The sequence below is a fragment of the Adiantum capillus-veneris genome, chromosome 8 (genome assembly GCF_014529385.1).
Source record: "Adiantum capillus-veneris isolate H3 chromosome 8, ASM1452938v2, whole genome shotgun sequence".
NCBI lineage: Eukaryota > Viridiplantae > Streptophyta > Polypodiopsida > Polypodiales > Pteridaceae > Adiantum > Adiantum capillus-veneris.
Genome location: NC_140938.1, coordinates 86574702 through 86646790, shown reverse-complemented (window position 1 = coordinate 86646790; position 72089 = coordinate 86574702). Strand labels below are relative to the sequence as shown.

General features: G+C 41.3%; 1 protein-coding gene and 1 pseudogene across 1 annotated transcript; both read right to left on the bottom strand.

Moving 5' to 3' along the window:
- Positions 1-2616: 2616 nt before the first annotated feature.
- Positions 2617-3907, bottom strand: LOC147452494 (uncharacterized). The gene is made up of 2 exons (XM_086519264.1): positions 3148-3907; positions 2617-3102 (listed from the first exon to the last, which is right to left on the bottom strand). Exons 1-2 carry the CDS (start codon positions 3367-3369, stop codon positions 2617-2619), a joined length of 708 nt encoding a protein of 235 aa, XP_086375390.1. The 5' UTR covers positions 3370-3907.
- A 34672-nt stretch (positions 3908-38579) lies between these two features.
- LOC147452493 (uncharacterized) lies at positions 38580-66027 on the bottom strand (annotated as a pseudogene).
- Between the last annotated feature and the right edge of the window lie 6062 nt (positions 66028-72089).

Sequence of the window (72089 nt, the reverse complement as noted above, 5' to 3'; positions counted from 1 at the left end):
TAGAATGCGAAGGTGTAACGACAATGGCGATCCTAGACAGCAGAGCGGGAGTTGCCATAGCCACCAAGGAAGTGTGGAAGAAGTGGGGAAAACCTGCACTAAGGGCGACAAGGATGAAGCTGCAACTTGCAGATGGATACGTAGAAAGGCCCTTAGGACTTCTAGAAAAAGTGGTAGTTTCGTCGTGCGGGATCCAATACGAGCATACTTTTGCAATTGTGGATTTCGGCAAGAAAAATAATTACGACATCATTCTAGGACGACCCTTCATGAGGCAATTGAAGATAGTCCAGGATTGGGGTTATAATTATCTTTACTTGCACCACATGGAGACGACCACTAGAATTAACTTGAAAGACCACAGCTATAGAGACGTAACGAGAACGCCGGTGGAGGATTTTGATTCGGCTACCGTAGCAGGATCGGAAATTCCCGCCTAGCTAGGACAACCAAAGGAGTTGTGGATGTGTGGAGCTTCGCAATGCGGAATCCTAAAACGAGAGGAATGTATCTTGGAGAGGGCTATCGAAGATAAAGATTATATCCCAGACCCTTTCCCAGAAGCTGCATTGGAACCTCTAGAATGGGAGCACATTTTAGCCACTTTGGATGTGTGTGCCATCGAGGCCAAGCCAACGACAAAAAATTTTGATGAGAAAGGCTTCGATTTGGTACCATACTATATGGTAAATGCGGTATTGAATTCTGAGGAAACCACTCCGAAAATCGGCCTGGAAGGCAACACAAACGAGAACGAGGGAGAGAAGGAGGTAGAGGAAGAATTCTATGACTCCTTAGAGCACCTAGACCCAAAAGAAGAGGCAGACGACGAGTGCTCAGAAGGCCCTAGTGATGAAGAAGAAACGGTAGCGGATGTCAGGTTTTACGACTTTCCAAATCAAAAACCTCGATGCCAACGTCACTATAAAAGGACTCATGAATATGCTTTATCTAATCTACACCATAGTCGAGGACGACTATGATTTCAAGAGAGAGGTAATGTCATAATAATCAATATCTAGTTCTCCTAAATGATTTTCTCATGTTAAACTGATCATTTAATATGGGAAAGTATCAAGGGAGAAAAAGCTAGAATATTGGTTAAGCTGGCAGACCGGCCACAGTAGGGATCCAAAGGAGGGAAAATAGGGATCCAAAGGGGGGGGGGGCATCTGCAAAAGAGCCATGTGAAACAATGAGCTAAAAAGACCCTAAGGTTAAGCCCATTAAGACTTCCAAAATGCTAAGGTTCCAAAATTCAAAGGTTGTGTCCAAAGGTCAAACCTAGGGGAATTGGATGCTTTGTGTGTGTACAAAAAAGTCTTTTGCAATCCCTACTTAGGAGGGGGCGATCCTTTCTTGTAGGGGATGAGAGAGAAAGCCACACACACACACACACAAGATCTCTTTACACAAAGGGAATGAGAGACACATGTCAGCTCCCTAGGCCAGATGCCCACAAGGTGTACCCAATTCCTATTGGATGGCCTTGGAGGTGGACCAATGAGAATTAGGCTAGAGTAAATCTAGTTTAATTAATTTAAAAACACTTAATAAAAGAACCAATGAGAATTAATCCCTCTAGAAGACTATTGGACAGTCTCCCAAGGGGTCCAATGAGCATTCAGGAGCCCAATGGCTTGCCTGATTCCTATTGGCCAGGAGGCAAAGGGGTCCAATGAGAGTTTAGTTGAATTATTAAATTACCTAAATCTCTCACAAAAGGGGAAAGGGGGACACATGTCAGAAGGCTATCACTTATGCTGCTTAATAGTCATTGGCTAGCTCTAGGGAGGTCCAATGGGAGGACAGCAAGAGCAAATAGCAAGGGGGCTCACCCAAGAGAGAGAGGGGGCTGATTTTTGCAAGGCATTATCAGACACACACTCACACAATCTCATGTGTGAAGAAAAAAAGACTATCTCTTCCCAAGCTTTAATGGAGAGCTCATCACCTACTCCAAGCTTGTGAGATAGAAGCCTACATCGACACACTCTTGGCATGTGGATGCAAATCCAACCAAGAGTCAAGCTTCAATGCATGCTCATCTCCTCTACCATGCTAATTACTAAGCTAAGCTATGCTAATATGAGTGATTATGTGAGGAGATGTACATCTTTCTCGTAAGATACTCCTTCCTCTCAATCTACTCTCATACCCTGCTAGCTCTCACCATCTTCGAAGGTGTGTGAGGTCTTGGGTCTGAGACCGGGGATAATTAATGTTGTGTTTGCTAAGTATTTTGCTTAGTGCATGAAGCTTTCATCTTCATTGCACTAGTTAGTCTTGAAGGAACACAAAGAATTGTATTGTACAATGTCTCTCTTGATGGGAGAAACCATAATACAAAGCCTTTTGGAGGGAGGACCGGCTCCATGCAAATCTGGTCCTCAATTGTTGTCAATAGCCTAATTTCTCTCTCTTTTGAAAGTGTTGTTCATGCTATCTAACTAGGTGTTATGCTTTTTGTTGCTCTCTCCACCCAAGCACTCTTGTAATTCTCATTAAGAATCTATTCTAATGAAATGCCTACTATGGTCATGCTAATTTCCGCTACACACAAGTTTTTATTCCATTAAATGTTACAAGACACATAAGATAGATAGAGAGAGATATTCATGTGCTAGAGAGTCGGCCTGGGTCAAATGGAAAGCCATAGGCTCTCCCCAGTATAGTGTAAACTCTAACTGGATCAAAAACATGGCATTGAGTACATCTGTCATAGCATCGATCTTCAATTCCTTGTATCCATACGCTGGCTTCATACATAGAACAAGCTTGTAAACCAACTTGTGAAGCATCCCCACCATATCGCATGATTTTCTCACCTGCTAGAGAGCTCTCCATAGCATAATCCTCTTCAAAAAAGCTTGGCAACCGATACAAAGATAATTGTAGAGCAACCTTCAACACCATATGTATCCATAGAATAGCATAAAGTAGTAATACACTCCAATTTGCCTCCACCTGGTGCATATCCAAGCCTATATGTTTTCCAAGCATACCCTCTATTGTAGGTTCTTCAAATGGCATACACTCCATACCTGACTCACCATGCCACTCTTTGTCTGCCATAGCCTTCGACACTTCATCTTCAACCACCTTCGCGTGCTCTTCAAGGATTTTGTCTATGACCACATCATTTGCTAAGCGAGAAAGAAATCCATGATCTATTACCTCATCTTCTGGTAGGTCCACATCACCAACACCTTCTGGAATGCACTGCCACTCTTCAACACAATCTGTAGGGCAAGGTTGCCCAACCCCCTGGCTAGCTTCTTCATGTACAGCTTTGACCATCGCTTTGTCAACATCTTCAAACTTGTCCTGTGAGCTCTTATCCATAGCTTCCTTTGATTCTTCATGCATACACGCTTTGACCAAGATCCCATCCTTGCTAGCCAGGCTAACATACTCTTATATAGTAGCACACCAAATTGGAGGTACAAACTGAAACGAATGATCAGAATGGTTTACCAATGGCAAAGTAGCTACCTCTTTGACGCTTGAGCTCCCCTTTGGCTTCATGGCATGACGCAACTCCATTGCCGATCTATATCCATAGTTTGCAGGCTTCAACAAACCCATCTCGAGCTTCGTCTTTGCTTTCGTGCTCTTTGCCTTTGCCAAGCAAACCATTTGCTCATAGTCCTCTGCACCACCGCACTCGACCTTCTCTTTGATTCGCGGGTGCAAGCAAGCTAGGAACTGCTCTCGCTTGAAATAGTCCCCATTTTGCACACATGTAACAGCAGCTAGTCTCTCCCAAATAGACTCAAATTTACCCCAAAAAAAAAGCAAAATCTTCACTTACATCCTGCTTTAGCTTTTTTAATTGTTCACCCAGGTCCGATGGAGAAACCCGCTTCTGAAAATCTTCAACAAAGTGTTTGCAAATCTTGCTCATCGACTACCAATTTGCAACCTTCAATCCTTCAAACCAAGCTTTGGCTCGTCCTTGTAGAACCAATGGTAGGGCCTTCAACTTGGCTTCATGGCCACAAATTCTCAACTACAACAGGTATAGCTCTAGATCCGAAAACCAATCCGTAGCCTCTTCTTCTCCAGCAAGCACCAAGTCAATATCATGCATCATCTTCACGCTTTAAAACTTCATCGAGGAGCAATCAATAGAGGCAACACTGCTGGAATGGGGGAAATGGGAACACACACCGTATACAAACTAGATGCCTCTCTATAACCCAAAAGATATCCAACACCCCAAGCCACACAGAATCTCACACACATGCACTCACTTTTTGCAAACTTCCAATGAACAGGCTTGCCTACTAGCATTTCCGAATATACACACTCACACTCGGAGGCGACACACGCCTCGACCACACAAATAAAAAACTCACTCAATCATTCTCTCCCTCCCTCTCTGCACAAAACCATACACAAAACCCGGAGCCAACGCTAACACGGTCGTAGTAGGGCACGAGACGAGATAGACGAGTAGAAACAAGTGGACTTAGACATCACAAACATAACCCGGCAATGACTGCTATCCTTGAACTTAATGTACCCTCAATGTGTCTCAGTTTGATTTTCACACTATGCACCCACTGAGCTTGCACTCTATTTACTTGTCCAATTCTGCCCCATATAAATCTCAAAAAACATGGTCATAAAGTTGTGATAGGTTCTTTGTATAAATTTACATCTATAAAAACTCTTTATAGATTTCATCCCTCAACATATGAACTATAATTACAAAACAAGCAATTGATACAAAGTAGTGTTAGTTCTTGCATGGATCTTTGTAGCTATTGACTCAAAAGTTTAAGGGCACACTCTTTTGGGAAGCCATGATTTTAAAACACAAAAACTTCCTCTCATTGTTTCCTTTTCTCACTTCTCCCCCCCCACACACACACCACCATCAATAAATATGATACCCCCTCCCTTATTTATAAGTTTAGGAGATAAATTATTGGGGGCCTGCCCCTAACTTATACGCTTATGTGACTTGTTAAAAAACACCCTTCCCTTGCACTTACGTGGTGCGGTAAGTTTTCCATGGTAAATCCCCCGGGTTCAACAGTCACACCTTCACTTGGTAGCACTTCTCTTGCCCAATTTGGAGCCACCTGCACATCCTCCACAATTGAAGCCGCTCTAACTAGCATTCTTTGCATAAGAACCATTGTGTCTCTCTATACCCACAAAACCCTTGGTTCTTCTTTCACATGCACTTCTCTTTGCACAAACCTTGGCTCGGCTACCACCCCATCACATTGCCTTGGCACCACTGCACTTGGCCAACTTTGTCTAGCTTCGCGTTTTTTCAGAATCTTTTTGATTCGCCCTTTTGCTAGAGCTACTGCTTCTTCATATGACACTGTGCCATCTATTTCAGTCTTGTCGTGCACTTCTTTATGCAGGCAATCCATGAATTTACTTAACTTTTAAAAATTGACATTCCTTGCAGCAGTTACCTTGATTAGCCCCCCCCAAAGGACTTCAAACTCCCATATGAATGTTTGAAAGTTTTCTTCCAAGCTTTGCTTCAATTTGTCTAGCTTTCTCTTCACTTCATCTGGCTCCACATATGCAACAAATCTACTTCAAAAAGCCGCCTCCAAGGCTTCACAATATCTGCCTTTTTGTCTTCACGTAGGCCTTTGAACCATAGCCTTGTTTTACCATGAACCAAGATCGAGAACACTTGCACTGCACCTTCTTCTCTCGATAAACCGCTTTCCAACATGAACAATCCATAATCTTGAAGCCAGGTTTTTGCATCTTTGACCCAGTGAAAATGGAAAAACTGGACCACGCCATCTCTAGCAGCACCTACTCTTCAAGGGCTGCACCTTTGGCATCACCAAAATCACCATTTCAACTTCAACAAGGAGCATCAAACACTCCTCCATGGGGGCACGAGAAGATGGAGAAAGGTATGGAGGAAGATACCCGACACACAAAAAAACTACCTCTCTATAGCCCAGAGCATACACAACAACCCAATCCACTAGAGTTCACCTTTGAAACTCTCGACACATGCTAGCAGGCCACCGCACACACGCACACCGATGTGTAAGCACACTCACCACAAATACCCATGCATTTCACTGCTCGCTTTAAGCCACACACCGCTGCCGCACACAAAACCACTCTCTCACTTCCATTCCACACAAAAAGAAGGGGCTTGAGGGGCACACACATCCGCACTGGCACCACACACTTAAGTAGAAAAAGTAGAGAAGATGACAGGGGGGAAACAACACAAGAGAAACATAATGGAGGCTTCACCACTGCTCAAAACACCATATACAGCTCCTTTACATCAGACGGGGCACCCACATGGTTGTTGGGCAAGAAAACACACACAAGACTTTGCAGGAACACACCTTTGCACAAAAAAACCCTTAGAATAAACACCCATTCACCTTGGCTCCCCTGCAAACGACAGGCAAAGAACTCCTTTGGCAAAAAGCCTAATGACCAGGAGCATAAAAAATTGTTCAAATTTGACTTTTATAGGAGCGCCCTCTTCAATTTTGGAATTCCGCCTCTGGTTGGCCCATATGGCATCCATTTTTTGTAACTTTAGAAGGTAGCTACTCTCGTGCAAGCTGTCTCATCTGCTCTCTACTCTTGAATTGAGAGGGGTACACTAGCGATGTCACTAGTACCCCTTGGCATTTTTTGAATCTTTTATTTTTATTCCAGTTTTCACTACCCTTTACCACCTTCCTCTAGCCTTTGACTGCCATTGATTTTTTTGCTTTGACTGGCTTGGGTGGTGGAACTGTCCCTTTAATGGACCACTCTCCAGCTCTTTGGATCTACCCATTTCTCTCTGCTGCCCATCCTACACTCTCCCCTTTCACATGGGTATGTGGATTCTCTCTCTCTCTCTCTCTCTCTCTCTCTCTCTCTCTCTCTCTCTCTCTCTCTCTCTCTCTCTCTCTCTCTCCTCCCCTTTTATGCGCATGACCACTAGAGACCTCGCTAGTGGTGCCTCATCTTCCTTCTTCAAAAGTGATGGCCCCTTGAGAGTGTGGGATCAAGCCCCTACCGGGGTGCCACATCAGCACTACTGAGGCATCACCATCGACTACTACAACAATCAGAGCATCACCGGTTGTGCCCACTTGTGTCTGCCAAAATTGAGCACTACGTGCCCGTTGGGACCGTCTCTGTGCGTAGAGCCATTTGAGGGCTGCCATAGCTACTGGAAGAGAGAGATACCTCCATATGAGGGTCACGCCACAACCCTTATACGTTGGATTTTAGTGCCAAAACTCCCCATGTGGGATCTTCACCTTCCATGTGGCAGCTCGTAGGCAGCCCTCCTCTATGCACTAAAACAATTTTGCATTTCATAGAAAAAACTCCCCCTTGGAGTACCAACTTGGTCCAACTCCCATCCCCTACTCACAGACCCAATAATCAAGCCGTAAGATCCTGCCCCGATAACCCACTATGTTGGATCCAATACAAAAAAAATCCATTGCCTTCGGGTTTCTTCAAATCCATCATTCGAGGCCATAAAAACCCGAGAAAATCATCTGCATGCTTCCCACTTCCAAGTGCTTTAGACTCCCACTTGGTGTATCTTGCTGTCCGGACTTCTGATTGGTAAGCCGCAACTTCTTGCTTACTCCACATAGTGCCACTAACTTCTCAAAACTTGACAAGGGTAAAAAACACGAGATGACACAATTTCTAACGTGGTCAAGTGGACACAGACCCGACCCCTGACAAAAATTTAACTGACCATAACTTGCAATCCAAAAACATGTCAATTTGCGCTACATATGCCAGGATGCGGCCTATTGAAGTTTGTATCATTTGTGGAGCGGGGGGGTCTGGCAGTTTTACCCATTTTGGGGTGCTCGATTCGAGGCCACCGTGTGTCAAAATGTGGAGCTTTCAAGGAGGAGAAAATCTAGGAGGGAGCTCTTGGCAGCTTTAGAAGAAGGAGGCTTGGTTTTCAGGAAGGAGATCTCAACGAGGAGCTCTCAAGAAGTGTTCTTAAAGACGAGGCTTGGAGCCAACGAGGGTGCTGATAGTAGGGGTGTTTCCAAATCTAACAATGAGGAGAGCTCCATGAAGGAGGAGGTTGCCAAAGTGGGTTTTGTTTTTGTGCTCGTCATGCTCGAGCCGATGGAGTCGATGGTAGTAGGTTTCATAGTTTTTTGTAGATGACATTTTTGCCATAATTGAAACACACCATAGCCAAATTAGGTGTTGTTTCTTCCCCCTTTCTCCCCTTGTCTCTTGTCTCTTCTCCAACTATCTGGCACCGGTGTGAGAGATGTGTGTGCCTCCTTGGGCCTCTATGTGTGTGAGAGACAAACTTGAGAAAGTGATGTATGTTTTGTGAAGGTTGCAAACAGGCAAGCTTCATGTGGTATGCTATCAGTGGATTGTGCATGCATGCATGTGTTGGTATGCCTACAGACGGTGATCTGTATGCAGAGGTGTTGAGTTTTGAAGGTGAACTCTACTGATTTGTCCTAACACTTGACTCGAAAAGTAGTGGTAAATGATGCACGGGATCACATGTGATTAGGCCGGCATGATGGCCATGAGTTTGGAATTTTAAGGTTGAAGTGCTACCGGAGTGAGACTTTGGCCAGAGGGAAAGCTCACCGGGAGCGGCCATCATGGGAGCTCAAGCTTGCAGGAGATCACCCGCTGAGAGGGGTTGGCCATAATCAACGGCTAGTACCATCTCATGTGCCAAGAAGGGGTGGGAATAATAGGGTATTTGAGGGCTAGTTATGCAACTTTGGAAAGGACAAGAGGGCTAGTGTAGGAGGGCTCTTTGCTCAATAACTCATTGATCACATCAGCTTTCTTGAGGTCTGCATTGTGAAAAACTGAGGAGGGCCAAGTGCATGGGAGAGGAGAAGGGAGCTTTCTGTTGGACGAATACACCGCGACGGACATTAGCACAACGAGAACTCACCTAACATGTATTGTCAGCTAAGGACGAAGCTTGACCCGCAGGCGCATGGAAGCAAGCATAAGGTGTCAACCTACACTCGACCGACTCCTAACTAATTCCTACAGAGGTCTCTACCAATTGTCTAAGTCACAGCCTTCAAGAGTGCACAAGAGGAAACTTCCTACAACGCTTTCCAGAGCCGAACACCCATCAAACAATCTCAAAACACCATAGAACTTGAAGGAGACCCTACTAATACCAATAGGTCGCTCTCCCTAAGGTCTAAGAACCAAAATCCCAACCCAAAACACCTGGTGCAGAAACATGTAGGATGTCTGGCCGAAATCTGCAGGTCTTCGTTTCCGAAATCTAAAGTGCCTAATGTGTAGTTCTACTCAATGTGAACGCGTGGATATGCTGCAATGCAAAATCGGACAACGTATGCTCACCCAAACACCCGATGAAGCTCGTAGAAGGAGCTCGCAAAACCGGACCGTACGCGTGCAATGTAGGTATCGGCGCGTAGCTCTAGTCGGGGGCAACACGTTGCACTTCTCCGCATTCGATTTCGACCACCGTAGCACACGTAGCGTCAAGATGAAGCTCTCTCTCTCTCTCTCTCTCTCTCTCTCTCTCTCTCTCTCTCTCTCTCTCTCTCTCTCTCTCTCTCTCTCTCTCTCTCTCTCTCTCTCTCTCTCTCTCTCTCTCGTACACAGTACGCTCACTCACAGACTTCAAAACTTCTTTTTAAAATGACAAAAAGGTTTTTCATTAAGGTCAAAAAGTGGTATATATACGTTACAATTTCTCAAACCCTAAAGTTCCAAAATCAACCATCTACTCAATCTAACTATCAAAACTGGGATACAATCTGGAAACTTCTGTAAGTTCCAATAATTACAAGGTGAAAAATTAGGTTTTCCTTAATGAATGAATAATTACAAAAATAATAATCCTCCGAATAGTTAGATGCCGTGGGGTGTGTCCAGCTTCTAACACTCCCCCCCTCCTTGCTCATGTCGTCCCCGACATGGCCTTGATCTGCTGCTTCATCGTATCGTTTCTCACATCTTTAGCAGTGATTCGTATCTGGCATGCAGGTTCAACATTGTTGGACCAAAAATGTTAGTGTTTATGGTGAAGAAGCCAGTGTAGAACGCCTCTTCAAAAGCCTGGAGGTGATAGGATGGTAGAAACATTATCCTTTGATATAGCGCATGTATCACCTCCTTGGAAGGCTGACCTGACAGATCATAAGCGCATTTGTATGTATCTTGGAAGAAAAAGATGTTGTTAGTCACCTGGCCTGGCTTGAAGGTCTCGAACACTGCTAAGATGGTTCTGCAGATTTTCCTCATCATAATGCATGTAAGGTCAGGTGAGCCAGCGAACAACTTTATGGCGCCCGTTAGGGTTTTCACCATGTATTGGACACTTATTCTCTCACCTGCCTTCAAGCCCGGCAGCTTGGGGTAGTTCAGCCAAGTGGGTTGGCTTCTTTGTAAAATTGTGTGCGCTTTCCACGTCCTAATCCTTGGTAGAGGACAAAAGCTGAGGTTGTCTCTGATATTTTTAGGTGCCTCTACCAAGTGGATTAGGTATTGTGGGTACTTTGTAAGCCAGGCCTTCCTCCACTTTGGCTGGGAATCCACAATGAGCTTGACCCCTTCTGGTTTTGAGGTATCTGCATTGTAAAGAGGTACATCTGGCTCTTCTCTGATCCGCTTGTTTATGGTAGCTGCCTCATATTTCAACAATGGATATGGGAGAGAGGGTTGAAGCCACTCGCGCCTAAGGTTGCTGGCGTCGATCTTCTCAATAGTCATAGACTTGAAGACCCTCCGCTCCCACTCCAAGGCTTCCTTTGTGGTTTCTCTGAGCTCTACCTCTATTGCTTTACGCAATTTTTCTTCCTCTTCTTGTGTGAGATCTTGTGGCTCTTGAGAGGATCCTTCTAGGATTTCCTCTTGCATAGGCGTGTCCACCGGATCTACCGCATTTTCTAGGTTAATGCCCTCATTGGTGGCTGGCCTTGTGCTCTCTGCCTCTCCTCCTTGCTCGCCTTTTAACTCCTCAATTTTCTTGAGGAGTATTTGCTTTTCCGTTTCCGCTTCTTCGCCCATGTTCATGAGGAGGTCATTAAGCTCTGCGTTTATTCTTTCCGCCTCCTCGAGCTTTCTCTTCATGCTTTCTACTTCTTCTTGCAGGGCTTTTTGGCCTTCTTCCATTCTCGTTTGCATGACTATAGATCCTTCTGCCATCATCAATCTTTGCTTTTTTCTCTAGAGTCAGCTCTTTCTGAAGTTCTTGCATTTGCTCTTCATAGAGTTGACTCTCAGTCGTGATTTGAGTCGAGCTAGTAGCTCTGACTCTAGCAGGTGATGCCCACAGCCTTTGGATGGTCTGATCTTTGACCTTGAGTTGGTCTTTGAGCTCTAGGGCCTCATCCTGGCTTGCTTCTTGATATATCTCTGCTCTTTCCTTGGCATTCCTCATGGCTTCTACTTCTTTAGATTCTTCTGCCAGCTGTAGTGTGAGATTATCTCTTTCCTTCTCGGCATCTAGCAGTGACTTGCTGAGTTGCTGACACTTTTCTTCAACTGCTTGCATTCTTTTTGCGGCTTCCTGATTGGCTTCCTCCATTGCCTGGCAGCTTTGTAGTGCCCTTGCTAAGCTGGCATGTAGGTCAGCTTCTCTCTCCTTTTGTCTTTGGCTTTGTGCTTGCAGACAATCTACTTCCATTTTGATCTTTTCTTCAGTGGCCTTGAGAGTTGTCATCTCTTTCTCTGAAGCCATGGATTGTGCTCTCAATCCTATTAGCTTTGTCATCACCATGTCCCAGTCATTGGAGGGCGGGTGCAGGTCCACTGTATCTATAGCAATTTCCTTTAACTCCACTAGCCTGATGCCTTGCATCTGTTTTTTAGGCCCTGTCCTTGCCGAGTCGAATGCGACTGTGGCGGCTTCTTCCCTCGTATATCCTGCAACTAGCAGGTCCAAAAATGCACAGTAAGAATCATCTAATTCTTTTTGCTCACTTTGAGGCTTGGCCTCTTCTTTTGGCTCCGGCTCTCGTCTCTGCTCTTGCTCTTCCGCTTGCTTTTCTTCTTGTTTGTCCTCAGCCTCCTTATCTTCTGGTGGAGGGCTGCTAGGAGGTGGTGAGGGCAGTGGTGATGGCTGTGGGCTGGGTTTAGGGCTGGCCGGTAAAGATGCAGGTTTGCCCTTTAAGTCCCTGTCTGCTTTTGTTTTTCTTTCTCTTTCTTGGCCATCTTGTTCATCTAGCAGTTTCTGCCTTATTTGCTATACTTCCTCCTCTGTGAAAGGGACATGTGGAATGTTCTCTGATGCAGCATCAAGAATCTCAAAATTCTTGATGTAATCTTCAAATCGGTCCCTTTGCACTCTTCTGGACGATCCTGACATAGACTCTAGAGATGGCTTCCAGAGTTCACTTAAATCACCCTTGAGGGCCCTCTCTACTCGGAAGCTCTCCATCAGCCTCTCTAGTCTTGCCGCTTTCTGTGACCGTGTTTCTTTGGCCGGCACTTGAGCAAACTCCTTCTTCCCTTTCTTCTACTCGGGCTGCTCCTCTTGAACTGGCTCTAGCCGTCTTTTGAATCTTATTGCCACCTTTGGTGCTCTTTGCGGCTCGTCTTCCTTGTCTTCTTTTAACCTCAGCCAATCATTCTGAGACGGGGGGTTAGGCCAACTTCCTTTTGCGTGTAGTGCTCCATAAATCACCTTGGTGATCAGTTCTCCTGGCACTATATAGGTTGGTTTCTTGTTGCCCATCTTTACTGGGCTGTCATGTATATATGCCGCATAGTTGATTATCTTTGGGGTGCCTTTCGTCATTGCCCACGTGAATGTCGTGGCAATTGCACCTAGCGGCATCCTGTGCTTTTGTGGCTTCTTCGTGCACATGTGGAAGTACTGGTTGTATAACTGGCTCATGATTTCCACTCTTGGGTTGGCAATATATTCAAAGGTGTAATTCCCCTTCTTCTCTTTGTACACCTTGACCTCATCCCTTCTTTTTGTTACACTATCCCCCTCCTTGGAGAGGTCTAGTGCATCTGGTACAACCTGCTTAGTGATTATTATCTCTGTTTCTAGTCTGCCTTGTAAATTTGTTACTTTGGCCACTCCATCCTCCTTGATGCTTGTCACAAACTCCCAGACTCTCTTGATGTCCACTCCTGCCGGTATTGCTTCAAAGTAGTTGTGGAGATCAATCTTCTCCAAGTATCCGGCCATCTTGCTTCGTACGAACTCATTGAGTTCTCTCGGCAGCATTGGTAGCTCAAAAACATTGCCTTCAGTGTCTTTGAACACTCCTTGGTAGATCTTTAAGTCATTGGACTCTAACAGATCCTCTTGTATCCATGTGCTGGTGGGCTTTAGTGTTCCTTCTGGAATGACGAAGGGTTCCACTTCTTCCAGGTAATCCTTGATGGTCATTCTCTTCTTCTTTGCCGGTGACTTCGAGGCTGCCATAGATCCTCTCATGTTTGGAGCTCGTCGGGTAGTCGTGCGCGTCGTAGAAGCTGCTAGAAGGTCGGTCGGCTCTAGGTGGCAAAAGCTCTCTCCACAGAGTCAATAGTGAGAATGAGCTAAAAATGGGGTGAAAATTTCTTATCATGGAGGTCCCCGAACCATTTTTCATGAAATTTGACATGTGCTCCTATCTTCTTGTGAGATGCGGTTTAGGCTCAAAAATTTCTTAATTTGGACTCCATTTGCTCTGTTTACCAGAAATTTGTCATTTCGGTCAAAACCTGGCCAAAACACGCTTTCCGCTCCAGTCTCATAATTAAACCCCCACTGTACCATAGGTTGTCCTATAGTCATTGATCATCCCATATTTTTTGTTTTTCATTACGACTGTTTTTCACCTGCTTTTTGTATTTTTGAAGTTTTTCTGCCAAAAATTAGCAAAATTTAAAAGGAAAATAGCAAATCAAACCCAGAAAATCCCCAAAAATCATAGTAAATCACAAACATCACCGCAAAACATTATATAGACTCGCATGCAATTTTTATGGCTGGATTTCTCCGTTTTACCAATATTTTGCCCGAAAAATGGCTATTTCTACTTATATACACCCACCTAGGGGCTTGATTTGGCGTTTGGTCCCATATATGTGTGGATACATGCTGTATAAGGGCATCTATACTTGGGTTACTCCAGAAAATTTCGCAATCAAACAACAACCCTTAAAATAGTCGAAAATCATGCCCCTTTTTTTTGTTGTTGTTTTTGTTATTGGTTCCGCATTTGAGAATGCATCCCCCCCTCCTAGCCGGAGTCCTCCGGACGAAAAGGTATCACCTCGGAGTATGTGCCGTGCGTAGGTTAAAAAAGTTGTGCTAATGCCTGGCCTAGTAATGTGGCCCTACTTTATCCATACTCGGTCAATGCATGGAAAAAGTAATGCTGTGCAAGAGAAGGGAATAAGCAAGATGCTTATTGGCATTTGCTATCGAGGTTTCCTATTTTCTGTCGAGGTTTTTGCATTTGAGAATGCCTCCCCCCCTCCTAGCCGGAGTCCTCCGGACGACAAGGTATCGCCTCGGAGTATGTGCCGTGCGTAGGTTGAAAAAGTTGTGCTAATGCCTGGCCTAGTAATGTGGCCCTACTTTATGCATACTCGGTCAATGCATGAAAAAAGTAATGTTGTGCAAGAGAAGGGAATAAGCAAGATGCTTATTGGCATTTTCTGTCGAGGTTTCCTGTTTTCTTTGCAAGTAGCAGTTGTAACTCTACTGCTCTCTGTTTAATTGTCTTTTTTGCAAAAGGCACTTGCTTTGCCGACACTGTTGATAGAGCCGTAGCTGTGTCTAAGGAGAGAATTGGCTGGGCCGGAATGGCTATGGGCCATATTGCCTTTGCTTTCCATTGGTATTTTTTTGCCTCCGGTTTTTTTAGATGGTTTGGTACTTTATTTTTTGCCACTGGTTTGTTGTTTATTGGCATCCACATAAAGCGGTATTCCTCTTTAAAATGCAGTTGTCTGCCTCCCGTTGTTGCCTGTACTGAAGGGAGTTCCATTTGCTTTTGCTATGGTATCCAAATGTGAGTGACATTTGGGTTATGGCTAAGCATTTTCTTTGGGATCCATATCTGTTTTATGCCCTTGGTTTGTGGTTGAACCATCTGCTTCTGTGGAATCCTTTTGTTGCATTGTTGTTTGTCTGCCATGTCATTTCTATCCTTCCGCATCCATACTTGTTTCTTTTGTTTTGGTAACCTAGATCTTTGCATTGCGGTCGGTGACTTCATATGTCTGTAATTAGCATGGTTAGTTACCTGATTGTTGGTCTCGGGTATTTTTTGCTTTTGGCTTCTGTTCGAGTGATTGCAGGGCTTGCAGCTGATCATTCTGGTATTGCTGAGCAAAGGCTATCACCTGTTGTTCATGTTCATGCTGAATTTTGACTGCCTTTGCTTTCCAATCTATCTGCACATTGTACTCTTTTTGCCAAGGTTGTCCCAACATTAATTGGTGTCGTGTGCTTTCATCCACCACTACATAGAATTTGTGTGGGTAAAGATATTGATGTATCTGTACATGCAATATAGTCCATCCCAATGTTTTCAACGCATGTGATGTGCTACTTTCCAGCACTTGAGGAGTAGGATTAAGTTGAACTGTGACTTCGAGCTGTTGGTATACACTGTAAGAGATCAAATTTGCTTGAGCTCCTGAATCAAGCAATGTCTTCGATTCAACTTGATTATTGCCCACTTTGACCGCAATTATTGGCTCCACTGTCTCTTTATCCAACTTTGTCAGTCGAATGGCATTGATTCGCAATGGTGGTCCACTTTGTTGTTGTTGTCGCAAAAGTCTTCTTTTTGCAATGCGTTCTTGTGCTTCTGCTTGAGCTTCCTCTCGTACTCTTTGTTTTTCCTTCATTCTTTGTTTTCCTTGATGAATTTGTTGGAGCATCTCCTGCGTGAGTGCTAGATGATATCTCTTCAGTCTACATCCACTAATCCAGTTTGGCATTTCTTCACCTGCTAATGTAGCAAGCTTGACAGCTCCACTTTGTGATAGATCACTAATCACAAATGGTCCCATCCCTCGCTTTTTAAGTTTCTTGGCATGTTGCTTCAAGGTATAAACAAGAATGTAATCACCTGTTTTGAACTCTTTAGTGCGCACATGTTTGTCAAAAAATTCTTTTTGTCTTCTCTTTTTAGCATAGATTGAAGCGACAACTCGTAAGCGGAGTTCATCTAGCTTTTCAAGATCATCAATTCGTGAAGAGAGCTCATGCCCTGTCCATTCTAACTTTTTGCTACTCGTAGAGTTGGAATTAAAAACTCTATGGGTAGTATAGCATTTAGGCCAAACACCATGTTGTATGGTGTTGTTCCGATTGATGTTTTGTAAGCTACCCTGTATGCCCATAGTGTTGAGTGTAGCTGCTGATCCCAATCTGTTCTTGATTCTGACACTATTTTAGTGAGGACCGTGCATAGTGTTTTTTTTGTGGCCTCAGCTTGCCCATTGGCCTGTGGATGGTATGGTGCACATTTCCTATGTATGACCGTGAATTCCTCTAGCAGATATTTAATGACTTCATTCAAGAAAATGTGTCCCACGATCACTGACAATTTCTATTGGTAACCCGTAATGTACAAAAACATTCTCATACAAAAATTGTGCAGTGGTGCGTGCATCAGCTTTTTGTGTTGCTTTGGCGTCGACCCATTTTGTGAGATAGTCCGTAGCCACTATGATATATTGGGTATGGGTGCGATATGCAAGGGGTGATATAGGTCCCACAAAATCAATTCTCCATTTTGCAAATGCTCTTGCTCCCATCATTGGCTGTAATGGCATCTCATCTCTTTTTATTTTTATTGGTACCTTGGTGCGTTGACATGCGTCACAACGCTTTACAAACTCTTCAGTATCCATGTGTAATGTAGGCCACCAAATTCCTGCGGTTAAGACAATTTTTGCCGTCTTATCGCCCGAAAAATGGACTCCACTTATTCCGCTATGTGCATGTTCTAGAATCAGCAGGCATTCGCTTTCACTTGCACAGATTCTAAGTTGATTGTCCTTTCCTCGCTTATAGAGTTGGTTCCCAATTAACTGAAAGTCATGAGCTTCCAGCTCTATAGCTTTTTTCCGTGCTCTTGTGATGTTCTCAGGGAATGTCCTGGTGGTTAAGAAGTCAATGATATATTGACTCCATGTAGGTGCTATGTTTACCTGAAACAAAGTTGCGTGATCCACTGGTCTTTTGGAACTACATATAGTACAATTGGTAACATAAGAATGTGTGTCCGCATACATAGTTGGCCAATAAACCCCTAACTGTTTCAGTCTCTGGTGTGTTTTCACTGTTGAACAATGAAATGCACAACCCTGGACGTGTGCCTCTTCAAGGTAGCACTCGAATTCTTCCGGATTTATACATAATCGTAGGATTAGGTCGGATCCAAGATGATACAGCCGTCCTGCTATCAAGTGGAAGTTTTTTGTTTGTCGAATTGTTTGCTGTTTGGATCTGTATTCCATATTATCAAACTTACTTCCAAAGGAAAGAATGCTAACAATTTCTTGAGACCATTTGGGTACCATTTCAATATTGAAAAGATAAGCATCTGGTATGTCATCATCTACTCCTTCAGGAGCTTCCCCGTTGTGTATCCTTGAAAGATGATCCGCTCGTAGATGGGTTTTACCCTTTTTGGCCACCACTGTGAAGTCAAATTCTAGCAATATAATAAACCAGCGTACGATTCTCCCTGTATTGCATGCTTTATTTACCAGATACAAAAGATCTTGATGATCTGTGAAGAACACCAATTTATTTGCGAGCAAATAATGCCGAAATTTCTTTACAGCATAAATCATTCCTAACCCTTCCCGCTCGGTGGTTGTGTAGTTCTTTTTTGCACTGTTTAACTGTCGGCTCGCATAGCAAACCAAAAAATCCATTGTTTCGTCTCCAGGTTGAGCCAGAATACTTTCAATGGCATATGCTGAAGCATCAATGTGCACATGGAATATCTTTTCCCAATCTGGTGTTTTTAGTACATGTGCTGATATAAGGTTTTCCTTCAGCTTTTGGAATGAAGTTTCACACTCCTCGGTCCACTCGAAATTGACTAGCAAACGATACAGAGGTTGTGCGATAACCGCATACATGTATATGAATCTTCGATAATATCCGCAGTGTCCCATGAAGGATTGCACTTGTTTCGCATTAGTAGGCCTGGGTAGGTCTACAATGACTTTGACTTTGTCTAGGTCTGTGGTTATGCCATTTCTTGAGACAATGTGTCCTAAGATTCGGCCTTGCTTAACCATGAATACACACTTTTCTGGGTTAAGACAGATTCGATACGTCCTGCATTTTTCAAAGACCTTTTGCAAATGGTCAATATGTTCCTCTTGTAGAAGAGAGTGTACACAAAGATCATCCATGTAAATTTCTAAGAATATTCTTAGGTATTCCTTGAATGCGTCTTTCATTAACCTTTGGAAAGTGGCTGGGGCATTAGTTAAGACAAATGGCATAACTCGATACGCATAAAACCCCCATTCTGTGGAAAACGTTGTTTTGTGTTGATCCTCCCTTGCTATTGCCAGTTGGTTGTATCCTGAAAACCCATCCAGAAAGGAATAAGCCCGTTTCCCGGCCACCCGATCAAGTACATGTTCTGTGATTGGTAAGGAATAATTATCCCTTATGGTGGCTGCATGTACCTTTTTGAGGTTTACACACACTCGCAGTCTTCCATTCTTTTTAGGAACTACCACAATGGGTGACCCCCAATCTGTATGTTCAATCTCATAGATGAATTCAGCTTCCATCAATTTATCAATCTCTTCTTTAATTCGTTTAGCAAATGTGTCATTATATGTATAAGGACGTTGTTTGCTAGGTTTTGCATCTGATTTCAAAGGAATTGTATGTTGGCATATCGATGGATCAACTCCTTTGAGGTCTTTATAGGACTAAGCAAATACATATTTACACTTCTTGAGAAGTTGTGTTAGTTGTTCTTCCTCTTCAGGCTCTAAATCATTAGCTATGTAGACCGGCTGAGGCTTTTCACCTGGTTCTACGAGGTCTATCTTTTTTGCATTTTCAAGCCCATCATAAGATTCTTGGTTGGTTCTTTCCCTGACTGATGGTGTCATGATGATTTTTTTGTCCTGGATAGTAAATTTTCAATAGTGTGATGGTACATTCATGTTCCCCTTTCCTGACTCTCCTTTACCATCACTATCTTCTTCAGTAGTCCATATCTCTCTCAAAGACCGTTTCAGTTCTTGGTATTTCTGTTTACGCTCCAGTTTGGTCCACTCTTGGTCTTTTGTTGTTTCTTTTTTTTATTTTTGAGATTTTTGTGATTTTGTTTCGGTGTTAGCTTTTCGTACCTGTTTTATTTTCTCTCGCGTTCTTTCTTTTCGATCTTTTGAGAATCCTCCTGATATTTGATTTTTAACACAATCTTTTGCTTTTACAAGCATCAAATAGTGAGTTTTACCTTTTATCTTGGGCATCAGGTTCTCTCTCGCTTTGTTTCCTGCTCGTTTCCTCCTATAGCGTTCCTGGTGTCTAGGGTGTTGATTAGCAAAATCATAAAACTTGATATTCTCGGTTTCATTTCCATGCTCACTTGAGGTGTCTAAACATTCATTATCTGCATCATCAGTTACTTCCAAATGTTTAGAGGAGTTGTAAAACTCTTCTTGTTTTGGTGGTTCTACCGTCTCTTTTTCTGGTATAACGCTTACCATGTAATAGGGTAATACATCATAGCCATCCTTATCGCAAAATTTTGTTGTTGGACTGTCGGTAATGGTACAGACATCCAATGTTGCTAGTATGTGTTCCCATTTGAGAGGTTCCAAGGCATCTTCAGGGAAAGGTTCCGGAATATACTCTTTGTCCTCAATTGCTCTTTCTAAGACTCATTCCTCTCTTCTTAAGCTTCCACAATGTGAAGCTTCGCGCATCCATAGCTCTTTTGGTTGCCCTAGCCATGATGGGAGTTCTGGTCCTGCTATTGTAGCTGAATCAAACTCTTCCACAGGTGTTTGGTTCACATCTTTGTAACTATGGTCTTTCAGGTGTATTTTAGTTGTTGTCTCTCCATGTCTGAGGTATATGTGGTCATAACCCCAATCTTGGACCATCTTCAATTGTCGCATGAATGGTCGTTCCAAGATGATCTCATAATTGTTCTTTTTGTCGAAATCGACTATTGCAAATGTATGCTCATACTCAATTCCGCACAAAGTGACAATCACTTTTTCTAAGAGTCCTAGAGTCTTCTCTATGAACCCATCTGCCAATTGCAGTTTCATTCTGGTAGCCCTCAAAGCTGGTTTGTATGCGGAGAGCAATTTGTCTATGATTCATGCAATGAGAGAATTCTATAGCACAAGCGTTTCATGCGAGATAAATGTTGATGATGGACATTCTGAGAGTGGATATAGTAGTGAATCTAAATTTACTGGCAATAGTGTGGATTTGATATTTGGTACATTATCTCATGGTGTCTTGCTTGATGAAGCATTTGTTGATGGGCATTTTGCTTGCGATGAGTCTACGGTGTTTAAACCCTCTCCATACTTGAGAGAGACCAGGGATTTGAAACAAAGATGTCTAGAAGAAACTCATAATGTTGACAAGGGCAAGCAAATTTTGGAGTCCCTTGATGGGTAGGAGCATGTATGTGATGAAAGGGATCTAAAACCCAATGAATGTGGTGCATCAGCCTCTTTGAGTTATGCAATAAGTTCTTCATATCTTGCCACTAACATTGATGGCTATGAGCAATGTGATGACGTTTTTGATACATATGAAGTAGTGTTTGTCAATGAGAAAGGTTGTCTCATTCCGAGGAAGCTATCAAATCTTGTTGTAGGTACCATAACACTACAAGCAAAGCTTTTGATGGGAAGGCTATAGCCTTGTTTGAGTTTCCATGCATAAATACGTCTATTGAAGATGAGGAGAATGATTGGGGCTTTGATGAACCCATGATTGAGGAAGGTCTGGTTATGGAAGGCCATGTACAAAAAGCCCAAGAGAGATTGAAAATGCTGAAATTTTAGAGAAATGGTGAAAAAATGCAGCATAGAATGGAAGAGTTTTGCAGTGATGGTGGTAGAGATGATGCTCTTGTCAAGGATCTTGAGCCATGTGCAGACCATGATGTCGCAAAAAGTATTATTGCTGATATGAATTTAAGTGAGTTAATGCACCCTTTTGATGATAAGATAGGACATGTCTATATACAAATTTATTGTCTATCAAAGTCAATGCGAACACGATGATGGTGAATATGATGAAGGTTTCTATGCATGTTATAGCGCTACATAATCCCCTTAACGCCGTCTATGTTGAAAGCTTCCAGATCAATGTAGCAATTTGGAGTATGCATGTGATATCCACTTTTGTGACCTTGAAGTCATTTGTCTATGCGGACCAGCATTTGTGTTATTTTCAAGTGTATGGAGTCTTTACGCCATGGCCATTTGACCCAGGTGGGTGTTGTTGATAACCAGATGCTCTTTTGTACAAACTGTATATAGAGTCTGGCTTTCGAGTCTTTTGCTACTGATGAGCATGAATGCTCTAGAAGACTAGGGGGGTTGGCAAGCTATGTCAGGTGTTTTTTGGAATGGGCAAAAAGCCACACAAAAGAATCGGAATGCATGTCAAATGGCCTCTTGTACATATGTGTGCATAGCGTCTTGCACTTTGGAAATGGTTTGCTAGGACAATCGTACAAAGGTTTGCCTTTGCCTTGTTTTTTTGTTGGAGTTTTTGGCGTAGTGTGTCTCTGGGAGATGGTTTGATGAGTGCTCTCAGCCGTGCGTCATTCATGGTTGTTAAATGGGTTCATGCGTCATGAGATACATGCGGTTGAAGGTGGTGCCCTTGACTCGAAAAGCAGTGGTAAATGATGCGCGGGATCACATGTGATCAGGCCGGCATGATGGCCATGAGTTTGGAATTTTAAGGTTGAAGGGCTACATGCGTGAGACTCTAGCATCTTCATGCGATTGCCCAGGAGGAGCTTGCAAGTTAAGAAGCCAAAAGGGGGGACTTGAAATCATTTTAAAAATCAAATTTTGGCAAGTGGGGTCATGGCAAGCAAAAAAGGGGACATTCAAAGCGGGGCTTGGAAGGCTACCAACAACAGGCCTTAAGGAGGAGAGGAGAGGCCTCCAAGTGCTACAGGATTTAAGGGGAAACTAGAGAGACAGAGGGCGAAAGTGTCAATGCTCGCATCCTTTTGCAAAGCAAGTGAGAGGGCTTTGAGAGCATTGCTACGATTTCCCAAGGAGAGAGGGGGGGCCTAATGGGAGGAGGTGCCATTGCAAAGCTTAGAGCTACACCGAGGTCAAGGGGGGGGGCAACTAGAGGGCAAGCTCACAAGGAGTGGCCAGCAAGGGAGCTCAAGCCTGTAGGAGATCACCCGTCTAGAGGGGCTGGCCAAAATCAACGGCCAACACCAGATCATCCGCCAAGAAGGGGTGGCCATAACATGGTATTTAAGGGCTAGTTGGGCAACTTGGGAAAGGACGAGAGGGCCAATGCATGAGCGTCTTTGCTCAATAGCGCATTGATCATCAGTTTTTGAGGGCTTCCTTGTGAAAAATTGAGGAGAGGTGAGTACATGGGAGAGGAGCAGGGAGCCTTCTCAGGTTGTGCAAGACCTCTGAGCAGAAGAAGAGAAAGAACTACGGAGGGTATGGTGGACCTGATCAAAGAGAAGCAGGTACCCAACTCATGGTAATCACTACAGGGTGGCCATCTAGCTTGTGTGGACACCAGGAGTAGCAGGTTGAAGGGTGTGAAGGGCCGACATGGCCAATATAGGGGGTGGTTGGGCAATGGTAATGCGCTTTGGTTGTTGAGACTGAGACCTCTCATTGTGGGGATTATGTACATGACATGTGGGGCCGTTAAGGCTGGTTATGCATTTATGGTGAGCCTATGAGTTGCCTCTAGATCTATGAGGTTTGTATTTTGTCATTGAGTTGAGCCTAGGCAGCTATATAGCTGGGAAGTGTTTGGTGTTGGGCTTGGGGACTCTTTGTTCTTGCATGCAGGTTGCAGGAATTTGAGTGATAGTTTTGTGATCCAGAAGTGGCAGAGAGGCCAAGCTATAGGGGTGTTTTTCTCCAGCTTTCTTTTGTCAACAGTAGCAAGTTAAAACGGCTAATTTAAGCGTATTAACGGGTTTTTTATATACTGTTTTGACCATAGGAGGGTGTTCCTAGACCATAGGGAGAGCTTTGTGGTACGTTCTGTTGTAGTTTTTGGGAGCTTGATCATGATGGATAGTGATTTTGGTACCTCATTAGATTGTAACCAGACTTAGTAGGATGGTGTCCTTAAGTATTTTAGAGCACTTCCTAAAGTTTCGTACCATTTGGATTCCATTTGAGCACCAAAATGGCGTGATGACCTAGTGTCGTGACATAGGATATATGTAGTTTGATGGATTTAGGAGTGTTAGATTTGCTAGATTGTCGTTTTGTAGGTTCACTTCTTGAGCTTAACACCCTCAAAGAGTCTATGTGCCCCATCCCAGTCTCTTCCTTGAGCATTCATATTATGTTCGTGCTAAATAGCTATGTTATAGACATCCGTTGCGGTGACCCGCTAACACTATATACAACCTATTATGTAAATTTTCACTTTTTTTTTGCAATTTGGATGTCTTTGACCTAAAGTCTTTGTAATTTATTATTTCTTGGATTAAAAATGTAAAGAACTATGTGATTATGAACCAAGTAGAGAGTTGGATATCTTTCCCATTTGTAACCCAAAATATTTGCATAAGGTAGAAAAGCCAACTTTGGTAAAATCTAAGTAAAATTTTTTGGATAATAATTGGTATGCCATTTCTATATAGCATTGTGTACTCTCCTTCTTCTTTCTCAAGCTCATAACTTCCTCGTGACATGTCCATTTGAAATGTTGTCTACCTCATCGTGTTCATAGGTAAAATCTCTTTGTGATATCGTAGGGCTATAGGAAAAATCCATCAAACAATCTAACATTAAATGTTTATTTGTTGTGTACAAAGGACCTGAACTTTTATGCTATTGTTGTATATTGTGATAGGGTCAAATATTATTGATGCTAATGATCACACCTATCACTAAAGGTGTCATCCCCAATAAAAGTACCAATTGATGCTCCTTTTATCAAGTGACACTCTGTGCCATGATCGATGTTTCCATCCATAACCACATCGCTAGGAATACCCGCTAGTTTTCGTAGGGGCCATGCATGTCATCACAATACTACATCCTATTCCATCTTTTGTCGACCCTGTACTTCAATGCCAACATAGAGGGACATCGACTACCTATCCTTATTAGCCTTTTGCTTATGTAGTTCTTTTGCTTAGCTTCCTTAGGCCACTACTTCCAAAATTTGATGCTCTATCTACCAGTGATATAAATTTGAATTAACACCAAACACTTTTAGCTTGCATTTGAAAATGGAGTCAGCAAAGGGTTGGTGAAGGCCAAAAATCTTTGGTTTGATGATTTTCTTGCTACAAGTCCTTGAAGAAATGACAATACAAACTATATAATATTGAGCATTAGACAGTTCCTTTTCAACTTGTCTTTCAAAATGATTTGTGATGAGGTCCTCTTGAGGATGAAAATTCCATAGCTATCCTAACCTTGTTAGGTTATTCATCCAAAAGGTTAGTATCCAAAATAATAACCTAACGAGGTTAGGATAGCACAAAGTATTTTTTGATTGAAGAATACACTAATTAAAAATAAACTATAGATAGCGGTAGTGCACCTTGTTGAGACTATTATTCATCACAAAAGGTATTCTACATCATAAACACAGAAAAATATAAAATTTTTCATGATTCAAAAATCATTGAAGTCTAGAATAGTTTAAGATTACTTCTGTTTAAAATCAGTTTAATTTTTTATTGAAATTTGATTGATTTTTTTTTTAATGGTCAAATTAGTGATTGGAATTAATTGTGTGTACAAATCCTCTTAGTTCATAGCTAAATAACTACACCTATATCAAAAGAAAAGTTATAGTTTAGAAGGGGTAGTATGATGGATCCAATGAAAGAAGCCTTTTTTGGCAAAACAAAAACACTATACATTGTTGGAAGAGTATTTTACGGTTAGTCCATATGTTAATTGTAATAGATCACACAGAGTGGAAGCGATAGAAATTCACATCATGTAGATTATTGATCTAGGATATTTCTAGTACGTGCAAGATGTAAATGTGACAGAAGTGAAGAGAAGAGAATGTTCCCTCCCAAGCCCTATTCTAGCATGTAGGCAAAAAGGATACTGCGGGGAGAGATATATAGCAAGGAGAACCTAGAGTTTGTAGAGAGAATGAGCTTCTAAGAGCAAGAGAGATTTGTGAGAGTGTAAAGATATGGATACTCACCTTGTGCATTAGCATAGCTCTCCAAGAAGGTTGATCATAGCTTTGGTGAAGTGTTGTAGTTTGAATGCCTTTAGTAATTAGGACACAAGAGAGATGGAGATAGAGATACAGATAAAAGTAGATGTAGAGATAGAAGTAAGGGTGGGTGTAGAATTAGAAGTGGATAATAGCTAGGCTAGGTAATAGATTTAGAAATAGAGATAGAGGTAAGGGTTGTGCTAGAGATGAAAAGCAAAACATCAAGAAACCAACAAAATCACAAATCAAAACACACCTTGTTTGATAACCCTTCAAGATTTATTTGCCAATTTGATGGAGAGAGAAGGAGAGGGAAGACTTACAGCCTTGAATGATGCACCAAATCCAAGTCCGTCATTGATTAAAGGTGATCTTACAAGGATTGCTTTACAGGATCGACTAGTCTTTCTCAAGGAGAAAGTGAAGGCTTAGGATTACGTTTATGGCTAATTACAATTAGGTATTAATTCTCTCACCCTCTAATGAATGTCTCTCAAGGAAGAAGAGATCCCCAATCTCCAAGGGTTACACAAGAAAGAGAGGAGCTAGTGTGAAGAGGAACTGCCAAAGTTTGAAATGGGTTGTCCCTGCATTATGTGGGCAGATAGGGGTCCACCATTTTGAGCATATCTTTGCAACTGTGGCTCCAAATCAGAAAATAAAATTAGGGGAAAAAAATTAAGCTCATAAGACGTGACCCCCATTTTATATACATTTTTCAATTCAGATTGGAACCATGTGTGAAAAAATAATGAAAGTAGGGTATCTTTTTGGCAACAAAAGTTTTCTTGGGGTTTCCTTAGCCTAGACTTTCAGTTGATTTCAATGGACATCTCATGCAATATGAAAGCATGAAATTGATCCTTGACAAAGTTTTTTAAACATCCTGCAATAATGCATTGAAATAAGTGTATCTTTGAAAATCATTCAAGCTAGTGTCCCACTAGGATTTGATTTCTTCTTAGTAGATATTAAAAAGAAATATAAGAAAAATATGTAAAATACATAGAATATATATATATATATATAGGAAATTACACTAGCTATAAGATCTAGCTAGAGTGTGAGGTGATAATGGGAGAGTAAAAATAAATAATCAATGCTTTTTTTTCCAAGTTAAAGATTGGCATCTATTGATGATTTTTTCCATAATACTTTAGTAACGATAAAGTAAGAATATGTTACCCTTGAGATAAATAATAGGATGAGACAAAAATCTTATTATTATACTTAGATATGCATTTGTACATTATGAAAAATATACTTATGTATCAAAAATGTCACAAAATAAATCTCCTAGCATTTGTTTGCACTATGTATGTGCCACAATACAGCAACGCGGGATGCCCTTGTCATGGGAGGTACACAATATGGGCACCACCTAGATTGGGATGCGGCTAGGACAAACATGTAGGCAGCCAAGATGAAAGAAATGAAACACAATCGATAAGGAAACACTTATGATACATGGAATAGGAGGAGCACACTCAACATGGTGATATGCATGGCACATTTGAGTGGTCTACGTCATAGCTTGTTTGACAGGAGTAGCTAGCTAGGCGAGGCCTTGAAGCGTGAGTCATTTTCCAAAATCAACACTACGTGACTTGCAAAGACATTAGCAAGCATAATCCCAAATGGAGAGCTAGGAAGAGAGAGAGAATCACATACAAACATGAGGTGATTGAACTTATTTTCTTATTCATACTTATAATGGTGGCTTGGAGATGACACCAATGTCCAAGAAATGAGGGGGAGAGGGAGAGAGAGCTCATGATGCACGAAGGAGTACAGACTACCATATGGTGCATGGCAATCTCTAGAGTTAGTAGGTTAGTGGATTAGAGGCAAGATTAGTATAGGAAACATCATGAGGATGGGAACACGGGAAAAATTGTGAGCAATGACAAGTGCGAGGAATTCCCAAGAGTAGAATGGAGTTATTGATCATTGCCCTTGGTGGATTCAAGTGCTTGCCTACTCCCTTAGTGCATGATTATTACGTGAAATGCACATGGTGTGTGTAATGATAATCTGTTGGACATCGTCTTTGTGTGTGTGTCCTGACAATTACCTCTAACCATCCTTATATAGGTGAAGAGAAGGAATCTTTTGCAATTTTTAATGCCCAACAAGAGGGTCCTAGCACATGGCCCAACCCCGCTAAGAAGACCATTGTTGTGGCGTTATTTAGGAATGATGATGCAAGCTAGATGCTCTCTAGTCGGTGGGTGGCCACCGCTAGAGAGAGAAGGAGAATATACAATAAGTTTTGGTTTTTCCTAAAATTACAAAAAGGTAAGGGTGATGATAGGTAGAATAAACAAGAAATTTACAAGTGGTTTTGTGCATGCATGTACGTGTGTATGCGAGAGAGAGGAAGAAGAGAGAGAACCATTGATTTTTTTAGAGAAAAAAAAAGAGAGAGAATTTTCAGCCATGGAGAGAGAGAGTAAGAGAGTGAGATTGAAGAGTGTATGTGTGTGTGTGTGTGTGTGTGTGTGTGTGTGTGTGTGTGTGTGTGTGTGTGTGTGTGTGTGTGTGTGTGTGTGTTTGAGAGAGAGAGAGAGAGAGAGAGAGAGAGAAGTGACAAGCGGAGATAGAAAAAGTGAATTTTCAGCCACGAAGAGAGAGAGAGAGAGAGAGTAAGGTGGTGGGCTGAAGGAGAGAGAGGAGACACGGAGGCCCCTCCATCCTCCTTTGTTGACTTTGGCTTTATTATTGGCTACCCTATTTTCAAAGTATAGATGTTATATTGTGTAAATAAATTAAGAGTGAAGTCCCATGGGAAGAAAAGCATGGGAAACGAAGATGCTCTTGGCTCCACCAATGCTTAACCATAATGAACCCTCTTAACCATCTATCCCTTGGAGAGCTCTTGTAAGAGATTTTCCTCCAAGCTTGGAGTACTCGAGTGGGCATTTTCCCGTGAAGCCTTGACACCTTGTCGTCAAGTGCATACAAAGAGACAAAAATTTGAAAAGTGGCCCTCAATGCAATCATGGAGAATTGTATTCTCTCTGCTAATTTGGGATGGTAGATCCAAATACACGGGTAATTCATTACTTGTTGAATCATGCTTTTGGAGATTTATTTTTAAAATAACACTTACTCTTTTTTTGGGTAAGAAAGGGTTAAACCTCTTCAGAAGAGGGTTAACCTCAATCAATCAAATAGTTGATTGTAAGGGCCATCGTTTTGCTTTTATGATTGCCAAGAGGAACGTTTGCATTGGGGCATGGTCTCAAAAATTTCATAGGGATAAATGTGTGCCCATACTTTCAACATCAGTGTATCATGCAATTAGGATAGTTCTCTTAGATTCAAGGATTGGACACTCCCTCATAATGCAGTCTTGTGGGGATCACTATGTATAAAGTGTGTATATTGTGTGGATTCTTGGACTATTTATTAAACTCCTAATCTATAAATTTTTTACACATAAGATACACCATTTTCCTTTTCAATCTGTAATTTTTTTTCACTTTTCTTTTACGATACCCTTTTGTATGTGAAAATGTGAGAAAAAGTAAAATGTAATAACCCCTTTTGCTGCACTCACATGATAGTCACATAGTTATGAAGTGACCCCCCTCAAGACTGTAGCTAATTGGTGAATTTGTCCACTAAGATGTTTTATATGCACATGGTTCCTAAGAGAATGCCCATTCCAAAAAAAGAGGGGCCTTTTAAGCACCCATGCCTAATATTGTTGACCTCATTATGACCACCCATATTTTGTAAATTATCCCATAGATCATTAGTTCAAGTCCACCGCTTGTTCAAGGCTCCAGCTAAGCCAAAAGACATCCCATCAAATAGCAAGAGTTGCATAGGGGAATATGTAAAGAATTCAATAAACCAAGTTATACTAAGTTGAATACCTCCACACCGATGAAAACCAAGCATAAGGAGTATGTTAAGTATTTAGTAAACCAAGCTATATCAAGGGCAATCCAGCTATAGTTAGTAAGTAGTAAACACCATATGTTATATTAGGTTAAAGACCACTACAAATAGAAAGCTAGCAGCTTAAAAAAACCAAGCCCCAGGAGTATGGTAGGCAATAAATACATCAAGCTGTATTTAGTTGGAGAGCCTCCACAAAATGTAAGCCTGCCAACTAGCCATAGTCTTCTCAAGCATGTTACAAGTCAAGTGTGGAACCCCATTTTAGGGATATAATTAAAAAAATTAGATTATTGGACTGAACATATGACGGAAGGTGGTAACTAACACGTAGCATCGGACGTTTCTAAAATCCATGTAAAGGTAAAATTGGCATAGTATTAGCCACTAGTGTTTATATGCTAGATGATCAAGAGATGATTGCTCATGCAATGAGTTAAGTGCAGGTTCACAAAATATGTATATGTACACGTATATCATGTTTTATATACAATTTAAGAGGTGCCATTCGCATGGTTTGGGATTAGCAGAATGCGTGTGATCCCTATTGTACAACAATGTGGCAAGAGGAGTAGATAACAAGATATACCTTTGGCACCTATGTCATAATGTACACGTGTGGAAAGTTTGAGCATGGAACATGAACACAGATTGGTATACGCTGCCAAACCCTAACAAGGATACATGATAGGGATTCCAAAACAAAATCTGGAGTGAGACAGACATCTCTCGTCTATTAAGGGTAAAATCAAACCGTCATGTTTAAATGTGTGTGTGTGTGTGTGTGTGTGTGTGTGTGTGTGTGTGTGTGTGTGAGAGAGAGAGAGAGAGAGAGAGAGAGAGAGAGAGAAGGGGGAGGGGTGAGAGAGGGGGGGGAGAGGGAGAGAAGAAGAAGAAGTCATACTAGTAGTAGAACTGCAATAACCTTTCTATCACCCAAGTGTGGTAGATTGGCTATCCTAGTATCCACTTAAATAAACCATCTTGGCTTGAGACTCATCCAGAGACTCATCCGATAGTTCTTTGTGGTCTCTTGGGATTTTTCCTATAACATTAACTTCTCTTCTTTTATGCATGTATTTGTGGGTTTAACAAAGAAGAGGGCCCTATCCATAACCTTCCTATCACCCAAGTCTGGTAGATTTGTTATCCTGATGACGATTTCACTTGAATATCAAGTCTTGATTTCAAGACTGTTTGGATAGATCATTGGAGTGTCTCTGGATTGTTTCCTTTTATAAAAAAAAAAAACTCACAATCGTGAGTGAATCATATTAGCAACACAAAAAAATTACTGATAATAGTCATGCTCGTGTCGAGCCATGAAATCTCCCAGCAACCATAATTACATCCGGCAAAAAGGGGGGTCACTCCATGGCATAGGCACAAGACGTTGTCGGACATTAAGCATACACTTATCTGTGTGGGTAAAACATTGTAGCACCCATAGCCCTATTGCACTCATTAGAGTTCCTCCATTTCCCATTGGTGAAAATCGCTTCATTGCTTTCTTATATGATCTTTGTGAACCTAGTTGGTTTGAGAGCGTCTTGAAGAGTCGACAGTTTCTAGCCTTCTAGACGTGTTTGAAGTAGCAAAATCTAATAATTTTTGTACTGACAAGAAGCGGTTGGCTCTCAAACTCCTTCCCACCCAAGAAAAGATCGTTCTTGAAGAATCTTGTCTTCCATGTCTTTTGGACCCATTTTCCAATCTTTCTTGCTAGGCTACAAATCGTCGATAAATCCTTAAATAATTGAGGGAGATCCTCACTTGCAGTTTTGCATTGCAAGCATCTCTTGGACTGAATACCTCTTGCTAGGACCTTCACACCAAACAATAATACTCCCCATAGTACCTTCCATAGAAAAACCTTCATCCCATGCGACCATTGTGCGCACCAGATGTTCTTGACAGTTGTCACCCATCTTAATTCTCTCCTACCCCACTACTTGTTCAAGGGGGAGAACCAATCCATCGAGACCATGAGGGTGTTGTTCACGTCCTTGGTATGTGGATTTAGGAATAGGAGACTTCTCTTTTCCTAGAGCTTGCAACACACGAGAGCATTCCTCCTTGAAGAAAGCCTTCTCCAAGAGGTTGGAGTCTGAAAGGGACACCATTTTTTTGACACTTCCAAGCAGAGTAGCTCCACTTCTTCCACTTCTACGGATTGGGCCTCTTCCTGGCCAATGATGTGTCTTAAGTGGTCAAGCATCAATTGAGCCATTTCATCCGGTCCTTAACCTCCTTTCCTTGCGCATACGTGAGAAAGCAAACAATGCCCCAATTTCTCTTGACTTTGAGGACTGTGAAGAAGTGAAATTGATTAGCATCCTCTACCAAGTCACAATTTACTTCAACCCACCTTTTATGCTCAGCTTTAGAATCCAACCTTCATGCTTTTTGGTGGTTAAAAGCTTTACTTTATCACGAGCTGCCTCAAGCATTCCTTGTGGTGTTTCTTCATTCTAGGGCCTACAGTCTTGATTCTATTTTAATTATTCTTTGCAAAGATGTCCCAAGCCCTAGGGCTTGCCAAATCCACATATTTTTGAAGCTTTCTCATAGCTTTCAAGCCCAAAATTTTGAAGAGTGTACCTTACAAAAGAGACAATTAATTAGCAAAAAAATTAGCACAATTTAATTTCAAAGCCTATGAAAAGAATTTATATGTATCATGTATTCAAATCCGCATGTGTAGAATGCAAAAATTGATTAAGCAATATCAATCTAATGTTAAGAACTACCTTGATAGCAGAAAATCCTCTTTTTAAAAAGGAATGGAAGCCATAGTTTATAATGTAGAGGTTAGTTTTGGAGAAGGTGGGAATCATCTCCTAATAGATTCTTTGCAAGGGGGTTACTTGGGTGAGATACGTGGTGGAATTACCATGAGTCTTACCATATGGTGGATGAATATTTCAAAGCAAGGAAAACATTGAGCAACTTTTTCTTTAGAATAAATCTTTATAAAAGTGCACCCATGTGCATGCTCTCTCTCTCTCTCTCTCTCTCTCTCTCTCTCTCTCTCTCTCTCTCTCTCTCTCTCTCTCTCTCTCTCTCTCTCTCTCTCTCTCTCTCTCTCTCTCTCTCTCTGACACACACACACACACACATGAATAATTCCAAATGAATGGTTGGGTAGGTGTATTGGAGAAGGTGGGAACCATCTCCTAATAGATGCCTTGCAAGGGGGTTCCTTGGGTGAGGTACATGGTGGAATTACCATGAGTCTTACCATATGGTGAGTGAATATTGCCAAGCATGGGAAAAATTGAGCAACATTTTCTTTAAAATAAATCTTTGTAAAAGCACATGCATTCGCATACACCCACACACCCACAGGTGGTTCAGTGCTTTTCTTTGATACCCTATGGGATCCTCTACTAACTATGCATGCACCTCAAGTTTGGGGGGCTTTTTATGAGCAAAACCTGACTTGGAGAATGTGTGATCCTACCTCTAATGGGGTGCCTTCCCTTTATCCTAGTTTACTGTTACATTTACTAAAGTAACTTAGATGTGGTAATGTGCTCCTTAACTACATCATGCCAAATATCTCTCTCTCTACCTCTGAAACATGGTGGTATTTCTCTACACCTGCACGCTCTTTGATGATTCTCCCTCGCTCATTCTCTCCCCTTTGAGGAGTTACCTTGGTGGCTACCATATCTAGCCTGGTGAATCAAGCAATGGATAGGAAAGATCAGGAAGTGACCCGCGTTGCTGGACATAGTCATTACATCTTTTGTATAAAACTATTTAAAGGAGGTGAGGCTGGCTCCTTGCCCCTCACATAGCTTTGTCTTTGTGTATCGTGTGTGTCTGTAAAAGAGAGAGTTGAGGGCATATTCTACGTGCTTACTTGTTGGCCATGGATTTGGTGGTTGAAAATGGTGCTTCTCAGGTTCGTTCAAGTGTTGTGATTACCTCTAATTTTACTCAAATTTTTTAAAACAAATTACGTGTTGATTTGTTTCCCTGCATTATGTTAATATGGAAGGTTATGATGATTTGGGGTATATTGCGCATTATAATAACTTGATGATTCTTGGAAATTTATCTAGTGATTTATAGCGTGATGATAAAGTATGACTTAGCAGAAGGTTTTTCTTCAGATGTTTGATTTGATGATGGTTCCTTGACATGTGGTTTTTTCATTTAAAGTTTGGTTTATAAATAAAAGGTGTATGGGATGATTTTTTGCTCCCTCTGATGGTTATTTTGGCTCAAATAATGGGGGCATTAACCCTTCATAGAAATATGCAAACATGATATATGTTTATTGTAGGTGATGATGAAGAGGTGTCTCATAACTGTGACAGCTTGTATTCTTTGATTACTCTTCACAACAATTTTGACTGGATTACGCTTTTGAGATCAAACCGAAAGTAGAAAACCTGGATTTTGTGATAGGACCTTAATACATTGTGGTTTGGATGTCAGGAAACCCTTGCATAATTGAATCCCTTGCTTTGGTTAAATACCTTTGCTGAGGACTATAACAATAGCATTTGGTACTCACTGCTGTAGGACTCTATCTGAATAATACTTGGCTTAAAGTGATTTTTCTTTGGAAAAATTTGAATGATTATATAATTGACCCTTGACTCTAGTAAGTGGGGTAGTGATGTATTGAGTTGCCTAAGAGGCGGTTATTATTTTTAACCCAAATGTGGGGTCTATTGGTTTGCTTACTTTTGGCATAATCTCTAATCCCATCAAATATTGTATGTTTAACATGCTAACAACATATTAAGGGATGCCAATTTTTATTGATACGTTTAACTAGATTAAGGCTAGGATGACTTGATTCAAAAAGTTTTATTCTTAGCACACCACTTACCAAAGCCGATAAAGTCATGCTGGATAATGTTTTCTCAAGTAGGCCTATGAGGTTATGGTTTTTTTTTCTAACACAACCCGAGGTTTGAGGTCTTAACCTAACAATAGATCTTTAATAAAAGGTTATATCTCACGTGGTGATTGGGTTACTTTATGGCTTTATGGTACTTATGAATGAGGTTGTAATATCTGACAATATGGAAAAGTAATATTGTAATATCTGACAATATGGAAAATAATATTGACCTATGGGCTAACATGGGGAATCAAGACACTTGGATCAGAAGGGGTGATGGCCTTTTGATCCAAATGGTATGTAAATAGAATATCTATTTATGATTTTTTTTTAAATTTGGGTTGTATAGAGACTATATATATAATTACTTCCTATCATCAGGATAGTAAATTTTTTTTGAACAAAACCATGTTTTCAAAAAGACTAAGGAATCAGATGACATGATCACTTTGGACAATAGGTGTAAGTTAAGAAAGGTTTCAAGTTGGACAGAGGGGAATTGAAGAGAGAGGGAGATATAGAAAAAGAGAGAGGGAGAGATAGATAGAAAGAGAGATATGGAGAGGCACAAAGAGAGAGGGTAATTGGAGAGAGAGAGAGAGAGAGAGAGAGAGAGAGAGAGAGAGAGAGAGAGAGAAAGAGAGAGGGAGAGACATAGAGAGAGAGAGAGAGAGAAAGAGAAAATGAAATGAAATGAAATGTTTATATTAACATTAAATGCTTGATTGTGAGAGGTACAGAGAATCAATCCTAACCCTAATTCTAAACCTTAATCTTGGGATTTAGGATATATATAACTTTTGAATTAGGGTTTAAATGTTTCTTTAGGTTTATGGTTTAGGGTTAGTTTTTATATTTAAACTTATCTACAATATATTTTAAATCTAAGGTTAGATTAAGATTTAGGGTTAGGGTTATATGTATACATAGGTTTTAAGATTATAGAAGATAGAGAGTAGAGAAATTTCCTATTACTATCTCTACCCTAGCTCTCTAGTCTCTACCCTAGGCCTCTCTCTCTATCATATTGCACTCAACTTACCCTTCTCTACTACTCTATAGAAAGAGGGATAGTTAGGTACAAGCATTTTTTCATCCGCAAGCCATTCGTGGATGTCCACAAGCAATTTGCAAGCTCACATGCACACATGGCCAAACACACACTCTTTTCCTAAGCGCCACATACATTTCACTCAAGCGACTGCATCCTTGCATTCAACCCATATTTTAAAAGGCGGCACATGGTGGAGGCGGCGAGCTCTCTTACTACGAAGATATGATGAGCAAGGAGCACAATAAATAAGCTCTTCATCAAAGCACTCTACAAGAGCCGGAGCACAATAAAGGAGCTTTTCTTCAAAGCACTCTACATCAACTACATGCAAGCTATTTGTAAGCCCACATGTGTAAACGGGTCCTCGACAAAGCGTTTCCAAAGTCCACAACATTTTTTAGATGAAAAAATGCAATGGACTTCATAAATGACTTTTCGATCGCAATCGTTTGCACATGTGAGCTTGCAAGTAGTTTGGATGTAGCTATTGTAGAGTGCTTTGAAGAAGAGCTCCTTTATATATTGTACTTCAACTATTGCATCTATTCATAGTAAGAGAGCTTATTGCCACCACCATATGAAGCCTTTTGGAATATGGCGTGAATGCGAGGATGCATCCGCTCAAGTGAAATATATGTTGTGCATGAGAAAAGAGTATGTTTTTGGAAATGTGTGCGGTTTATGTATATGTATGTCTAAATTATGTGCATGACCAACAAAGACGATATTATAACCTAGTGGTCCTGATCTTTGTGAAGCCTTTAGAACGAGGTGTGTGGGGATCGGGCATGGCTAGAGAATGTGAGGTAGTTTACATTAGATATGGCATGACTAGAGTTGAAGAAGAGGCAAAGGGGTTTTGCCTACTACATGGATTGTCATGTAGACTTGGGTGTGCATATTTGTCGCACCTACAAATATAGGCATTGACCAATAAAGACGATATTATAACTTGGTGGTCCTAATCTCCATGCACCATGTCTAGAGAATGTGAGGTAGTTTACAGTGTGATTTATGGTTGCTTGATTGCTAACGGAGAGACGAGAGAGAGAGAGAGAGAGAGAGAGAGAGAGAGAGAGAGAGAGAGAGAGAGAGAGAGAGAGAGAGAGAGAAGAGAAGAAAGAAGGGAGAGTAAATTTATGTTTAATTTAGGTTTCAGGATATTCATTGTCAATAGGAGTAGTGGCGATGATGTGGGGTCGTCTGACTGAAATGCCTGTCTCCCAACAAGGATCTTATGTCCTTGTAATCAATACAAACATGTTGTGCAATGAAAAAGGCATGTTTCTTTATAGAAAATTTGCGAGTCTGGCGAGTTTAAACCATCTATTTTAGATCAAGTTGTTGCCAATTATAACTCATTGGAGTCTGATGCTAGCCAACAAGCAGCAATCTTGCAACCTAATAGACGTGTTCGCAAGTGCTTGACTCAAGCAGCATACGTGAGGGTGTAAAATGTAGTCTCCTCAAGCTTGAAGGGTGACCATGAAGAGAACATCCCCAACAAAGCTATGTTTGAGCCCCAGATCAACAAAATGATCAAGACAATCATGGATTCAAAAAGGCTCATCTATGATGACATGAAACATGAGGCCAATATGCCCTTGTATGATGGAGCATGAGTGTCTATATGGACACGGGGAATCCAATGAGTCTCGAGATCCTACCACCATTCATGAGCTTAAAATGGTTGCATAATACCTTGAAAAGTTCACAACATGGCAAATAGGTGACTGAAGAGGAGTGAAAGTACTCGCAAGGATGCAGCCCCAAGGTATATTTTTAATCTTTGACCCCTGGTAAGTTTTTTGTATTGATGGCCACTCATTATTGTTGTTGGCTGTAGTATATTTATACACGGCAGCATGGTGTAAAGGCTGGCATTTTAGGGTACAACAGAACGACAAAAAGTAGTTTACACAAGATTACAGAGTCATGGAAACATTTAAACAATCAAGTCGATGACGGTCCTCATTAAACATTTTTTTGTATTGATGGCCACTCATTATTATTGTTGGCTGTAGTATATTTATACACGGCAGCATGGTGTAAAGGCTGGCATTTTAGGGTACAACAGAACGACAAAAAGTAGTTTACACAAGATTACAGATTCATGGAAACATTTAAACAATCAAGTCGATGACGGTCCTTGGATACAAATCCTGTGGTAGCAGAACTTGCATACTCTCACAAGCTACGTCAAGAAATTTTGAGGGTAGACTACAAGGTTTTTTTTGTGGACTTGTTCGATGTGCAATGGTTCAAGATAAACATGGAGGGCCGCAATGCTACTGTGTGCAAAGGAGAGTCTAGTGTCCTTGAGGTGAACTCAACCAAGAAGTGGACCATCCTTTGAGACACTTTTGTATTACCCAAGCATTGTGAACAAGTAAGTTAGTAAATTGCGAATCAAATTGTATCATTAATATGTTTTAACTCCACATGTGTTTTTTTAATGCAGGTATAGATCCAAATGCGTTTTATTCTTCCTTAGACCCCAAGAGAGAAGGTGGTATGACACTGGTACAGCCCAACTGTGTCAACCCATGGAGGTGCAAGAAGTCCATGCATGGCGGGGTTTGTAGGCAAGTCGCAGGTACATTGGGCAAGTGTTTGATGGTGTTAGGGGACAGGTACACCTGGATGGAGCACTTGCTAGAAGAAGCTACAAGGGTTTTGCTATTACAGGTGATAGGAGTAAGTGTTGATATCACAAGCTTGTGAGCGGGACAAGGGGTGCTAGATACAGGTGCTATCAGGTTTGTGATATGGGATTTGGGGCAGGCTGTCTGCACGACACTCTACTGCCAGGATGTGTATGTCAAATGCAACATGGTACAGGTCATTTGTGGTTCTCAAGACTTGGAAGGCGAAAAGTGCTATGATGTGTATGTCGGATCGGACATCAAGATCAGCAGGTGCAGGGCTTTTCATGTGCTTAAGGATATGTGTTTTCTGTTTGTCAATCCAGTCCTCGAGCAAGAGGATTTCCCTTTGATGTTGTCGACGTTCGTGACGATCGGCGCTTCTATTGGCGGATATCTTGACACCTTGAAGCTTTTTTTATGCTCTTTTGTGGCTATCAAGCTTTGGTATAGGATGCACCCTTGTGGAATGATATGAAGGACTGTTCTCACTATGGCCGAGTGTCGATTGCCTTCGTATTGCCTTCAGTGGGAATGCCCCTCGGAAGGGGAATTGTTTTTTTGGAAGGCTTTAAGTTTTAAAAGGCATGCAACTATCAGAGGAGGTAGCACTATTAAGGGAGGTCGCCCAAGAATAGCAGGGGAGGCACCCGACTCCATATGGAAAGAAAGCAGGTTGCGCCACTTGAGGGCCATGTAGGAGGAGGGGTTGCTAGGTTCAGGGGGTCACCACGGTCAGAGGACCGTGGGCTGCAGCCCATTAAAAAATCCAGGGCTGGAGTTGGATATCAAGTGGGGAGCAGCCCGCTATACAAGAAGCGGCAGCCAGCTATGCAGGAGAGCGGTTGGCTTGACGAGAGGTCGCGACCTGAGAGGTAGGGCAAGTTTCCAGGTGCAGGGGTACACCCGTGGACAGGTCTTGAAGGAGAGGGAAGGCCGAGCTGAGCGGCGGGCATTGAGGGGAAGGTGGACTGGCTACAGACAGGAGAAGGCTGCAGGGTTACCCCATCAAGGAGGTGATGGGACTGGCTGACAGCAGACAAAGGAAGGCCGCCACGGGGTGGCAATAGGAGGAGGTACATCACTTGGGAGGCAAGGAAGGGCCGTCAAGGAGCTGGCCATGGTCGGGTCATGAGGGAGGTGCCCCAAAGAGAGCTGCCAGGAGAGGACGAAAGGAGACATACCAGAGCACGGGAGGACACCAGTGGTGGCTGTGATTGGAGTCACGAGGGGCTGCAAGAAGCTTGAAGGGGGCCACCATCTGTGAGTAAAGACCAGCAAGGGGCTGCATATGCATGGAGAGGTGAATCGACTGAGGAGCTTTGAACAAGAAGAAGCCAACGAGGGCTTCGGTGGTTGTTCAGCAGGTGGCAAAAAAGGTTCAAGAGTGTGTCCCTTGAAGATTGTGTATCGAGGTTGTTTTGAATCAACATAAGTGGTTCCTTAGTACGTTGACAGTCACTATACTAAATGCTCTTTGACTAGTTTTCCTTAGATAGATCATGTGAGACCTAAATTTTATATTTAAGTTAAAGGTATGATAATTTTTTGCATTGATTGTCGTATAAGCGTAGAAAGGGGGGTCATACTCCCTAGTATGATTTATATATAGGGGTTTTATCAAAGTTGTCCGCTCGTAGGTGGCGTCCCGTTTATATATAGAGTGAATCCCCCGGGCTGTTGAAGCTCCATTGAAGGGTGGTAAAGATCAAAGTGTGGGAGACAACACACTGGGTTACCGAGAGGATCTTACATCTTAATCATTGTGTTTGTGAGTAGGCAATGGGAGCTGGACAAAGTTGGTACCCCAAGGGAGAGTTTTTTCCATGAAATAGAGTTTTGCTTTAGTGCATAGAGGAGGGTTTCTTGCGAGCTTCCACCACGTGGAAGGTGAAGATCCCACATGCGGGGTTTTGGCACTAAAATCTAGCATATAAGGGCTGTGGTGTGACCCTCATATGGAGGTATGAAGAGAGAGAGAGAGAGAGAGAGAGAGAGAGAGAGAGAGAGAGAGAGAGAGAGAGAGAGAGAGAGAGAGAGAGAGAGAGAGAGAGATCTTCCAGTAGCTATGGTGGACATTGGATGGCTCTAAGCGCGGTGACAACGGCGACCCAATGGGCGTGTAGCACTCAGTTTTGGCGGACACAGGTGGGCATAGTTGTTGATGCTCTGGTCGTTGTGGTAGTCAGAAATGGAGCTTGCGCAGTGCTAACATGGCTCCCCCATAGGGGCTTGATCATGCACCCTCAAGGGGCCAACACTTTTGATGAAGGAAGAAGAGGCACCACTAGCAAGGTCGCTGGTGTTCATGTGCATAAAAACAGAGGAGTCTAGAGAGAGAGAGAGAGAGAGAGAGATTTAATTATCATCCACGGAGGTCAGATATGACCCATGGGACCAAAATAGAAGCATTACATATGTTCTTTTGGGGTGGAAGTGTTAGATACATATCAATTAGGGACTGAGGGTCCATCAGGGGTAAAGGAAAAACGGGAAAAAAGGAAAGGATAAGAACAAAACAAAACCTAAGGGGGGTCATGTGGAGGGGGAGCTGGCTTGGGAGTTCGAAACTCCTGAATGATGGCTTTACTGCCACGGTAGACTGCCCATTTACCTTGTTTACAATCTTTATGCATCTTCTTGAGCTCTCTTGCTTTACGCTTGAGTTGATTTGTAGTCAATTCCTTGGCGATCCAAAGCTTTGTCCCCTTGAGATGATAGGATTGACGTAGCAACCTCATCCGTTTTTCTTTTTTCTTGAAAGTGAGGATGCATTGGGCATGGGGCACACGTCTATGTGTGTTGTTGATCCAAGAGATAGTGTCGGGTTCGATGTTGATTGGTTGAAGAAAGTCATTGAGCTTGATGATGGATGCTTCGAGGGTATCCTCCTCGGTGCACCATGGCGAGGAGAGTCCTCCAATCCTAATCTTTAGGGCAAGGGATTCTTGGATCCGGTATTCTTGTAAGGCAGCTTGTATTTCTTTGTCAATCTTCTTATGCGCTGCCTCATTGGGGCTGTCTTGATAGTCTTAGTGAGAGAAGCTTCAACTTCGAGTTTCTTTGCGAGCAAAGTTTCACTCTCCTTAGCCTTTGTGTCCTCGAGCTTAATCAAGCGTTTTTTTAGCATTCTCCAAAGCAAGTTCTTGGATCTAAGCCTCTAAAGCCGTGATCCTTGTGTCTTGGCGAGCGGCGAGATCCTTTCTGGGTGCAGCTGCCACAGCAAGAAAACTCTTGCATGTGCTGGAAATTAGCATGCTGAAAGAAGTCATGGCTATGCGAAACCTTTGGGTCTATGGCCAAGCTCTGCTTTGTGAGAAAAACTTACTGTGGGTCCCCACTCTTGCGGACTTTCAAAAATGACCTTAATACTTAATGGTTATGTAGATTGCCGACAAGTCAAAAAGACGAAGCTGCAAACTGCCGGTCCCCTGTTGGCTCATAGCGCAATACGCAACTAGAAGAGCCTTGTTTGGATCTGTTGTCCCAGGTCGGGGGAGGTAGCTAGCTTGTGCAGTACTGAAAAGGCAGGTCGATGAGGGTCGCAGTCGGGCAGGCAGCTTGAGCATGGGACAGAGAGACGGGGAGAGAGAGAGAGAGAGAGAGAGAGAGAGAGAGAGAGAGAGAGAGAGAGAGAGAGAGAGAGAGAGAGAGAGAGAGAGAGAGAGAGAGAGAGAGAGAGAGAGAGAGAGAGAGAGAGAGAGAGAGAGAGAGAGAGAGAGAGAGAGAGAGAGAGAATCTGGGTACCCATGTGAGAAGGGAGAGTGTAGGGATGGCCAGGAGAGAGAATTGCACAGATCCAAAGAGCTGGAGAGTGGTCCATTAAAGGGATAGTTCCAAGACCGTACAAGCCAATCAAAGCAGCAAATTCAAAGGTAGTCAAATGTTAGGGAATATGACGTAGCTAAGTAGATATTTGAGTAGTTTACTTAATGGAGAGAGATAATTTTTTTACACAAGAGAGATTATAGAGTAGAGAGAGAGAGAGAGAGAGATAGAGAGCACACACGATATACATGGTTCACCCAATGCCAAGGGGCACTAGCGACATCACTAATGTACCCCCTCTCAATTCAAGAGTAGAGAGCACATAAGAGAGCTTGCAAGAGAGTAGCCTCCTTCAAAAGTTGCCAAAAATGGATGCCAGATGGGCAAATCAAAGGCCAAATTCCAAAATTGAAGAGGGCACCCCTATAAAAGTCAAATTTGAACCATTTTTTATGGTTTTGGCCATTAGGCTTTTTGCCAAAGGGTTCTTTGCCTGCCGTTTGGCAGGGGAGCCAAGGTGAATGGGTGTTTATTCTAAGGGCTTTTTTGTGTAGAGATGTGTGCTTGCAAAGACCAAGTGTGTGTTTTCTTGCCGAAAGAGCATGTGGGTGCATCGTTGTAAAGGAGCTATCTATGGAATTTTGAGCGATGATGAATCCTCCATTGTGTTTCTCTTGCATCATTTCCACATTGCCCCCTTCTCTACTTCTTTTGCTTGTGTGTGGCGTGCCAGTACGGATGTGTGTGCCCCTTGGGTCCCTTCTTTGTGTGCATAATGGAAGTGAGAGAATGGTTTTGTGTGCGGCAGTGGTGTGAGGCTTGAAGCGGGCAGAGCAATTCTTGGGTAGCTATGGTGAGCATATTTACGCGTCGGTGTGCGTGGGATAGTGACCTGCTAGCGTGTGTTGAGAGTTTTGAAGGTGAGCTCTAGTGGATTGGGGTGATGTGTATGACCTAGGCTATAGAGAGGTAGTTTGTTTGTATTACAGGTGTGTTCCGCATACCCCCTCTCCAACGCGCTTAGGTGTTGAGTATTGGCACTAGTTGCTGTATTTCCTCTGTTATTGCAAGAAAATTTGGTGGTTAGGGGCGACTATCTTGATTTTTGGTTTCTCTATGGGTGTCTGAATCTTGTGAGGTCTTTGATTCAGAGGTGTCCCCTTGTGTCGTCTCATTCATGTAATCTTCATAAAAATGTTTCTTTGTTTGAAATTGGGAACTCTCTATTGAGCTATCAGAGTCAAGTCTTTCCGCTACTTTCTTTGAATCATCTGCAGCCTTTTGATCCGCTTCCTTTGCATCGCTCCATTTGTGCCCACACATTAGGAAGAGAATGGGGTCTAGGAGGGCCTCTTTATTTGGCAGTTTAAGGGATTCAAACCTCTACTATTAAGAAATCCATCAAGGGACAACTTTTGACTTCAAATAGGAAAAACGTTTAGTTTATTTGACTTCAAATCTTCCACCCAAAATGGAATTTAAAATCTAGCTAGCAAAACAATATCATGTAACATATCCATGAAAAAGAGCTCAACATGTACATCACACATCTATAATCTCCACTCAAATTGGAGATTGTACGTAGGAGCTAAGGAAGGCCAAATGTCATAAAGTTTTTCACCCCATGTTTTTGGGGGGAAAGTGCATCATTTGACCACTCTTACACCTCTCTTACACACCCACTATTCTTGTACACATGGAGTGCACCTATTTGTCAAAATGTTAATCACCTCCATAATCTCATGACAATTAAAGAGGCCCTCCTAGACTCCATTCTCTTCCTAATGATTTCCACTAACTGCTCAGCAGTGACAGGGGAGGCTAATGGATTTTTGGTCCTAGCTTGGTGTGGCACCCATTTCTTTGGAAAGTCATCTTCATTGACTCTTTTCTTTTTGAATTGTTTGGCTAAACTCTCTTCTCTTGCTTGCTTCTGATATTTCTCTTATTTTGGCATTGGCATGGGCTTCTTACCCTTCTGGTCTTCTTGCTCATCTTTAGGGGAGTTCGATTCTCGTAGTTTCCTTTTGGAGCGTGTTCTAGCAGTAGTCTGAGTTGATCCCAATTTGGTCATTTCCTCTTCACTCTCCTCCTCTTGAGGTTGAATCCAATCATTTTGTGTTGGAGCTTCTGGAAGGTCCAAAGTGGCTCTGATAGACTAATATGATATTCTTGTCAAGACCTATAGAGCTGATAGATAAGTAATCTTGGAATTTTTCTTTTTCTTTGTCAACAACTTGAGCAAGTATTGGGCATGGTTGATGGTCACTTATTTTGCCCGTAAGTCCAGGTGTAAGTTTGTTTCCACTATATGGTTGGGTGTTTTATACCTTCCAGGTCATTTGTCTTCTATGTGGAAGAATTGCATAAACATGTGGGTGGGTAGCTCTGCTTCCTAGAATGTCATATCTACAAAGGTGGCTATAGCTTCCTTCTTTACAAACACTTCCACCCCTATCTCCTTCTTTCCCTTCATAATTTCTCCTTTGTTGGATAGGCCTAAGGCTATAGCAATGAGCTGAGAAGTGATCTTCACCTAGACTCTATCATTGTCAAGGTTGGGCGTTTCAAAGTTGTTCCCTCCTCTGTGATGTTGGTGTAGAGCTCATGGGCCCTCTAGATGTCAACTCTGCATGGGGTCATTTGAAAGTAGTTGAGCAAGTCTATCTTTTCCAAGGCACCTTCAATTAATAGCTTCCTTGCCAGGTTATAGGCTTCTCAAGGGACCATGGGGATGGTAACCATGTTATTTTTTATATCCCTATACGTTGCTTCATAAACTATTCCCCCTTCAAGCTCGAGTCTTTCTTCCTCTATGTAAGTGGATGCCTCCTTGAGAGAGTCTCAGCAGAGTGAATGGTGGAATCTTCTCAAGTTTCTTCTTGCAACTTCATCTTTTCTTGATGCCTTTAGCTTCTATCTTCATAGCTCCTATGGACAATTATCGAAATTCAAAGGTTAGTCAAAGACTAAAGTTATGCCTTCTTATTTTTCATGTAGCTAAATATCTGGTTAATAGGCCACTTTGTTCAAAACTCATGTACAAATGATACAGATTATCATAATTTAAGATTAGTTAGAGACTAAAGTGATGCCTGCTTATTTATTATGTAGTTGAATATCTGGTTAATAGGCCACTTTGTTCAAAACTCATGTACAAATGATGCAAAATCTCAAAAATGGAAAAATTAAATCATTTTTCATGCAAACGGAGAAAAAATCATGTTTTTTTCTCATACCTATGCTTGTGTGAGTTTTTTAAAGTGCTAACTACATAGACTTAATGTTCACTAACCCTATAGGTTCTAGTATTTATTTGGTGTGATTTGGATGAGAGGTTTAGTCGTAGTCAAGGTTTACGTAAGAAGCTGCTCCAAGTGTTTTGCACCATGGTTGATGTAGATGATGTGAGTGTTATCCCATTTTGGCATCATAGGGATGTTTTTTATGCTGTCCTGAACTTGTACCGTGAGATTAATTCACTTTGATCTTTTTTATAACATTATAATGGAGAAATTGCAATTTTCTCCACTTTTTTCACATTAGACCTTTGTTAGCAACCTGACTTGGTAGGTTTGATTCTTACATTGATCAAAGATTATTTCTTCACCTGCATTCTAAATTTAATTAGTTGCACATGGGTTGGGTCAATTTCAGTCTCTTTGCCAAGCTTGGATTTTCTTAGTGGGATTGTTATGCTTCCAATGGGTGTGAAACCTTTGGGATAGGTCTTAATTAGCTAGGGTTTTACCTGTACAACGGCAAATCCCATTGTTGGTTGCAACTTGACTTCTAGGGGGAAAATCACAATTCTTTTCCTTCTTCCTATATGTTGACTTCTGAACAAGGTGAAACTCATGCCACACCTTATACTCAATGATATAAGCTAGTTGATGACATTCTATTATATTGCAGTCACTTCCACTGGTTTGGGCTTAGTGTTAGGGCTTGTGCCTAGAAAATTTATGTCATATAGCATCTAAAGACCTCAAAAATATAAGATCTCCTTTAAAAGTGGTTTTTAGCCCATTTCATCATCCCATTATTGCTTTGCATTGATTTTGGTGGTTTCTTGAGTTACAAGAGATTTCCTATTGCGAAACCTTGAAAATCATCTCTTCTGTGCAAGTTCCTTTACCAAACTTTATTGTCTTCATGTCCCAAAGCTATTGGTCCAGCTTGGGTTCAATAGGATAACTTATCCGATTTTCCACAACTTATTCGATTTTTGCCATAACTTGCTCATTCTTTCTCCAAGTTGACTTCTAAAATTTTTAGTCTCTTCCTAGAGTCCATGTACTTGTGTCTAGTTTTTTTGGTAAATTTTTTGCTTTTGTAGCCATTTATTGCTTAGAAAACCAATAAGAAACAATAAAAAATATGAAAAATAGCAAAATTGACCTAGAAAATCTAAAAACAAGTTAGATAAATAACACAAGTTAGATTTCAACAAAAAGTCCTTATTTGAAAATTTTCAACGGATTATTCCACTTCTTATTATATAAATTTTAGTCAAAAAAACTTATTATCTACGTATTTACACACATCTATGGGCTCATCTTTAATGATTGTCTCTTATTCTTGAGTCTTTTCACTTTTAGGGCACAAAATCAAAAATTGTGGCAAAAGACCAAAAATCAAACGCGAATTTCAACACAAGAATTAGGAAAAATGTGCCCTTTTCCTTTCTAGTTTCACTACAAAAGGTGTATGGTCAATTCTGGCATTTGCTCATAAAGATTCCAACTGATTGTATTCATCTTAGCACCGAAGTCAAACAACACATGAATAGATAACATTACAACTTCTAGCTTTGCTGCAATGTATGGATCCACATTTGTTTCATCCTCCTCAGTGTTGGTAATCTGATCGCTCTTTTGCTTCTTGTTGTGTCTCTTGAATCTCGAGCTGTTTTTATTTCTTCTTAATTTTTGTTGCATCTGCTCTTTTGAGCATCTCTTATGTCAATGACACATGATATTTCTTCAGTCTACATCCACTTATCCAGTTTGACATTTCTTGTCCATCCAATGTTGCAAGCTTAATGGCCCCACTTGGTGATATTGAGTGAATCATGAAGGGTCCTTTAGACCCCTAGTTATTTTGGCATTTTGTACCAAACGTGGGTTGTTTTTGGGGATTTTCATGGGCATTTTACCTGCATTGACATGTTAATGAATGCTATAACACATGCATTAATGGTAGGTTTTTGTTAATTTTTGTGTTTGTTGCTGACAAGATGTGTTATGAATTAACTTGAGTATAAGGTTAAATTACCTAAGGTATTTAGTTAACCAAGTCAAGGTTAATGTACTAGTAGACTTATATTAGTTATTTAAACAGCTAGGATTGAACTATAGGTGTTACAGATAGTGCCTTATATGGTAGAGAGTTTGGTTGTCCAAGGTTGAGATGTCAAGTTAGTGTTTTGGATAGTTCCGGTTTGTTTGAGTGAAAGTGTTGTTTAAGATTTTGTTGGAGAGACTTTTTAGAGTTTTGTTTTGAAGTTATATTGATGATATGAGAATTCCATGATGTAGACAAACTAGTTAAAGAGATATAGAGCCCAGATTTTGCGGCGTTGTTCTTTCAACTGTCAAAGTCCTTTTCTCATAAGTTGGCTTGAGAATACAAGAGCTTTTGAGCTCAAGGCTTGCCATCATAATTCTTTGAGAGTTGAAGTGATGCGAAGCAAGGGAAGAGGAGTTGCCATAGAACCACAGATAGAGCGAGCACGAGGAGTGTAAGATCCCCAATTTTTGGGTCTCTTCTAAAAATAAGAAAAATAGCTTTCAATATCTATTTTGCCAAATTTTGACTTAAGATGCTTGATTGACAGTATTGGAAGGTTCTAAATTAAAAAACAAGGTCGTTTCATGTTCCAATAGGTTAGACAGACGTTTGGTTCTGTTTTGGAAAAAATCTGCTATTTTTAGCTTTTTCATGCTTTTTATGCTTTTAGGTGCTTTTTTGCAAAAAGCAAGGCCGGATCCTTAATCTATATGTTCCAGGGGCTATCGTTGAATTTTGTAAAAATCTGCTTTTTTAGTGCTTTTCACACTATTTTTAGCTTTTCATGATTTTTAGTGCTTTTTAGTCAAAAGCGAGTCCACTTTCTTATTCCAATGGACGAGAGAAACCCGTGCTTCAATTTTTGATTTTTTTTGCTTTTTACGCTATTTTTAGCTTTTTATGCTTTTCGGCGTTTTTTAAAAGCAGTCTTTCTTCTATATTCCTCTCATCGATAATTCAATTGTCCATTCTATTTGATTTAAGGACTTCGAGCGGAATAGAATATTTTACTAAGTGTGACCTTCATTTATATGGTGCAGTAAGTTACCATGCCTCCTAGAGGAAATGCGGCTGCTGCTAACGCAAGTGCGCCTATTGTTCCTCAACACACCATTATCGCTAGAGACATCGATGCTATGCTTTGCAAGTCTTGACCTGGAAATTTTAGCGGGGAAGGCAAAGATGTAGGCAAAGTTCTTGAAGATTGGATGAGTGCATGGATGACTACTTTGACTTGGCACACTTGTCCACAATAAACAAAGCTATCATCACTAAGTTCAAACTAGAGAAGACAGACAAGCGTTGGTGGAGAGACCATTGCACAAAAAACAATCTTGATCATAATGCTGCAACTTGGGATTACCTTAAAACCTAGCTCAAGAAGAACTATCAGAACAAAGTCTAGTATTCAGACCGTATGAATGGATTTTATGACTGTACTTAAGGAACCAGAGATATGGAATCATACTATCTACCTTAAAACCTAGCTCAAGAAGAACTATCAGAACAAAGTCTATTATTCAGACCGTATGAATGGATTTTATGAGTGTACTTAAGGAACAAGAGAATGGATTTTATGACTGTACTTAAGGAACCAGAGATATGGAATCATACTATCTATCTCTGGTTGAGGAGCTTCTTCTTGCAATTCCTCTTGGCTATAAATAGGCTTTGACCTTGCTAAGCCTCTACTTGCAATGAACGCAATGTCCTTTCTTCCATATTATATCTTCTTTCTTCAGGTCGAAACGCAAGAGATGGAGGTTGTACCGGCCTCACCATTCCATTTTTTTCTCTCATCTTCTGTTGCTTTGAAGGAAAGTACCCGCTTTGGTTGTTATAATACACTATAGTTGGTACTAGTGCTTGTTTGTTAGATACTTCCATCATCGGCATGTATCTCATGTCTATGGGCATTCTAGCACTTGGCAGTAGAGGTTGTTGTCGTAAGACAAGCTGTGGCCTTGAAACTCCTACTGGTCCTGGTGCATTCCTCATAGCGTATATAAGTGGAGTAGGTGCTACTAGAACAGGTTGTACATACCTCTCCCTAGCATATTCCATGACATAGTAACACTCTTCTCTCATATGGTTTGTCCATTTTCTCTCAATTTTGCACCATAGAGGTTCTTGGAGGTCAGATTTGACTAGAGGAGCATCAGCTAGTCCTTCAAGCTCACTAGATACCTCTGGCCTTAATGTGGGTTGGATTCTTGGTGAATCACTCCTTTGAGAAGATGTGTCACTCTCACTCTCAGGATCATATATTCTCCAGGTTCTGCTCTGATTTGGATAGGAGTAAGTTATAGGGGGTGGTGATGCTACATGTGGTCCTGTTGTGGCCGTAATTCCACCTCTATAAAATTCATGTTCCATGGTTGCATCTGGGTACATCCATGGTCCATTAGGCAGATTCACTTGAGGAGGCATGTATGCCATCTCTGTGATCATTTCGTCTCTCGTTATCTCTCTAGAAGGGAATCTAAGTGGCTCCCTTTTTGGAATTTGTGTGTAGGAATTCTCATGTTTTGTGGAGGTATTTGTGGTCCTTCATTGACCAAATATCCACCTATGTCTAATGCAGTCAGTGGTTTTGTGCTTTCTATAGTTCTATATTCTCGTCCATGCTTGTCAACAACTATAGAATTCCATTGATAGTCGGCTCCGTATGTATAGACATATATGAGCTTGTGCTCCGTCATCTCTTCTGGGTATGGCTCTGAACACCTATAAAGGTTGTCCTCACTGTCGTCAATATATCTATACAGTCCTTCACTTTCATGACCTATTATCCAAACTCATTCAACAAGCTTGGTCTTTGTCAACTGCAAGTTTGGAAGATCCATTATGGAAGGATGCTCCTCTATTGTTGGGATTCTGAAGCTTGTATAAGCTGAGTTTGACTCTAAAGAGAACATGATCTTTGGGCTTAACAGCTTAAACTTGATGTAAGAAGGCTTACTTCAATGTGTTCAAGATAGTCCTTAACAAGCACCTTTGGCCCTTGATCACGTCTCTTAGAAGTCAGGAATTTGTGGCTCTTTTGGTCTCTGCAAACTAGTTCTGGGTACCCTAAAATTTTGGATTTAGGAAACCTGGGAAAATATTTCTAACAAGCTTTTCTCCTGGCTATACTGTTAGGAAATAAGACGTAGCTAAATAGATAATTGAGTAGATTACTTAATGGAGAGAGACAGATTTATATACACGAGATTATAGAGTAGAGAGAGAGAGAGAGTACACACGATATACGTGGTTCACCCAATGTGGGCTACGTCCACGGGAAAGCAGCCACTCAATGGCTTTAGTACTTCAAAACAAGAAGTAGTTTACAAAGGGATTATACCCTTAGTGGAGCTCCCGCCTTGCTTCACTCTCACCACCTCACACTCACCTTGTTGCATCAACTTCACACTATGAAATGTGTGTAGAAATGGCCTCCTTTTATAGGCCAAAAGGGCTACTCTCTCTTATGAGAGACAGCCATGTGTAGCCGCCCTTGTGTGAATAAGTCCAAATCGGACCCTCCAATCCGCCCATGTGTGGCCGCCCTTGAGAAGACAAGTCCGCTTTTGAATTCGGCCACTAGCCACCGGCCATTGACTTCCGACCACCGGCCATTGGCCAACCGACCGGTTGTTTTCCGACCACTTTCCGGCCGCCGTCCGGCCATAATATTCCGGCGAAAAAAAAAGTCTCGGAGGCCTCCGCCCCCGAGGCCTCTAAAGTTGCCCCTGATTCTTGTACGTAAAAATTTTGGTTTCCAGTGAGTGATTTTCCTTCACGCACGATGGCTTCTCCTCACAATGGGGGCCTTATAAATGTGCGCTTTTACCACAGAAAATTACAAGGGTAAATTAGGCTCCATATTTAACAATCTCCCACTTGGAGACTGATCTCCAAACCAAACCTGTGACTGCTTTCCATTCTGGCTTCTTATCCTTGAATGCCGATTGAAGATGAGCAAAAGCTCAACTTCTCCTTGTTGACCACCTTTGTAAACATGTCTGCAGGATTTTCACTTGTATGCACCTTTCCTAGCTTTAGTTGTCCCTCTTCCAAAACAGTGCATATGAAGTGATATCTCACCTCAATGTGCTTTGTTCTTGAATGAAAGGCTGAGTTCTTCGCAAGATGGATAGCGCTTTGGCTATCACTGTACAAGACACAATTGTCTTGTTTGAATCCAAGCTCTTCTAAGAATTTGTGAAGCCACAGAATTTCTTTGCTTGCCTCCGTCATTGCTACATACTCTGCTTCCGTGGTAGAAAGTGAAACCACTTTCTACAACTTTGAAGCCCAGCTTACTGTTGTGCCTCCAACCGTGAACACATAGCCAGTAGTGCTCCTTCGAGTATCTTTGTCACCTGCCATATCTGCATCAACATACCCTTCTAGAAAAATATCAGTTCCTCCAAAATACAAAGCATTTGTTGTTGTCCCTTTTAGATACCTAAGTATCCACTTCACAGCTTGCCAATGCTCTTTACCTGGGTTGTCCATGAACCTACTCACAACTCCCACTGCATGTGCAATGTCTGTCCTTGTCCAGACCATAGCATACATTAGAGAACCTACCGCTGCAGCATATGGAACTTTAGACATATAGGCTATCTCCTCTTGTGTCTTTGGACACATATCCTTCGTTAGTTTAAAATGACCAGCCAAAGGTGTAGAAACTGGTTTTGCATTTTGCATTGCAAACCTTTCTAGTACCTTCTTGATGTAATCTTCTTGAGATAGCTTTATTGTCTTCTTCGTCATGTCCCTTGATATTTTCATACCAAGTATCCTCTTTGCAGCACCTAAATCTTTCATTGAAAAAGATTTGGACAGCTCCTCTTTTAGGTCTTTGATGTCCTGCATGTTAGCACTTGCAATCAACATGTCATCAACATACAACATTAGGATGATGAATTTCCCATCTCCCAAATTCTTCGTGTAGACGCAGTGATCCGAGTTGCATCTTGTGAATCCATGATCCAACATCCATCGATCAAACTTCAAGTACCATTGTCTTGATGCTTTCTTTAAACCATACAAGCTCTTCTTTAATCTGCAAACCATTTTCTCCTTACCTTTTACTTCATACCCCTTTGGTTGAAGCATGTAGATTTCCTCCTCTAAGTCACCGTGAGGGAATGCCGTATTTACATCCATTTGCTCGAGATTTAGATCATGAGCAGCCACAAGGCTTAAGACAAGCTTAATTGAGTTCATTTTTACAACATGAGAAAATATTTCATTGAAGTCAATACCTTTCTTTTGAGAAAAACCTTTTACCACAAGCCTAGACTTGTACCTTTTCTTCCCACCTTCTTCTTCCTTTAGCTTGTACACCCATTTGTTTTGAAGTGCCCGCTTACCTTTAGGCAACTCAACCAACTCCCATGTTTGGTTGCGATGTAGTGAGTCCATCTCCACTTGCATGCTCTTCGTCCATTCTTCTTTGGATTCATGTTGCATAGCTTCTTCATATGATTCCGACTCTCCAGAATCTGAGATCAAGAGATGGTTGAAGAAAGGAACAAACCTTTCTGGAGGTCTACTTGCTCTTGTAGATCTTCGGGGAATAGGTTGAGGCTCCTCATTTGGTTGATGTTGTTGCACATTGTCACCGTTTGCAATCCTTGAGTCTTCACCGTCCTCAAGCTCCATGTACTCATCACCTGTTTCTTTTGTTTGTTTTCTTTCCAAGTAATCTTTGTACATATTTTGTTCGTTAAAAATTACATCCCTACTCCTTAAGATTTTACCATCTTCAGGATTCCATAGACGATACCCAAAGTCTCCTTCTCCATAGCCAATGAAGAAACACTTTTTGTACTTTGCATCTAACTTTGATCTTAGGCTTCTATCTATGTGCATGAAAGCCTCACACCCAAACACTTTGAGAAATGCATAATTCACCAGTTTACCTGTCCATGCCTCTTCTGGAACTCCCCCATCCAATGCCGTTGAGGGTGACCGATTGATTAAGTACACAGACGTACTTACAGCTTCCGCCCAAAGCTCAAGCGGTAGGCCTGCATGTAGCCGCATGCTTCGTGCTCGTTCCATGATTGTCCTGTTCATCCTTTCCGAAATCCCATTTTGTTGAGGTGTCCTTGGGGTTGTCCTTTGCCTCTGAATGCCATTGCTAGCACAAAATCTTTCAAAAGCTTGGCTGCAATATTCGCCTCCATTGTCGGATCTGAGGCATTTAACCTTGGTACCTGTTTCATTCTCCACAAAGGCTTTCCACCTTTGAAATATGGAAAATACATCGGATTTATTCTTCATGACATAAACCCATGTTTTTCTATCGCATCGTATATGAATGTTACATAGTACAATGAGCCACCAAGTGATGGTGTACTTGCAGGACCCCAAACATCAGAATGAACCAACTCAAGTTTTTTATTTTTTCTTTCATTTCTTGATTTTTGAAATTTTACCCTCTTTTGTTTACCATAAACACAATCTTCCAGAACTCTAAGTCCACTTCTTTCAACCTGGTAGAAGCTTCTTTGTTTGAAGGATTTGCATTCCTTTGGCACTCATATGCCCAAGTCGGTAGTGCCACACTGCACTGTCAACTTTTGTAGTTGCTGCACAAGCTGAAGGTTGCGTGCTAACAGTACACAAGTAAAGTGTACGGACTTTTTCACCCTTGGCAACCACCAAAGATCCCTTTGAGATCTTCCACCGTTTGTTTCCGAATGCAATGTTGTGACCTTCATCGTCCAATTGTCCTGTAGAGATCAAATTTTTGTGAAGAGAAGGAACATGCCTAACATCTTTAAGCTTCCATTCATTTCCGTTATCAGTTTTGACAGAAATTGTACCTTTGCCAACAATCTCACAAGCTTCATCATCTCCCAAGTATACATACCCAAAATTACCTTTGGTATAGTCTTGGAAATGTTGCTTGTGTGGTGTCGCATGGAATGAAGCCCCGGAATCTACTATCCAGGAATTAGACACATTGTCTAATGAGAGAACTAGAGCATCTTGCTCTACTTTACCTGCCACATTGGCCTCCGATGTTGGCTTGTTGTCTTGAGACTCTGTCTCCTTTTTCTTCTTGGACCAGCAATCCTTCTTGACGTGGCCCTTCTTGCCGCAGTTCCAACATTCAAGAACTGACTTTGTGCGTGACTTGCTCCGCCTTGAGCGATCACGACCCTTTTGGTTTTTGAACCTCTCCTTAGGCCTTCCTCTTGTTTCCACTGATAGTGCAGCACTTGATGATTCTCCTATGCTTCTCCTTCGCATTTCCTCGCTTAGGAGAACACCCACAACATCATCAAACTTAAGAGTATTTGTGCCAGAGATAGAATTACTTACAGCCATCACAAGGCTGTCCCAACTATCCGGTAGAGATGATAGTATAAGGAGAGCTCGCACTTCGTCATCGAAATTGATTTTCACTGATCGAAGTTGACTTATGTTTGTGTTAAAGTCATTTAGGTGTTCTGCAACTGAACCATTCTCTGCCATCTTTAGATTGAAAAAGCGCTTCATAAGAAATACCTTATTGGATGCCGATGGTTTCTCGTAGAAGTCGTCAAGTGACTTCATCAAGTCCTCCGTGGTCTTCATCTCCGAAACATTGAAGGCCACCGTTGACGCCAAGCTTAACCGGATTGTTCCCAGTGCCTTTCGATCAAGGACAATCCATGCTTCATCTGCCATTGTTGCGGGCTTCTTCGCAAGACCGCCTAGTGGCAAATAGAGGTCCTTCTGGTAGAGATAGTCTTCAATCTGCATCTTCCAATGTTGGTACTTATTGCCGTTGAACTTCTCGATCTTGAGCTTCCCTTCCTCCGCCATAACTCCCACTCAATTCAAGGAATCCTTTCCTTGAGATAATTTAACTACGAGCAAACCTTGCTCTGATCCCAGTTGTTAGGAAATAAGACGTAGCTAAATAGATAATTGAGTAGATTACTTAATGGAGAGAGACAGATTTATATACACGAGATTATAGAGTAGAGAGAGAGAGAGAGTACACACGATATACGTGGTTCACCCAATGTGGGCTACGTCCACGGGAAAGCAGCCACTCAATGGCTTTAGTATTTCAAAACAAGAAGTAGTTTACAAAGGGATTATACCCTTAATGGAGCTCCCGCCTTGCTTCACTCTCACCACCTCACACTCACCTTGTTGCATCAACTTCACACTATGAAATGTGTGTAGAAATGGCCTCCTTTTATAGGCCAAAAGGGCTGCCCTCTCTTATGAGAGACAGCCATGTGTAGCCGCCCTTGTGTGAATAAGTCCAAATCGGACCCTCCAATCCACCCATGTGTGGCCGCCCTTGAGAAGACAAGTCCGCTTTTGAATTCGGCCACCGGCCATCGGCCATTGACTACCGGCCACCGGCCAACCGACCGGTTGTTTTCCGACCACTTTCCGGCCGCCGTCCGGCCATAATATTCCAACGAAAAAAAAAAGTCTCGGGGGCCTCCGCCCCCGAGGCTTCTAAAGTTGCCCCTGATTCTTGTCCGTGAAAATTTTGGTTTCCGGTGAGTGATTTTCCTTCACGCACGATGGCTTCTCCTCATAATGGGGGCCTTACAAATGTGCGCTTTTACCACAGAAAATTACAAGGGTAAATCAGGCTCCATAGTTAACATATACTTGACTCAATTTGGAGTTGTCTATCAAAAGTTAGAGCAGTTTTGGTGAACTGCACTTGAAACAACACTCAAAATAGTTTCAAGATCAAGGATTTTTGCTTGTATCTTGACCAAATGTGACCCAAATTTGTTGAAACTTGGTCACTAGGCTTACTTTACAGTGCATAACACTTCTAGAAGCTCAATGTGAGTTTTCACCTCCAAATTAGGAATACAGACAGAAAGCGCGAAGGAGAAGGCACCGATAGGTGCGCATCATGATGTAGTGCAAGATTGGGACAAGAAGCAGGAGGCATAGAGAGCTAGCGCTAGAGATTGAAGCAGGGAGAGAGAGAGAGAGAGAGAGAGAGAGAGAGAGAGAGAGAGAGAGAGAGAGCCCATGTTTTTGGAAAAAACTCAATAAGTGAGTTTTGGGTTTTCCCACTTTTATTATAAGCGACTTTAATAAATGTGTCCAGGTTCAATGTGAACTTGGACAAATTACAAAAATGTACAAAAAGGGGTTATTTATGCCTTTAACCCAACAACCTCCCACTTAAAGGCATAAATGACGCCTTTAAGTTAACCAACTCCCACTAGCTGTATGATGCAATGCTCATGTTGATCCTTAGCAAGACTCTTGGTGAGAACATCTGCAGGGTTATCTTGTGTATGGATCTTAGTCAAGGTGACTAGACTATCCTCCAATACCTGACGTATCAAGTGGTATCGCACATCTATGTGTTTGGTACGTGCATGGAACATAGAATTTTTGGCTAAATAGATAGCACTCTGGCTATCACAACCCAACACGGGTGTATGAATAGGCATGCCAAGTTCTTTTGCAAGTCTGCCCAACAAAATGGCCTCCTTTGAAGACTCTATGGCTGAAATATATTCAACCTCAGTAGTACTCAATGCCACAATTTTTTGCAACCTAGAACACCAAGAGACTGCACCACCAGCAATGGTAAATACATATCCACTAGTAGATTTCCTAGTATCCATGTCACCTGCCATGTCTGCATCACAATATCCCTACAACTTTAAGTCACTTTTTCCATAACAAATACACTTTGATTGTGTACCTTTCAAATATCTCAAAATGCATTTGACAGCTTCCCAATGTGCTTTGCCAGGATTTGACATGTATCGACAAACAACTCCCACTCTATAATCAATGTCAGGACGAGTGGCAACCATAGCATACATAAGAGAACCACAAGCTGATGCACATGGGATTCCTTTCATTGCTTTCAATGCCACCTCATCCTTTGGGCAATCTACTTTGCTAAGCTTAGTGTATGGAGGTAAAGGTACTCCAAGAGGCTTAGCATCATCCATATTAAACCAGTTAAGTACTTTTGCAATGTACCTTTCTTGAGATAAAAACATCGATTTCAGCTTTCTATCTCTTTTAATACGCATGCCCAATATGCTCTGCATCACCCAAATCCTTCATAGCAAATGTTGAATTTAGCTTACATTTCAGAGCATCAAGCCTAGTCTTATGTCTCCTGGCAAGCAGCATGTCATCAACATAGAGAACAAGAATGATGAGACTACCATCTTTATCCCTTTTCGTATACAAACAATGATCTACATGGTTGCGTTTAAAGCCTTGAGACAACATAAAAACGTCAAACTTCTTATACCACTGCCGTGATTATTGTCTTAAACCATACAGAGCCCTTTTCAATTTGCATACAAGTTCCTCGCGTGTAGGAACTACAAAACCTTCAGGTTGTTTCACGTATATGTCCTCTTCAATGTCACCATGCAAAAACATTGTCTTTACATCCATTTGATTCAATTCCAAATCAAGCACCGCAACGAGAGAAAAAAGGACATGTAAAGTTGTAAGCTTTACAACAGGAGAAAAGATTTCTTGAAAATCAATTCCTTCTTTTTGTGCATATCCTTTTGCAACCAATCTTGCCTTGTACTTGGGTTTTTCATCCACAATCTTAATCTTGTATACCCATTTGTTAGGAAGATCCTTTCTCCCTTTAGGCAATAGCACAAGATCCCAAGTACCATTTGTATACAAAAATTTTATTTCCTCTTGCATCGCAAGCTCCCACTTACTACTTGACTCACATGATTTGGCCTTTTTATATGTAAGAGTTTCACCCTTATCTGTCAACGTTACATGATCCAAAGAGGGGTTAAATCTCTACGGTTGCCTTCTCAAACGAGTTGACCTACGTACCCAATGATCTACATTCTCAGGCAACGGTTCTACATCATAAGGCAACTCATTTTCAGCTCTATTATGCTGCTGAAAATCATTTTCAGCCAATTCAAGTGGCTGACCATCCTCATTAGGAGCATCAAAATCATGTCCAGCCTCTTCTGGCTCAAGGTTAACCGGCTGATTATCAATTTCAGCTTGCGATAATGCATCATAAGGCTCTTTTTCAACAACAATGGGTGGCACGGAAGGCTCAAATCTGATTGTTTTCTTGTCAGCATCAAATTTTATAGCATTCTTAAGCAATTTTGCCTCATTGAATACTACATTTCGGCTGCGTATTACCTTTCTAAACTGTGGTAACCACACTCTATAGCCCATTTCACCTTCTTCCCCATAACCTAGGAAGACTCCTTTAATGGACTTCGTATCAAGCTTTGTTCTCAAGTCATTGCGTACATGAACAAAAGCTTCGCTTCCAAATACTCTCAAATGATCATAAGAGGAAGGTTTGCCAGACGAAACCTCCTCTGGAATGTCATTTTTCAGCGTACTATTAGGAGAGTGATTGCAAATATGAGCTGCAGTTTTCAATGCCTTCCCCCAAAACATTTCGGAAAGATTAGCGGGGTGGACAACATGCAACGCACTCTCTCGCATTAAGTATGATTATACCTCTCAGCCACACCATTAGAAGACGGATTATAAGGGGTTGTCAACTCCATTTTAATCCCATTTTCATCACAAAAACGCTCAAATTTAGCAGATACATAATCTCCTCCATTATCAGACCTGAGACATTTAAGCTTAGTACTCTTTTGCGTAGTGACAAAAGCATGAAACTTCTTAAAAGCATTAAAAGTCTCACTCTTACTTTTCAACAAATGCATCCATCCTTTCCTAGTACAATCATCAATGAATGTCACAATTTACAATGCACCACCAAAAGACTTAATAGGCATAGTGCATACATCGCAGTGAATCAGATCAGGATTAGCTTTGCGAGAGACACCAGAGTAATAAGAAGATTTCTTTTGCTTTCCATAAAGACAATTGTTACAAAAATCCAAGTTTTTTTTTTACATCAACCCTCTTTAAAGAGGAAAGCACATCAATACCCTTTTGGCTCATATGGCCAATTCTCTTATGCCACAATTCCGTGTATGAAGCAACTTCAGCACAACAGCAAGAAACTTGTTAGGAAAAGCTTTGCATCGAAGATAGTATAAAGTACCTCTTTTAGACCCTTTTGGAACAAACATAGAGCCCTTAAGCAACTTCCATGAACCCCCAGCAAAGATGGTAGTATAACCATGTGCATCTAACTAACCAACAGATAGAAACTTTTCTTAATGCCTGGTACAAACCTGACATCATTCAACACAAGCTCTTGACCATTCTTAGGAGCGAAATGCATGGTACCCATTCCCTCATTGTTGCAAGAAAAATTATCACCAAGGTATACCTTGCCATAATTGCATGCAGCATATGTAGCAAAACACTCCAAAGATGGAGTAACATGGAATGAAGCACCAGAATCCACTATCCAAGACTGGGATAGGCCATCATTAGCACTAAGCAATGCATCAATGACATCTTTCTTCGAGATAAGCATGTCTTCTGCATAAGCTATCACCAAATCGGAGTGGCATGAAGCCACAACCAAAATTTCCTTAATGTCTGACAACTCCTCAATGACTACACTAGAGGATACATTTGCATTCTCAGCATCCCTGGAGGAATCACCTGCTGATTTTTTCCCTTTCTTCTCATCTTTCTTCTTCTTTTCTTGTGTTTCCTTCTTCCTTTCCTCCTCTTTCTTGAAATACCTGCAATCGGGTTTCTTGTGAGCCTTTCTGCCACATTGATAACAAGTGACATCCTTATCCTTTTTCTTGCTCTTACTTTTATTTTGAATCATGTTGCCCGCATCATGCTTTTGATTTCTACCTCTTGCATTGTAGGCAGAACTCCCACCTTCCCCACTAGACTTGCGTCTAATCTCTTCATTGAGAATAGACCCTCTCACACTGTCATACGTGAGGGTGGGACTGTTGCTCAAGGAGACAACCAAAGTTTCCCAAGTATCTGGCAATGTCATAAGCAAGAAAATAGATTTCAGCTTATCATCAAATTGATGAAGCCCACTGTCCAGCAACTGACTCAACACACCTGTAAAAGCACTCAAATGCTCAAATGCTCAAAAGCTGACTTCGAGTCATCAAGCTTCATATTCACCAACTTTCACATCAAATGCACCTGGTTCATAGGCGTGGTGATCTCATAATTGGACTTTAGATTTTGCCATATTACATAAGCAGAGTCCAAACGCTTGATGTCCATCAAAATGTCATCATTGATAGCCATTTTGATGTAGGCCATAGCCTTCTTATTCAACCTGGCCCACTCTTCGCCAGACAAACCTTGTGGCTTATTCTCTTCCAATGCATCTTCACAATACTTTAAGAAAAGGATACCTTGCATGCGTTCTTGCCAAAGATTGAAGCCTTGACCATCGAACCGTTTGATTTCCATCAAACTTTTAGTGTCAGATGCGAAAGAGGAAGAAGCCATCTTAATTCAACCACAAGTGTGTATACAAGAGAGATGCAATAGGCTAAAATTTCAGCAAATAGGAGCAACCACAAGACTTTGCATATGATAGACCACAGTTTCTTTACATGAAACTGTCCAAATCTGAAATTTCAGCTAGAATGTGCAATTTCAAACACCTGTACTCAGCTTTTCACTCAATTTATCGCGACATCACCAATACATGTGATCCCACAACTTTGGTACACTTGTGTATTGCTGTTTTGACCTGTAATACGCTATAATCACCTGTTTTGGGCTGTTTTAGCAGTTTCGATGACCTTTTCGACCCCGAAAGCAAGGGCTTCATGATGAAAGTAAAATTTTATGCAGGAGAGCAAATTTAACTCATTGTCCAACAGACTGCACAGGGCTATTTTGAAACCATAGGACTCTGATACTATTTGAAAGCGCAAAGCAGAAGGTACCGGTAGGTGCGCGTCGTGATGTAGTGCAGGATCGAGGCAAGAAGCAAGAAGCATAGAGCAGCAGAGAGCTAGTGCTAGATATCGAAGCAGGGGGAGAGAGAGAGAGAGAGAGAGAGAGAGAGAGAGAGAGAGAGAGAGAGAGCTCACATTTTTTAGAAAAACTCAATAAGTGAGTTTTGGGTTTTTCCACTTTTAGTATAAGTGACTTTAAAAAATGTATCCAGGTTCAATGTGAACCTGGACAAAGTATAAAAATGTACAAAAAGGGATGATTTAGGCCTTTAACCCAACAGAGACATCATATTGTGGCCAAATCAAGTGATTTTTACTCCAGAGGATCTTTATCACTTGGGCAACTCTCATCAACTTTTAGAATTCAATTTGGACATTTTTTGGGCAAGTTATGATCAATACAATTATGAATCTGTCTAGATGTCTTCTTGCCTTTACAAGCTCAAATGAGCTCCAAATTCAATGAAATTTTGGCTAGGGACTTCTTTTATTCTCTAGGACACTGAGGCATACTCAAATGTCTGATTTGACCAAAATCTGGCCCCTAAGACATTATATGCGTATAAAGTCTTTTGGCTCAGAATGACATGAAATTTTTGCAAACAGGCTTAAAACATCATTTCCAACCCTCCTATGTGGTCAAAAGTGAAATTTGACTTTCAGATCTGGCCTTGAGACATTATACGCATATAAAGTCTATGTGCTCAGAATTTGATAAAATTTGATCTGTGAGCTTGTCTTGTGGTACTTAACACCCTGGTGAGCTCATATTTCAATTTTGGTCTCTAAATGTGCCCTTTAGACATCATACGCATATGATGTCTAACTGGTTAGAATGAAGTGGAACTCACTCCAAAGGTTCCTCTCTATAATGGCAACTCACAACAAGTTTCAAAGTTCAATTTTGACACTTTTTGAGCAAATTATGGCCAATACAAGCATTCACTTACCTAGATGCATCTTATGGTCTGTGCAAGCCCAAAAATGATGCAAATTTGATGAAAATTGGCCTATATGCTTCCTAAATGCTGTAGATCACAAGGGTGCACTCAGTTGTAACTTTTGACCTCAGATATGGTCTCTAGGACATCATACGCGTATGATGTCCAAGTGGTCAGAATTCACTTTTGTTCCTACCAAAGGTGCCCATTGATGTGTACAACAAGAATATGTGATTACAACAAATTTTGGATGTCAAAATTGCTCAAAATCACCACTTTTTGACAAAGAAATCCTATGAAAGAGTAAAACCCCCTTAGTTTTCAATCTATAAGCCCAAATGATATGGAATTTGGTGGGTGTGCTCAACACAACATGGAGAAGATGGGTATAATGTCAAAACTTCATTATTGCTACCAGAAACACCCTTAAGACATCATACGCGTATAATGTCTGTTGTCTGCTGCTGATGAATTTTTGGACAAAATTCATTCAAAAGCATCCCCAAGTCTCTACCACACTGGTTTTCACTTCTACCATTTTTCATGCAAAACTGTGCTCAGAATCTCAAGTTTCTCTTTTTCCTGTTTCAGACACTACGTCTTTTGTCTTTTGGGTGTCAACAATTGGTCAAAACTGTTTCAATGTGTACTTAGGGTAAAACCCCCTTCTAAACACACTGATGCAGTGAAAATTTTCAAATTTGGTCTCCAGATGACCCTTGAGACATTATACGCGTATAATGTCCAAGTTTACAAATTTCAGATTTTCTTCACAGAACCCTTGCACATGCCCTTTTATATGCTCAGCACCAATCAGCCATGCAAAAATGTCAACGTAACTCTTTTTGTTGCATTTTTTCCTCAAAAGTAGACTTTTCAAAGATCATGAATGCAAACAAGCACTTTAGCAAATAAATCAATGATGAATAGCTCTAGATCAAAATTAGATCACTTACCTAAAGCTACTCCTACAAATCATATGGGGTTTTGCATTTATGAGTAGAAAAACACTTCAATGCCACACACAGATTAGCAAACGCTTTTATCACCTCAAAAACCACTCGACCACCAACAACTACTTAATCTACAAATCCTAACTAAATCTACCTAGTCGTAGACCCTCGGTAAGACACACTCTTCCTGGCTATCCACTTGATCTCGGAATACCCTCTCCGGATCCACTTAAGAAAAATGATTTGTTTATCCAAAACTAAAGCAAGCAACCATCACACAAGTGTTAGCAGGAATACCTACCTAAGTCCTTGTATCCCGGCAACCGCGCCAATGTTGCGGAAGCGAATCACACCACCCATAAAGTGCATGCAACACAACCTAGATCAACATAATGTCAATCGAGGACTCAGATGACACGATAGGCATGGAAGAAATCTCTTTAGCTTGCCAGGATGAGGCCATCCTACACATACAACACTCTGGAAGGCCAATCAAACCACAACCTAGAGTCTCACTGCTCTCAACTACACCACCTACCCACATACACACAAACGGAAGGAAACCCATCAGATCATACCAAAATCGAACAAAACTTAAGGAACACCATCCCCTCACTAGGATACACCTGTCCCAAAGCCTCTACACTCAAAACCCTATCTCTAAACCCATCTACAGAAAACGCATATAAAGACAGAGCCGAATTCTAAAAGTGCATGGAACTGAAATCTATGAGTACCTATGTGTAGATTATGTCGACATGATTCTAATGACTACTTGCACGTAGAAAGTATACATCGTTTGATATACTTGCAGTCGTAAATAGCTCGTAGATGCATGAGCGCTTTCGCTCCGTTTCGTGAGGAATGCTTAGGATTTTTGCGTAGCTCTTGCCGAGGCTAGCACGGTGGTACAGTCAAATATACAATATGATGAACGAGCGGGGAGTAGCGCCAAGATGAAGCTCACGCTCTCTCTCTCTCTCTCTCTCTCTCTCTCTCTCTCTCTCTCTCTCTCTCTCTCTCTCTCTCTCTCTCTCTCACACACACACACACACACACACACACACACACACACACAGTTGACGGCAGCTTAAAAATTATGACTATGATAAAAGTTCTCTTTACAAAATGACCTAGGTACCTTATATACTAAGGTCACCTTAGGTTAAACCTAAAAAAGAGTTTGAGGGTCAAATGGCATTGTATTTACAATATGGAAGTGCCATTGCACCCCGGCTTCTGCTACTAGACTACCTACTTATTACAAATGATGTATACAACCATAATCCTCAGCATTCCATAACTCTCAGAGAATAAGGACTTGTTGAGTTATGTCGTGATGTTGACCTAGCCGTCAACTCTCTCTCTCTCTCTCTCTTAGCGTCACTGTGTGGCTAGGGACTATAGGGCACACAGGCTGGATCAAGGATCTTGTACCATGTGTTGGTTGGGGGCGGGGGGGGGGGGATTCCTCCCCCTTTTATAATAGTATAGATAGATATAGATATCGACGTCTTGATTTCCTCACTTTAACATTTTTTTTCCTCTTGTTGTTGAGGTTCGAACAACATATGAATCTCTCTCGCACACATACTCTCATATAGAGAATAGATAGTTACTCCATAATTAGACTCGGTAGAATATCAGACAGACAACTTCAGAGACAATAAAGAATGCACAAAAGCAACATTAGATAGAGTGAAGAACACCATAGATTAGCTTCCCATTCACAAAACCCGTGTCCAATACAATTGCAAGATGATAGTTATAACTATCCAACAAGATGTTCTTGGCATAAAAGATTAGACTCAGCAAAATCCGACCCAATAATATTCAAACCGAGCAATATTCTGACCCAGCAATACTCCAACTTAGCAAATATTTAGACCCAGAAATATTAGATTCAAAAATATCTAATTCAGCAAATTCAATAATTCAGACATAACAATTTAGGCTCAACAAATCTGCTATATTTGATTCAGCATACAATATCTTGTCAACACATGGCATGTCTCGATGGTGGGTTTTGGAGAAATACGACTCAGATCCATACATCCCTTGATCACAAAGTCAAATGCCTTATTCTATTTGTCAAAAATCCCTAGTTACTATCTAGCATAAAGTATAGTGCATGGAACCCAATCCAAGATATACAAATACAACATACAACACTATAACAAACTCAATGCTAACATCTTCATATGTAGCAAAGTGTAGTGCCTAGTACTTAAACCAAGGTACACAAATTGCATCATAGAGAGAAACTAAACATCACCTAGAATTTCCCCAAGGGATTATATCAATGTGCCATTTCATGAAGTAACCTGTTTCCTATAGACTTTCTAAAATGGCATCAACATTATTCTTCCTCTGACTCCTTGGCATTGACTATCTCTGTGGTATCTACACTTGCCCACCGTCCAAGATCAAGGTCTTCAAATGACAAAGAGCTTCCAATTGCATCATTTGATCATCCTTATACAAACAACTGATATTACCTTTCTCTATTGTTGTAGTGCCTCTTTAGTCCCATAGCCTAATGAGAAGATACCCATTACTTGATCATCTTCTTTGACACAGATGCATTTGATTGCACGACGCAAAAAAATGGCTTTGTTGGCCGTGGTCAAAGCATCATACTTGTCGTCATTGATGCAGAGAGAATGCATTGGCTCCAACAATGACTCTTTAACACTGGAGTAATTGGTGTATTTCTCTCCTTGACTAAAGAATGCCCAAACCTCAAAAAGTAATTCACGAAGAGTACGTGTTTGGATGGTCTCTGATGCTATTAAGGAGCTCAAAGATAGAACATACATTTCATACCATCTAGCTTTTTCAAAAATTGCCTTCTCTGGGGAGGCAGCATGCTGATACTTGACTAAGCTAGTGTTTAAAAACTCTAATGGTGGCTGATGTGCCACCCCACATACTCCATCAATTACATTACCAAATTGGATAGCACTCCAACCACTAGATATAGGACTTTTGTGTGTTGTATCTATGATACAGACACCAGCACAAATTTTAGAGTTATTCTCACTACGAAGAAACTCAATGCCTTCAAAATTCTTTCCAATGCACTTGATTGTCCATGGTAAAGTGAACTGCAAATTAGAAGTGCCATTCTTTTGTGCAATGATCCATTACACATATCCCTTAGTGATTTTTGGAAGTGACTGTTTCTCCTTTGCTTTTTGTAGCTCAATATTAAGCCATTGAGTACACCTCGTGAAGAGAGATTTGTAAATCTACTTGTAATGTTATAATGAGACTTACATTCTCCCCATGAGGTAACTATTGCTAACAAATCTAGCTCTTTAAACACCATCAACATTTGAGCCACAAAAACCTTGGTCTGCTTTAAGTTCATTGCACGTGCAGAGAGGTCAAGCATGTTTTCTTGATGTGGTTGCCTCAATAATCATATCTTCTCTTCTATCAACTCCTATTGTAGTAGCTTGACATCACCACCTTCTAAACCTTTTAGGCATCTAAAGGTTGTTGTGCATGGTTGTTTCCCACGAGCAGATGTTGCCTGATACTTCTCCAAAGATATTTACCCATTGGTCGTAGATTTCATCATCATACATGACCATGTGTCTTTCTTTATTGGCAAATGATTGATGGTTGAACGTGATGTTTGCTACATTTACAAAGGCCTTCAAAATAAACAAAAAAGAAAATACCTTTATTTCAAGACGTATGTGTAAAGAAAATGAGCATAAGGAAGTGAAACTTACATCCCAAGGTGCTCGCATCACATGACCGACAGAAACTCCTGTCTTGGGTGTTTTTGGTTTAGAGTAGGCAATCCACTAACTACGACCATGCTTTAAGACCTCCACATAAGGTTGGTGCTTCAATGCTGCTATTATCTCCATGTTCTCTATTTTGGATATTCCAACAGAAACCTCTTTGGGAGAATCTACCACTATCCTTGCAGCTCTAAACTTGTAGAGTTCTTGTCTGGAAGCATACTTAGTGCTCTTGTTGCATAGAAAAGCTCTAACTACTATAATGGAATGTTGGCCAGAGAGAATCTAATAATGGTATGTAGCTAGCTTGTCTCCATGCACTTAAGCTGTTTGGAGAGGCATTTGTGTAATTGGATTATACGGCATCAGGTCTGTTGGAGTGGAGACTAGTCTAAAGTGCCCTGGAAACTGCTTCAAAAGGTATTTCACATACATATCTGATAAGGGTCTGTATTTATAGGCTTCTGGTGCAAGGTTACATTGGCCAACTGGGATCAATTGGATAAATTGCACTCCAAATTTAAAATAGTGTGCAATTCCAACATATCCATCCAACCCACTCTTAGAAGTTTTGCAACTTCTTTATCAAGATCTTTTTCTTTTGGTTTGACAATAGAGTTTAGCACAACTAAGGAGGTTGAGTTCACAACCACTTTTACTAAGGAGGTTTCAATTGTGGGGTTTACAAGTACATTGGCATGTCGTGCTTGTTGAGTCTCTAAGGGTATACTTGAAAGATCTTCTTGGGCCACATCTATACTGTTTTCTCCAAGTGAGGGATTCTCACTCTCCTTGAGAGTCTTAGCTTGACTTACTTTACCTATATCCTCATTCTTCCGCTTCTTGTTCTTCTTTGTGTTGCTGAATTTACCCAAATACTGAGTGACTTTCTTAAAGCCCTCAATATATATGTCTATATATTTCTCACTTGGAGTTTACTCTATAAGATCTACCCACCCTGCTTTTGACATTGACAGTCCATCGCCTTTAAACTTCACCAAGCCTTGAGAAAAGGCCACAGGCTCCAACAAGTAGGAATCACCATTCAATAGCTTTACTCCAAGACATGAAAACATATCAAGATCTGAACAATCTTTCTTTAGCTCCTTAACAACCCCGCAGTCTTTGAAGGGCGATTGCTCTTTATCTCGAAAGAATAAATGGACCCCCTCATCACTTCCACCAATTGGTAAGTGAATCTAGATATCAGAAACTTGGTGTTGAGCCTGTTGTCGCATCAACTGACTTTGACATTCTCTTAGGTGCCATTTTCTGTAAAAATAACAACATATATCTTGTCAAGATGGATATTAATAACACCCTTATAGACCTAGGTCCATAGAGTCTCCTGTATGTTATTGAGGAACTGAAATGCCCCTGGGGACTGCCCTGAGAACGAACCTCCCAACCTCCCATTAAATAGCCCCTTGGGCCTCATTCCCTATCCACACTTACGGTCGGCCCCTTGGGCCTGGCCCTTGACCATCGGGCATTGCCCTTTGCATGACATTACTCCCCCCTTGGAGAAGCGTTTTTGTCCTCGAAAACAAGAGTGATGATACACTAATGTTTTCCATAATGGTATCCTTCATGGATCCAGCTATTTGGTTGACCGGAATACGGTTCAACAAGAGGCTCAATGAAACCAAGAGTAACATCTTGATTTTCTACATTGTTGTCCAGTTGCAACCATCTTGTATTGTCAATTCCTATTCAATCATAGGGTGTAGACTCCATTTAGAACACACATGAGTATGCTAAATGAGTTATCACACAAAGATGTATCCAAAAGAGTACCTCTTTTCACTTGCCATGAAAGTAACTTGCTAACATAACTTGTCATCAAATATATAATATCTAACCAACCCAAATTATTTTCTCATATTAAACTGATCATTTAATATAGGATAAAAAACGGGAACAAGGGTTAGAATATAGACATGTGCTTACGGATCTATCTCAACACGGGGCCAACGATAAAGGGGCCCAAATGAGAGATGGTCTGTCAAAGAGCAAGGTTGACTAATGAACCATAAAATACCTTAGGGTTAGCTTCATTAAAGACCTCCAATGGTTAGTGTTAAAAGTCCTTTGACCTTAAGCAAGCTAGGGTTGAGCTTGAGGTGGGAACCCGACCTAAACTTAAGCAAGCTAGGGCTGTACTTGAGGTGGGAACCTGACCTAAACTTAAGCAAGCTAGGGATGTGCTTGAGGTGGGAACCCGACCTAAACTTAAACAAGCTAGGGTTGTGCTTGAGGTGGGAACTCCACCTAAGGTGCTTGTCATGCTTGATGACTAAGGTACTTGAGGTACTTGTCACATTTAATGAAGAAGTTTCTTGAGAAGCTTCTTATGCATGAGGGGGGGTAAGATGCTTGAGTCAAAAAGAGAACCTACACACTTAATGAGGAAGTTTCTTGAGAAACTTCCTATGCATAAAAATCTCAAAGTTAGGGGAATTCTAAAAGAGCACATGGGAACATGTCAGAAGCTTAACCACATTCAAGCTCTCTCTCTCTCTCTAAGGGGTAAGGAGGACACTTGTCAAAAGACTACCCATGTGCTTGACTGCATGCTGCATGTGATTGGCTAAGGGGAGAGGGGTCCAATGAGCTTGTAGCATGAAGAAATTTCGCCCAAATCAAGAAAGGGGGGTGCTAGGGGGATATACTCCACACACACACTCATTTGCAAGGCCATTCTCTCTTGGTGAAAGTTGAGGAACACCACCTCCTTCTCCAAGCTTGTGAGAGTGAAAGCCTACACCAACACTCTTGGCTTGGAATGCAAATCCAACCAAGAGCCATGCTTCAATGCTTAAGCTTGCCATCTTCTCCATCTCCATTACTATGCTATTATGTATGCTAACAAGAAGAGTAATGATAAGTGAGGAACTATTTCTTTCTCCTATGGAATTTTTCTTCTTTCTCTTTCCTATCCTCATTCCCTGCTAGCTGTCTCCACCTTCGAAGGTGTTTGAGACCTTGGGACTGAGGCTTGGGATAGTTAATGCTTTCTACAAGTTTATGTTATGCTTGTGATGCATGAAGCTTTCCATCTTCATTACATCACGTAGATCACAAGGAACACAAAGATTGTATTGTACCAAGTCTCTCTTGATAGGAGAAACTATAATACAAATGCCTACAAGTTTATGTTATGATTGTGATGCATGAAGCTTTCCATCTTCATTGCATCACGTAGGTCACAAGGAACACAAAGATTGTATTGTACCATGTCTCTCTTGATGGGAGAAACTATAATACAAATGCCTATTGGAGGGGGGACCAGCTCCATATGAATCCGGTCCTCAACTATTGTCATGTTCTCTAAACTCTCTCTCTTGCAAAAGTATTCTTCATGCCAAGTTAACTAAGTACCATGTTTATGTTGCTACCATCAATTAAGTTCACCCGCTATGCTCACAAAGTAATCTCTCAAAAGTGCTTCACCTAATTTCCTAATTCCGCTACTCTCAAAGTTCATAGGCCATTTCCATTACATTGGTATTAGAGCATTAGGTTTCTCTTTTCTTGCTTAAGAAGAGAGGTCCTTAAGTAGCCTATTAATGGTTGATTTTGTTAATTATATTAGGGTAAGTGGTACTGAGATCTATTATCCGTTTTGTTGAGCCCACTATGTGGGATATGGTGCACACCTCAGGAGCTTTGGTCTTAATAATGGAGTCTTTTTAGACTTGACTACGGCTTTATCATTATTGAGCCATAAGAAGTCCGAAAGGAGATATCCCTCGGCAACTTCGCTATGTTAGACTCACTCCACTACTCTCTATAATTAACCAATTCGAGCCGTGGGTGTAGATACTTAAGTGCCTATTTTCAAAGGCTAAGAGGAGTAGCAACTAAGGTTTTGAATTGCCAAATCATACACTAAGTAAACACCTAAGTTTAATTAACATGGCTGACAATAACCAAGAGAGTAGAATGAACATTGATAACTTTGATTTTGCACATGAAGGTGTTAATGATGATGCCCCCATGTTTGTTAATTATCTTGTTACTAGGTTGCAACAAGCTATGGGCAACCCCTCTTTGCATACTTCTATGGGGAAAGTACCTTTTGAGGTTAAAGAAGGAAGATCCAAAAGTCCCTTACTACTTAAAGTACATGGGAAGATCTTCGCTGCTGCTGATGAATATAGTCGAGACCTACAAGAATCTTTTTCCAAAGATTAAAGGGGCTATATCCATCTCACAGGAAAGGCAAAAAGGGTTGTTGCTAATAAGCACAAAAGAGTCTTAGCCTTTAAGGAAAATGATTGGGTCTTGTTAAAGTTCCTTAAGGCTCATCTGAGGCATACTACAGGCAAAAGTCCAATGGACCACCAAGAATATGATGCTAAACTAGCAAAAAGATATTATGGTCCTTTTAAATTCTTAAGCTAATCAATGAGACAGCTTATCAATTAAAGTTGCCCAACCATTGGCTCATGCACCATGTTTTCCATGAGAGCCTACGTAAGCCTTACAAAGGAGCGCCATCAAAAAAAGCAAAAGTTGTTACAGACCCTCCAAAAATCGAAGATCAAGAAGAAGTACTTCAATCTAAGTCCATCCTATGACATGAAGACAAGGTATTAAGAAACGGTAAGATTATCTGACGATATCTTATTAAGTTAAAGAAGTATCCTTTTTAAGATGCTAAATGGATGCAAGGAACCTAGCTTAAGGATAATATGAACGTTGTGAATGCTTACAATGTTGCACTAGAGTAAGCATATGAAAATGCATTTTAAATTAAAAATATTTTTGTCTTATAAGACTAGTTTTCTTTTTATTGTGCACAAATTTAAGAAGTATGCATGTTTAAAATCATGTTGGGGATGACGACGTCTCTCAAAGACCATGTAGAATTTGTCACTCTACTTGGGAGGATGAAATGGATTAAAGAGCAGACATGCTTGCGGCAGCTATGTCTCCCAAGCACCAAATGGATTAGTCATCCATCTTGGAATGATGTCGTAGGGTAAAAAGGGATCCTCTACCCGCTAAGACAAATTAACTAATGACTATGACTTTATCTCTTTTACCTCAAATTCGAGGACGATTATGATTTCAAGAGAGAGATAATGTCATCAAATATCTAATATCTAACCAACCCAAATGATTTTCTCATATTAAACTGATCATTTAATATGGGATAATAAATGGGAACAAGGGTTAGAATATAGACATATGCTTACGGATCTATCTCAACACGGGGCCAACGATAAAGGGGCCCAAATGAGAGATGGTCTGTCAAAGAGCAAGGTTAACTAATGAAGCTTAAAAGACCTTAGGGTTAGCTTCATTAAAGACCTCCAATGGTTAGTGTTAAAAGTCCTTTGACCTTAAGCAAGCTAGGACTGAGCTTGAGGTGGGAACCCGACCTAAACTTAAGCAAGCTAGGGCTGTGCTTGAGGTGGGAACCTTAAGCAAGCTAGGACTGCGCTTGAGATGGGAACCCGACCTAAAATTAAGCAAGCTAGGGATGTGCTTGAGGTGGTAACCCAACCTAAACTTAAACAAGCTAGGGTTGTGCTTGAGGTGGGAACTCCACCTAAGGTGCTTGTCATGCTTGATGACTAAGGTACTTGAGGTACTTGTCACATTTAATGAGGAAGTTTCTTGAGAATCTTCCTATGCATGGGGGGGTAAGATGCTTGAGTCAAAAAGATAACCTACACACTTAATGAGGAAG

Excerpts from the sequence above, each read along its gene's own strand:
- LOC147452494 (XM_086519264.1), bottom strand. The coding sequence starts at position 3,369 with ATGCATGAAGAATCAAAGGAAGCTATGGATAAGAGCTCACAGGACAAG. Across the intron at positions 3,103-3,147 it reads ATGGATTTCTTTCTCGCTTA|GTGGTTGAAGATGAAGTGTC; the intron begins GCAAATGATGTG and ends GAGCACGCGAAG.